Source organism: Pseudophryne corroboree, unplaced genomic scaffold, assembly GCF_028390025.1.
Source record: "Pseudophryne corroboree isolate aPseCor3 unplaced genomic scaffold, aPseCor3.hap2 scaffold_581, whole genome shotgun sequence".
NCBI classification, from domain to species: Eukaryota; Metazoa; Chordata; class Amphibia; order Anura; family Myobatrachidae; genus Pseudophryne; species Pseudophryne corroboree.
The window spans coordinates 72731-144819 of NW_026970180.1; the positions used below are offsets into that span (position 1 = coordinate 72731).

Here is a 72089-nt window from a genome sequence, read left to right on the forward strand (position 1 = left end):
GACAATGTATGTGCACCCAAATGAAGCCACTGTACATGCCCTGCAGGCTGCTATGTACTGCACAGGTGCAACAAATTTAAATGCCCTATCTTTAAAATGGGGCATATTTTACTAAATTAAAAAAACCTGTAACTTTCTGTAAAACCTTAACCCCAAAAGGCACTACACTAACATCGGGGTGTAGAGTTGGATGTTGATCCAAGGCACCAACAGGCTAAAGCTTTGACTGTTCCCAGGATTCCTTGCACCGCCTCCTCTATAACCCTGCCCAGTGGCGTAACTAGACCTTTGTGGGCCCCATAGCAAAATTCTGAATGGGCCCACCAGCACTCAACAAGAATGAGTGGCGTTTGGGGTCAGAAAAGTAGAGGGGAAGGGGTCTGACAGAGTAGGGGGCAGGACATGAATGAATAGAAACTGAGGTGTCCATTATATAAAGAAATACAGTATGTGTGTCTGTGTGTATATCACACACACACATATAAGGGAAATTCAAATGCCCTCAATTATTGCGCCCATTACACTCTGGTTTAGGTGCACAAAGCACCTAAACCTGAATAAAGTAATGGGCGCGATCGTGAAAAGACACCGTTTGGTTGCCCAAATGGGTCTCTTTGCACACATTTCAGCTTGTTTCCCCTGGGGGTAGCGAGCTGAAATAAACATGTCGCACCCGTTGGCAGCAACATTAGAATAGCTGCTGACGGGCACGATTGAGGGAGGAAAGGGACATTTGAATCCAGCCCATAGATGCAATGTGAATATGTAATTTGTACCTTCCTTTCTTAAAATGTATATAGTAGTGTATACACTAGAGGTCTTTCCGAACCCCCTAATCCTAACATTGTAATTTGCTTTAGGGCGCACCTCCAATTAGTCTAGTGTTTCGTATTTTCACATTAAATACTTTCTTGCATTGGTTGGTTAAAGATTAGATCGTATATTTTTCTAGATATAGCTGTGCATAGTCTACAAGGCTATATGCTTCTCCCCTAACTAGAGATGTGCAGCGGGCATTTTTCGTGTTTCATGTTTTGGTTTTGGTTTCGGATCCGCAGTTGTGTTTTGGATACGGACGCGTTTTGGCAAAACCACCCTTTCGGGTTTTGGATTCGGGTGATTTTTTTTTAAAACCTCAAACAGCTAAAATCATAGAATTTGGGGGTAATTTTGATCCTATAGTATTAAGCTCAATAACCATAATTTCTACTCCTTTCCAGTCTATTCTGAACACCTCACACCTCCCAATATTATTTTTAGTCCTAAAATTTGCACCAAGGTCCCTGGATGACTAAGCTAAGCGACCCAAGTGGGCAGCACAAACACCTGGCCCATCTAGGAGTGGCACTGCAGTGTCAGACAGGATGGCACTTAAAAAAATAGCCCCAAACAGCACATGATGCAAAGATAAATAAAAAAAGAGGCGCAAGATGAAATTGTAGTGTGTCTCTCCTGCTCAGTGTCAGTTCTCAGTAGTATCCTCATCAGTGCTCAGTATCACTGCTCATTGTCTTGTGCTGCATTGTGGTGCTCAGTATACTAGAGTACATTACTAATAGTCCAGTGCTGCATCTTGCTGCTCAGTGTCAGTTCTAGTATCCTCATCAGTGCTCAGTATCACTGCTCATTGTTTTGTGCTGCATTGTGGTGCTCAGTATACTACAGAACATTACTAATAGTCCAGTGCTGCATCTGGCTGCTCAGTGTCAGTTCTAGTAATCTCATCAGTGCTCCGTATCACTGCTCATTGTCTTGTGGTGCTCAGTATACTACAGTACATTACTAATACTCCAGTGTCTTGTGCCGCATATGGCTGCTGTAGGGTGCTGTGGTAGTGTCCTGTCACTGTGCATATGTCATCATTCCAGTCACAGTGACATACCCTCCAACTGTACCTTTTTAATAGGTACAGTACCTTTTTTTCATGGTCTGTACCTATTTTTGGCTCTCCAAACTTCCATTGAAAGTATAGGAAAAGGGGCGTGACCACGCCCCCCTTTACCCGTGACCACGCCCCTTTTTCTAATTTGTACCAATTTTTGTGTGTAAAATGTTGGAGGGTATGCAGTGATATCTGGTATCTATCTAGTGGTATCTAATTCCAGACATTACCACCGTCTAATTCCAGATATATTACTGGCATATAATTCCACACATTAAAAAATGCAGAGCCGGCGCTGCCATTAGGCAGCTTTAGGCAGCTGCCTATGGGCAGCAGCCACTAGAGGGCGGTACACCACTCCTGCTGAATAAATTATGCTTAAAAAATTATTTTGTGTAAGCCAGCCTACCCTAGTGGCGATCGCGGCGCAGGTGTGGCCAGCCGCAGCCACCATTATCAGTCACCTTCACCCCAGCCCCCCCTCCCCCCCCTGTCCCCGTGCTGACCGTTCACGGAGACCCAGCAGCACAACAGCGGCTCCCGTTCACCTCTGCAGCTACACTGGCTATAGCTCAGCCAGGCAGGCTGCAGTGAAGGAGTGTATTCTCACCACAGGACAGCTGATGGGCCTCCGGAATGCTACCACAATACGAGGGAGGGATCCTGCACACAGAGATAGAGAGGAGACTGCTGACGAGAACATTAATCACATTGGAAGGTATGAGGCGCTGCACCATAGATTTACAGCCATACATACCAGCTACTTTAACCCTTAAAAGCAGCCCTGCACTGTGGGGGGAGTCTCTTTTGGGACACTATATTCCAGGAAGCAACTTGACCTAAAATAGCACTTTCTTGCCGTCTATCCAATAAACTGGCAGACATATTATATATATATATATATATATATATATAACCATTTTGCAATAAGGCAGCACTCTGGAGACTTGAAAATGTGTGAAAGGATGTTGTATTTAAGTCATACACCATTTTATATATATATATATATATACACACACACACACACACACACACACACACACACACACAGAGTGGTCGAAGTGGGGCGGTATGGTATACCGCCACTTCTTCCACTGACCCGGAAATGCGGAACTGAAAGTGCAGCAGGAGGCAAGGGAAATGGCCATCCTGCTGCACATTGTGCTCCCCATCCCTGCGCGGCGGCCGTGTAGAGTGCTGTATTAGCTCACAGCCGCCCACCGCACGCCGATCACCACCAGCCGATCACCGCTCGCCACCAGCCGCCCGCCCCCGCCAGCAGCCCACCGCTCACCACTGCCAGCCACCAGCAACAAATTAGGTAATGTTCCCCTGTCGTCACTCTCTCTCTCCCTGTCGTCACTCTCTCTCTCTCTCTCCCTGTCGTCACTCTCTCTCTCTCTCCCTGTCGTCACTCTCTCTCTCTCTCCCTGTCGTCCCTCTCTCTCTCCCTGTCGTCACTCTGGCTGTCCCTGCTGTCACAATTTAAGCTCATTAAGTGTGCTATAATGTGAATTTCGGCTCATTAAGTGTGCTACAATGTGAATTTTGGCTCATTCAGTGTGCTATAATGTGAGTTTCCGCTCATTCAGTGTGCTACAATGTGAATTTCAGCTCATTCAGTGTGCTACAATGTGAGTTTCGGCTCATTCAGTGTGCTATAATGTGAATTTCGGCTCATTCAGTGTGCTATAATGTGATTTTCCGCTCATTCAGTGTGCTACAATGTGAATTTCGGCTCATTCAGTGTGCTACAATGTGAATTTCAGCTCATTCAGTGTGCTACAATGTGAGTTTCGGCTCATTCAGTGTGCTATAATGTGAATTTCGGCTCATTCAGTGTGCTATAATGTGATTTTCCGCTCATTCAGTGTGCTACAATGTGAATTTCGGCTCATTCAGTGTGCTACAATGTGAATTTCGGCTCATTCAGTGTGCTATAATGTGAGTTTCCGCTCATTCAGTGTGCTACAATGTGACTGTCGGCTCATTCAGTGTGCTACAAGGTGAATTTCGGCTCATTCAGTGTGCTATAATGTGAGTTTCCGCTCATTCAGTGTGCTATAATGTGAGTTTCCGCTCATTCAGTGTGCTACAATGTGACTGTCGGCTCATTCAGTGTGCTACAAGGTGAATTTCGGCTCATTCAGTGTGCTACAATGTGAATTTCGGCTCATTCAGTGTGCTATAATGTGAGTTTCCGCTCATTCAGTGTGCTACAATGTGACTGTCGGCTCATTCAGTGTGCTACAAGGTGAATTTCGGCTCATTCAGTGTGCTATAATGTGAGTTTCCGCTCATTCAGTGTGCTACAATGTGACTGTCGGCTCGTTCAGTGTGCTATAAGGTGAAAGGGGCACCAGTACTAGATAGTATAAGGGGTTCTACTACACTGGACACGCCCATTTTGGACAACCGCGCCCCTTTTGGGGTGACCACGCACCCTTTCTGGAGGCATAACTACGTCCTTTTACTATTGCATACCCCCACTTTAAAATTTCCACTTCGACCACTGTAATAGATAATATAAATATAGTACCAGTTTGCACACACCTAGGGTGGATGAATCCTTGGGTGCTCAGTCAAATACATCCGGTAAGCATCTCTACAGAAGTCCGCAATGGACAAATAGCAGCAGAACAGCACACCACCTCTTATGGGCCCTACACACTGGGCGATATTACTGAAAGATATGAACGATCTCGTTCATTAATGAACAAGATACTGTTCATATCTTTAAGTGTGGAGTCACCAGTGATGAACGATGCGCGACCCCGCGCTCGTTCATCGCTGGTGCCCCGTCGCTTGTGCATGCAGGCCAATATGGACGATCTCATCCATATTTGCCTGCAAATCTATGGATGCGGGTGACAGGGGGAGTGAAGAAAATTCACTCCTCCTGTCATTTCCCCTCCCCACCGACGGGCAGCTCGGCGTCGGATTGCGCAGTGTGTAGGGCCCATTAGAAAAGTAGACAAATAGCATTCTTTAATTTGAAAATAGCTTCAGGCCTTCAACAAAACATAGCAGCATTTATACTCATCCGAATATCATGGATGCAGTCAGCATATTGGCAGATGGCTATCCTTACAGCCCGTTTCGGTTATTGCACCTTTGAAAATTAAAGAATGCTTTTTTTTCTATTTTTCTTCATTTTGAATCTGGAGCCATCTGCTGGCCAATCGGCGCTCACGGACTGGCAGCCAATTTTGATGTGGCATAATGTGTAAGGGCATTACTATTGTGTGGCATAATGTTATAACGGCATTACTGTATGACATACTGTATGTTATAAGGGGCAGTCCTACTGTGTGTCAAGACATGAATGGGCTCTACCAGAATGTGAATGGGCTCTTTGTGGCAGAACTTGAATGGGCTCTACTGTGTGGTTTAGCGTAAATGGTCTCTACTATGGTATAATGTGAATAAGGGGCACTACTGTGTGACATAACCTGAATAAGAAGGGGAGGGGGGGAGTAGGTTTAAGATTTGCCTAGGGTGCCAAGAAACCTTGCACCGGCCCTGAAAAAATGGAGAACAAAAAGGTGGAGGGTAAAATAGGGAAAGATCAAGATCCACTTCCACCTAGTGCTGAAGCTGCTGCCACTAGTCAAGGCAGAGACAATTCAATGCCATCAACATTATGTAATGATTATACGATACATTATATATCATATCATTGTATGGTTGTAAAATACAACTTAAAAACTTTAATGAATAAATACATAAAGTAGCTTTTATGTAACCTTTTTAAACCTATTAGCATAGACCGAATCTCATCGTGTGTATAGGCCTTTAGTTCAACAACAGCATGGGACCAGTTAGTGTGTTTTGACCACTGCACAGCACCTGGTGTTATATAGTAAGCACCACTATGGCATAGTATACAGCATTATGGGCCTGATATGAGTGTGACCAGTGGTGATGTGGAATGCAGTAGGAGGTGCTGTTTAGTAAGCACCACTTCTATATTCACCATGCAGTATATTGTGTGAATATAGAAGTGTTGGCTGTGTTATATATTAGAGTAATTATTGCAGCTCCCAGCTAAAATTGCAACAATGTAATTTAGTGACAAGCTGCAGAGATTAACCCTTTCTGTGGCTGCTGCACAACCTCTATTCATATCGCTGAATTCAATTAGGGAGATGTTCTCACCCCGCGAGCAAGCGCAGGTATATGCCACACTTATGGTAACATTGGATTTACAGATATTTTCTTGCAGGGGTGTTTCTAAACAATTTGGCTTCAAATGCGTGCCCCCCGCCACCATTGGCATTAAAAATTGTGCCCCTCCCCCATATATATATATATATATATATATATAAAAAAAACTATATTTGCGTGAGCGCTCCGGACGGGATGGGGGGGGGGCGTGACCTCGCAAAAATGGGTATGGTCTCCATAAAATGGGCGTAGCCTTGCAGGCAAAGACTACCTTACACCCCAGTTCTTGACCCTGCACCAACAGACCTCGGCCACCACAGGGAAAAAAGTACAGTAATTTCCACCATGTTAAGCCCCACACATTAATGCCCTTTGGAACATATTATGTCACTCACCACAATATCTGTGATACACTATGCCCTACAGTAAAGCTTCTAATTACTTTTACAAAAACTGCTCAATGCCAAGAGTTTCACGTGCTGGGTGTCATGCTCATTGCCAGGGGTTTCACTCTCTGGGTGTCATGCTCATTGCCAGGGGGAACGCAGTAGGAGGTGTTATATAGTAAGCACCACTATGGCATAGTATATAGCATTATATATATTGTGAGCACTGGTGATGAGTGCAGTAGAGCTGCTGCTGGGTAATTACAATTGACTACAACCACCAATATATTCTGCTGCACTATATATATGCAAAGCTAATTCTGCTGGGTAATTACAACTGACTACAACCACCAATATATTCTGCTGCACTATATCTATATTTGCAAAGCTAATTCTGCTGGGTAATTACAATTGACTACAACCACCAATATATTCTGCTGCACTATATCTATATATGCAAAGCTAATTCTGCTGGGTAATGCAAATTGAAACATTATTGCATAGTATGTTATTTTGAAGTACTTTTTTAAAGTTTTGAATGATATAGACCCAGTTTAATCTTTGTGGAATGCCTGGTTGTTGTTTTTAAGGTAATTTATTGCCTGGCATTTGAGGGGGTGGGGTGTGGTTACAGATTTCAATTATTGGTTTCACTTGTAATAGTCTTCTACTTAAGTCCAATGGTGTAGGCTGTGCAAAGCCATTTGGCTGTGCATTTATTGATCTAAGCGTGCATTTTTATCAAAGCGTGATAAAATTGACACATAACAGCAGTGTTCAATCAGCGTTCAATCGAAGTGAAAAAGAAGGAAAACAGAAGCACACCAATCTAACAAAACAAAGAAAACTGAAGAACTAATAACAAATGTGAGTCACTTACTCCTCAGATCACTCACCTCCTGATTGTTGCATCTGATTACATAGCACAGAACTACCTTACTTGGACATTTCATAAACCATCCATTTCACCTACAAATGCCTGTATCTGTATTATTGTAATTTTGTTTTTTAAGCACAGCTGCATCAATGCAATTTTACCTGCAAACACTTAAAACATCTAACATAATTACCATTGCTTCTTAAACCTCTCACAATCCTTTCATTTCTTACACTCTAAATACTTTTCTGCACCCACTTTATCTACGCTTTTGACTCATTTCATACTAAATCTACACCCCTTGAGCCTACACTGCTTTTCTCACCTGCATTTCTGCAATTCTTCTGCTCGGATTGCCTTAGTCTCCTCTCCTACTTCCACTTTCCCTCAACCTATTTACCTACTTAACACTATGTCAAGGTTTTCTTATACTCCCCACATCACTCAGTGTCTACCTAATAATGTATCTTTAGCCTTCCCCCCTAGTCTCCTCCACCTCCTCCTCTCTCCCCTCCTCTGTCTCCCCTCCATCCCTCTGTTTCCTTCCCCCACCTTTCCTGTTACCCCACTTTCATTCACCTCTGCCCCATGGTCCTGCTACCCCACAACTCAGCCCTGCTCCCTCTCTCCCTTCCCTGTCACCTCCCCACACCCCCATCCACATCACACTGACCTCCCTCCCTGCCCACCTCCTGCAGTTTCCCCTCCTATCTCAGGCACCCGTACCATCACTACTCTCTCATCATCCCTGCCCTCAAACTTAATCCCACCTCATCGCTACAGCAACCCTGAAAATCTAATTCACATCTCTCCCACAAACTCATACCCCCTATCCTGTGCCCTCTGGAATGCCAGATCTGTTTATAACAAACTGGTCCCCACTCATGACCTTTTCATTTCCAACTCCCTACACCTACTAGCCATTACTGAAACTTGGATTACGCCCTCTGACACTACTTCTGCTGCTGCTCTCTCTGCTGGGGGCCTTACATTCACACACACACCCCGACCTGGGGGTCGCCATGGGGGTGGTGTTGGGGTCCTTTTACCTTCTAGTTACTCCTACCAACTCATACCACCAGAACCATCCCTTATATTCTCTACATTTGAGGTCCACGCCATATGCCTCTTCCAACCAGTCCATCTTAGAGTAGCTGTCATTTACCGCCCCCCTGGCACTGCTTCCAAATTAATCGACAACTTTGCTTCCTGGCTTCCTCACTTCCTCTCTTCTGACATTCCCACCATTATCCTAGGCGATTTCAACATCCCTATTGACATCCCCACACAATCCCCTGCCTCTAAACTCCTTAACCTCACCTCTTCACTTGGTCTCTCCCAGCGGACCTCCTCACCCTCCCATGTGAATGGGAGCTCACTGGATCTGGTCTTCACTCACCGCTGTGATATTTCTGATTTTTCCAACTCCCCATTTCCCCTCTCTGACCACCACCTGCTCTCCTTCAACCTATCTCTCTCGACTTCCCCATCTCTACCTCCTAAGGCTACCATCACTAAGCGTAACATTGAAGCTATTGACACCACATTCCTTTCCTCCCTGTTTGACTCACCTCTCTCTCCTATTCTCTCTCTCTCTCATGCCCTGAACAAGCCACTTCCACATACAATGCTTCCCTTACTTCTGCTCTTGACTCTGTTGCTCCACCAACCACTATTCACCCTCACAAATTAACACCTCAACCCTGGCACACCAAATGCACCAGATATCTGCAAAAATGCTCACGTACGGCTGAGCGACACTGGAGGAAATCACGCTCTAAGGCAGACTTTCTCCATTTCAAACTTATGCTCTCATCCTTCAGTGCTGCCCTTTCTCTTGCTAAACAGTCATACTTCAAGAACCTCATCTCCTCCAAGTCTTCCAACCCCCGGCGCCTCTTTGCCACTCTCAACTCACTCCTCTGCCCACCTCCACCTCGTCTCCCTTCCTCACTCTCTGCTCTTGACTTTGCCACTTACTTCACATCCAAAATTGACTCCATACGTCAGGACATCACATCACACCAGACTATCAGTAACCAGCCTTCTCCCAACCCTTACGAACCCTCCCCATCCCTCGCACCAACTCTGTCATCTTTCTCCCATGCATCTGGAGAGGAAGTCATGGCCCTCATTCGTTCCTGTCCCCTCACCACCTCCCCACTTGACCCAATCCCCTCCCGCCTCCTTTGCCACCTCTCTTCTTCTGCTTTTTCCCATCTTTCCCACCTTCTTAATCTCTCCCTCTCATCAGGCACTGTCCCCTCTGCCTTCAAGCACGCTCTCATCTCTCCTATTCTTAAAAAACCTACCCTTGATCCAAACACTCTCTCCAACTACCGACCCATCTCTCTCCTCCCTTTTGCCTCCAAACTCCTTGAGCGTATTGTCTACAACCGCCTTACTTCCTTTCTTTCCTCACAATCACTGCTTGACCCATTCCAGTCTGGCTTCCGTCCTCTCCACTCCACTGAAACTGCCCTTACAAAAGTATGCAATGACCTCCATGCTGCTAAATCTAAGGGACACTACTCTCTACTTATTCTACTTGATCTCTCTGCTGCTTTTGACACTGTGAACCATCCTCTCCTACTGCAAATCCTTCACTCCATTGGTCTGCGTAACACAGCCCTCTCTTGGTTGTCGTCCTACCTTTCTGACCGTTCATTCTCTGTCTCCTCTCATGACTCCACCTCCCCCTCACTTCCACTAACTGTAGGGGTACCCCAAGGTTCTGTCCTTGGTCCTCTTCTCTTCTCTCTCTATACGTCCTCACTAAGTAAGCTCATTAGTTCTTTTGGTTTCCAATATCATCTCTATGCTGATGACACTCAAATCTATCTTTCCTCTCCAGACCTCTCCCCTACTCTCCTCACTCGTATCTCCAACTGTCTCTCTGCTATCTCTTTCTGGATGTCCCAGCTCTTTCTTAAACTTAACATGTCTAAGACCGAGCTGATCATCTTCCCTCCCTCCCGCATAACCTCACCTCCTACAATCTCATTATCTATTGATGGCACTACTATCTCCTCTACCCCCCAAGTGCGCTGTCTTTGAGTAATCCTTGACTCCTCCCTCTCCTTCAAACCACACATTCAGCACCTCTCACAAACCTGCCGTTTTCATCTAAAAAATATTTCCAGGATCAGACCCTTTCTGACCCAGGATGCTACTAAGACTCTTATCCACTCACTGGTCATCTCCAGACTGGACTGCTGTAATCTCTTCCTGACTGGCATTCCTGACAAATACCTCTCTCCACTCCAATCTATCCTCAATGCTGCTTCTCGGCTCATTTTCCTCACCAAACGCACTACGTCCACCTCTCCTCTCTTACTAGTCCTTCACTGGCTCCCCTTCCCTTTCAGAATCCATTTCAAGCTTCTCACACTTGCTTACAAAGCCCTCACCCACTCCTCTCCCATCTACATCTCTGATCTTATCTCGCTTTACACTCCCATCCATCCTCTTCGCTCTGCTAATGCACACCGACTCCTGCCTACGGATTACTTCCTCCCACTCCTACCTCCAAGATTTTTCACGTGCTGCACCACTTCTCTGGAATTCCCTACCTCTCCCCCTCAGACTCTCCACCTCTCTACAAAACTTCAAACGGGCTCTCAAGACCCACTTCTTCACCAAACCCAGCCAAATCTCATCCTAAACCTCTGTTCCACGCTCTCTATGTACCCCATCTGTCTCACCCCTGTCTGTCTACCCCTCCCTTTTAGAATGTAAGCTCTCACGAGCAGGGCCCTCTTCCCTCATGTGCTTACTCTTTTCTTACTGTAATAATCTTCAGCTGCACCAAATCCAGCAGTCTTCTGCCACCTGATACTTATTCCAGTGTCATCTGCTGATGTAGCTATGTTTATTTACCCTGTACTTGTCCTATATTGTCATCAACTGTAAGTTGCTGTTTTCCTGTTTGATTATTTGTTTATGTACTCTGTAATTGGGCACTGCGGAACCCTTGTGGCGCCATATAAATAAAGGATAATAATAATAATAAATAATATAATATATAGCAGTACGGTACAGTAGGCCACTGCTCTACCTACCTCTGTGTCGTCAAGTATACTATCCATCCATACCTGTGGTGCATTTTAGAAAAAAACGTCTCGGCAGAGCAATCTATAAATCCATAATTTTTCAGACAGCAACAGTGGGTATTGTAATAGTCACCCAATCCATCACTTTTATAGGGTTACATGCACCAACATGCTACAGCCTGTCTCAATAATTTTACTGTCACGCTGTGTGTGTTTGTGTTTTTATTTGGGTATTTTTTGTTGTTGTAGAACTACAGGTACCAGCGAGCCCGTTATTTCCCCGCCTGCTGGTACTTGAGGTTCTCCAAGTACCAGCAAGCGGGGGAGGCTTGCTGGGCCTTGTAGTTCCACAACAAAAAAAACAATATTCTTTTTTTACACACATGGCTATCAGCCCGGCACCCACCACCCAGGGGTGCTGGGGACAGCCTCGGGCTTCACCTCTGGCCCTTGGGTGCCTCAAGGGGAGGAACCTCTTGATTTAAGGGGTCCCCACTCCTCCAGGGAACCCCGGCCAGGGTTGACTAGTTGGAGGAGTAATGCCAGGGATGCAGGGACCTACATAAAAGTGTCCCCCGGCTGTGGCATTATCTCTCTGGCTAGTGGAGCCCGGTGCTGGTTTTCAAAATATGGGGGACCCCTACATCTTTTGTCCCACGTATTTTTGGAACCTGGACCGTTCTAAGAGCCCGGTGCTGGTTGTCTAAATACGGGGAACCCCTGTCCAATTTTTCCCCCAGTATTTAAATAACCAGGACCGGCTCAAAGAGCCCGAGGCTGGTTATACTAAGGAGGGGGGACCTCACGCATTTTTTTTAACCCATTCAGACCCTTCTCCTTTAAGTTAATGGAAGCCCTGGACAACAAAATTGCATTCATGTCCTCCTCCCTCACCCTTCCCAGTCCCAAACACTCATTTTTTTTTCTTTAAAAATGTATAATATATAACAAGAACAATGAGCAGGCAGGCAGCGGGCATTGGCGGCATCGGACTGAGATAGAAATTAGTGGTGGAGGGCTGGGTCAGTTGATTGTGGGAGAGTTTGTAAGCCATTGGCGGTGGCAGCGGGTATCGGCTCAGAGGCAGTAGCGGGCATTGGCTAAGGGTCATCGGCAGGATTCGGCGGAAATTATGGCTGTAGTGCCTCACTAGCCACTGACCTCACCGCACGCCACTGTGGGACAGATGTAACATGCAGAGAGAGGTAGATTTGGGAGGGGGAATGTCCTAGCATAACTGTTAATTGCAGTGTAATACTGTAATTCAGCTGTGCAGCATTTGTGGCTAAATGTCAAAGAAGACAGTATTTACCCTGCATGCAAAACAATAAATGTATTTGAACATACCTCCCAACTATACCAATTTTTGCAGGACAGTCACTTTTTTTGGGAATGTCCAGCTAACCCAAACAACCCCTCCCCCCCCCCCCCTGTGGGGGCCGCAGTGTCCCATAGTCATGGGGAAGGGGGGGGGGGGGTGGAAGGCTCCCTGTAGCTTGTTGCTCTGCAAATATGCACATTGTGGGTAATTCAGACCTGATCGCTAGGGTGTGTTTTTTGCATCCCTGTAATCAGGTAGTTGCCGCCTACAGCGGAAGGGAAAATTTGCTGTGCAGGTGTGTGATCACATGTGCACAAGAGCTGCACAGCTCAGCACTTACTCAGCCATTGAGGTGACGTCACAAATCCTCCCACAAAACGCCGGGTCCCTCCAGTGTATTTCCGGACACTCCCTAGAAACATTCAGTTGCCACCCACACAAACACCCTCTTCTTGTCAATCTTCTTGTGATCTCCGGACCGTCGCACTTACGCATTGTGGCGCATACGCATGTGCAGTGCAGACCTGATTGCCCGCTGGGTGAAAATAAATTGAAGCGATCTGGTCTGAATAAGCCTCAATGTCTATTCACGGGAGACAGAGGGGCTGGGGCATGGCCAGCAGCTCACAGAGCACCTATAATGACAAAAATGGGAGACATGGCTCATGATCGCGATATACCTGCGAAGGTACGCCCTCTACTGATTGACAGGCAGAGGCATTCGCATTTTCTGCGGGGCACCCGGAGAAAATGTAGGCACACGCACAGGATGGACCCTGCGTATATGCCCCCATCCTCTTCATAGTTTTTGCGGTTGTAACGCGTATTACGATCCAAACTATGTCTTATATACACGAGCAGTGTGAAAATGGGGGTAATTCGATGGGGGTAATTCCAAGTTGATCGCAGCAGGAATTTTGTTTGTAGTTGGGCAAAACCATGTGTACTGCAGGGGAGGCAGATATAACATGTGCAGAAAGAGTTAGATTTGGGTGAGTTATTTTGTTTCTGTGCAGGGTATGACTGCTTTATTTTTACACTGCAAATTAGATTGCAGATTGAACACACCACACCCAAATCTAACTCTCTCTGCACATGTTAAATCTGCCTTCCCTGCAGTGCACATAGGTGGTCATTCCGAGTTGTTCGCTCGGTAATTTTCTTCGCATCGCAGCGATTTTCCGCTTAATGCGCATGTGCAATGTTCGCACTGCGACTGCGCCAAGTAAATTTGCTATGCAGTTAGGAATATTACTCACGGTTTTTTCATCGTTCTGGTGATCGTAATGTGATTGACAGGAAGTGGGTGTTTCTGGGCGGAAACAGACCGTTTTAGGGGCGTGTGGGAAAAAATGCTACCGTTTCTGGGAAAAACGCGGTAATGGCTGGAGAAACGGAGGAGTGTCTGGGCGAACGCTGGGTGTGTTTGTGACGTCAAACCAGGAACGACAAGCACTGAACTGATCGCACTGGCAGAGTAAGTCTCGAGCTACTCAGAAACTGCACAGAGATGTCTTATCGCAATATTGCAAATCTTTCGTTCGCAATTTTAAGATGCTAAGATTCACTCCCAGTAGGCAGCGGCTTAGCGTGTGCAATGCTGCTAAAAGCAGCTTGCGAGCGAACAACTCGGAATGAGGGCCATGGGGGGTAATTCTGAGTTGATCGCAGCAGGATTTTTGTTAGCAGTTGGGCAAAACCATGTGCACTGCATTTACGAACAGATGTTTTTTTTATATAAATTTTAAAATGTTAGTAAATGTGTGTGTTTTTTTTCAACCTGGAAGCCCAACATCGATTAAGATCGATCTTAAATAGACCCCTGGGTTTTAAGGATAACCATGGTTGAGTCCAATGGTTAATTCACATTGACCGAAGTTCTAATTAAGTCACCTGTGCTCAAGCATGATATCCTTAAAATCTGGATTGCAATGACAGCATTTGGGAACTATGCCTAAGGGTTTAATTTTTACATTTATCCACTGACAATAAATCTACCTACAATATCCCTGTAACTGTTATGATTACAGTATTTCACTAAATAATTTAATTTGCTGAACCTTCTGTAAAAAGAAATATTAAGATGCTGTAATTCCCAGATGCAGCAAATTTGTTAGCTAGTGGGCAAAACCATGTGCACTGCAGGGATGGGGGGGGGCAGATATAACATTTGCAGAGAGATTTAGGTGGGTTATATTGTTTGTGTGCAGGGTAAATACTGGCTGTTTTGTTTTTACACTGCAATTTAGATTTCAGTTTGAACACACCGCACCAAAATCTAACTCTCTCTGCACATATTATACACCCCCCCCCCCCCCCTGCAGTGTACATGGTTTTAGCTAATAAATTTGCTGCTGTGATCAGATCTGAGTTAAGCCCTATGTATTTGGCACTGGCAAAGGGTTAGAGGCCTTGCTGTAGAGCTCACACCTTTCTTATCATGCATTGTAATATTTCCTATGTCCTGATGTTGTGCTCTCTGCTCCATCCAAGTAAACAGCAATGTAGCGTGGCTATCAAAGAGCGTGAAGATTGCAGATTTCCTGGGATTAATGCTAAAGAATGCTATTATAGAGGCTGCTGCTTTAATTCAAGTGTCACTGGGGTTAAATGGTGTTTTTACCTTAAAAACACAGGTAGAGTATACAGTACAGTGGTAGAGTTGGAGCATGTAGTGCTATTGATTACAGATTTGATGGAGCTTAAACATGGATAAGGTCTATAGCTATAAGAGTTTATCTTGTGTATCCTTTATTCTTAGTCATGGTCAGATAAGATTAGAAAATACCATTTAAGTGGAAATTTCCTGTTAGCTGTTTTAGCTAAATTGCACCAGTTAAAAAAACAAAAAACAAAAACTAAGCTGCTGTAATTCCTGGATGTTTCCTTACTGCATCAACAGGAAGTGACAAGAAACAATGTAATGTGGAACCGTACAGCAGAAGGGATTGCGGCTACCCCACAATAAGTGCAGCGGAATGTAAGAAGAGGAATTGTTGCTTTGACTGCAGCTTTCCCGGGGTTAACTGGTGTTTCTTCAAGTCACAAGGTATGGAGCTGCTGTATAGTTACTCGCAAGTCAGTAGTTGTATGATGCTCACACCTGTTAAGCTGGATACACACAGAATGCCCTACACAGGGGGTGAAATGAGCGCCCCCCCACTCCCCGTACGCTCAGTACACATCACGCTGTGCTGAGCGGGGGGAGAGATGTGTGCTGAGCAGTTCGCTCAGCACACATCTCCCCAAAATCGGGCCGTGAATACGGACCTTTAAACTGGATCCACACTTAGATTATCTGTCCAATTTTTTTTTTCTAGTTGAAGCAAAATTATGCTAATATGTGGCAGCAAATGACAATTGACCATTTGCTCACAAACACTGGAAAACATCCAAAAATGGTCATTTAGATAAATTGGTTAAATCCATTTCATTTAGCTAATTTATCCAAACTACCTTTATTGTATCTTTGTGGGTGAATGATGTGTGGGTCAGTGTTGAGGGTGGTGGAGGAGATGGGTAATAGGCACAGCAGGGTGTGGACAGTCAAATAGTGTGCTTAGAGGTTCTAAGTCATTGTATGAGACTCTGGCAACAGTGACTTGATGAGTCTGGTGTCCATAGGGTGGGACGCACTAACCTTTTTATGCTATTGAAATAGTTCTCCTCCTGACCGACGCAGTTCCTTGCTCCGAGGTTGGTGTATTGTCCTGTTGCAGCGCCTCTCCACTGTGGTCACAGTGAGCTGTGTGGTGTTGCTGGCGCATGCAAATCTCCCCCCAACCTCCCTCTGGCATTTCAGACCTACGTACGCATGATGGGATCTTGTATGATATGCGCGTGTGCTGTAGAGATGAAAGTGGCGGTGAGGAGGCAGATCGTGAGATGGGGAAACTTTGTGGACTGTTAGCGAAGGGGAGCACTGGGCAATCTGAGTTGCAAAGAGGGCAGCAGAAGAGGTTATTGCATGTGCACTGGTGACAGGTCCATCCTTGGTGGCTAGCCTCAGTGGTAAAGGGGTACATGAGCTAGTGTCCCTTGGTCAGCCATGTACCATGGCCACCTCCCTACCTCCTATATATTCTCCCTAATCTGTCACTTTGTTACGGTCTGCTGCTGGCACTGGTGTATCGTCCTGCAGATGCCGTCTCCGCCCATTGATGTGACTTCCCCCAGAGTTAGCCACACAGAGTGACAGATCTGGGAAAATATATAGGAGATCATTACTTTCACTTGCAGCCTACCTTATTTTTTGCAGCCTAGCATGCTCCTGACCCCTTCTCTCACTAATACTTATACAACATTCATGAACTCATCTTAAGGTTTCTTTATTATTCAGTCACACTGTCTTGGATCCAAACCATTTCCTGTGGCATTGCAGTCAAACAATTGAGCTATTTACCCTTGCATAGAAAGGTATAATCTAAGCTAGAGAATTCTATTTGGAGCTCACCTTGTACTTTTGTGAAGAAATAATCAGCATTGTGGCTGAGCAGATATATGGAGTGTGTGGCTGCACACTGCATTGATCTGCTGAGTTGCAATGCTAATAATATTTTTTTGCAAAGTACCAATAGCTTCATATAATGTTCACAATTTTTATGCAGGATCAAGTAGCTCAATGGGTAGGGTGTTTGATTAGAATTCAACAGGTTATAGATTTGAATCCTGGGTATGGTAGTCTGAGGTGTTATTTAATAAAGTGTGTTTATATATTAGTCACACATGGCTTACTTGTACAAATGGCATGTCACCAGTTAGTGCTGACTGCTGATATGCCATTTGCACAAGCAAGCCATGTGTGACTGTATATGCATTTAAGGAGGGCCCCCCGGCAATAACACAAACCATTGAGTGTCAAGTATACTAGATATATCTTCATATCTCATGTGCTTTCTCTGAGACCAATCTTGTTATGCCCCTTCCCCACGAGGCATGCGCCTTTTGTCCATATTGCAAAAATAGTGGGGGGGGGGGCATATAATTCTCTGTCACAGGGCACTAAAAAGTCTAGTTATGGCTCTGGCATGCATTATGTAATCTGGCAGACCATCTCTCCAACACTGGCTGATTGGAATAGAAATCCGGTTATCTATGTGAGCAAATTACCATCATCGATTTACTCTCAAACACTAGAAAATGGACAAAAATGGTCCCCTAAACAAATTGGTTACATTTTGGGTTTAACCAATTTGTGTAATGACCATTTTTGACCACTTTTCTAGTGTTTGGGAGCAAATGGTTAATCGACATTTGCTCCTATACATTACCAGATTTTTATTCCATCCATCCAGACTGGATAGATAGCCTAACAGATAATTGTGTAGTGTACGCCCAGGATAACTGTCAGTTATGCTTTCTTTTATGATGGCACACAAATGGGTGGGCAGATCCAGGGCAAGCACTGCCCACTCATGCATAGTTGTCAACTGATGTGAAGTTCCAGGGGGCAATCTCAGTTATAAATAAAAGTATCTGGAAATTGTCCCTAGTTTAATAAAAAAAAAAAAAAATTGATCAACTCCATTTATTTAGTATGATATCCCAGGTGATAGGATGCCGGCAGTCAGAATAACATGCTTTATTAAATAACACATCTCAAACTACAATACCCAGGATTCAAACCTATAACCTGTTGAATTCTAATCAAACACCCTACCCATTGAGCTATTTGATCCTGCATAAAAATTGAGAACATTATATGAAGCTATTGGTACTTTGAAAAAAAAAAGTATCAGCATTGCAACGCAGCAGATCCATGCAGTTTGCAGCCACACACTACATGTATCTGCTCAGCCACAATGCTGATTATTTCTTCACAAAGTACAAGGTGAGCGCCAAATAGAATTCTCTATCTTAGAATTATACCTTTCTATGCCAAACCTAGAAGTCGGGCTCCCCACCCTGGGATCCCCCAGAGGGAGGCCCGCCCCGTCATGCGGCAGGCTTGTCCGTTTTGGAAGCAGGCTGACGGGCAGCCCAGGCTTGCTTCAGTCTGGGCTTGGCAGGTCTGGAAGCATGAGCTTGCTTTGGGTATGCCTGACCATGGGTACGCTTTACCTGGAGGATGAAAGGGCCAAGGAAAAGTACTTTTAGCCTTCTGCGTGGTAGGAGTCATACTAGGTAGGCAAGTTGTTTTAGCAGTAGCCAGATCAGCTACAATCTTATTGAGGTCTTCTCCAAAGAGAGTGTCTCCCTTGAAAGGAAGCACCTCCAGGGTTTTCTTGGAATCCATATCCACCGACCAGGATCTCAACCAGCTGTATAAAGTATTACCTTGGAACTGGCTCTCCACTCCCCATTATCTGGTTATCATGACTTCCTCCGCCAGTTTCCAGACTCGCTTGCTGAAGCTCGGCCACTTCTTCCTAGCAGCAGGCTCCTGGATCACTGGGCAGCAGAGGTGCTTGGGAGCCGGATGGGGGAGGAGCAATAAGGCAGGCAGCCTTTGGCACCCACACACACCCCCACACACACCCACACACACCAAAAAAGAACATATCCCAGTTTAACATAACGCTATGTGGTGCAAGGTATGGAGCTGGTCACTTGTATCAGACCTCTGACATTTGCCTTTTCACCTATATTGCATACTTTTTCTTGCAGGTTGTGTCTTAATTCAAGAAGTGTTCTAAGTACTTCAGCTTAGTATCTTTACTGACCCCTCTTTACCCCACACTACATAACTGACCCCTCTATACCCTACACTACATCACTGACCTTTCTATAACCATCACTGCATTACTGACCCCTCTTTACAGTACACTGACCTCTATATACCTGCTAGTACATCCCTGATGCCTATATTCCCTACGCTACATCCCTGACATCTCTATTCCCTACGCCACATCCCTGATGCCTCTATTCCCTACGCCACATCCCTGACGCCTCTATTCCCTACGCCACATCCCTGACGCCTCTATTCCCTACGCCACATCCCTGACGCCTCTATTTCCTACGCCACATCCCTGACGCCTCTATTTCCTACGCCACATCCCTGACGCCTCTATTTCCTACGCCACATCCCTGACGCCTCTATTTCCTACGCCACATCCCTGACGCCTCTATTCCCTACGCTACATCCCTGACGCCTCTATACAGTACAATGCATTACTGATCCCTCTAGACCATACATCCTCATTACATCAGAGAGTTAGTGAAACACTGGAAAAAATAAGGGTATAAGTGGACTACAGAAACTGATGCTCTAAACAAAGGAGAGAGAGAGAGTAAAGCACAAGGGAAAGTGGGCAATTGGAACACCATAGAGAGAGGAGAGATAGAAATGCCTGAAAAAGTAAAGGGGGTAGGGTATGGCATCCGGCGCTCGGGATTCCAGAGGTCACATGATCCCCAATCCTAATACTAACCCTCTGGGGGGTGGCGGATAGGGCTAACCCTCAGGGGGTGGCAGCTAGGGCTACCCCCCCCCCTCCTAGTGCCTTCCCTTACACCACCTCCCCTGGTCCGACTCCTAACCCTCCCTCCAATACTCACCTTCGGGATGTTGGCTGTCTGTGTGCCGGCACCAGTCTCCCAAGTGGTGTCAGGATTCCAACATCGGTCAAATGACCGCCGGTATACCGTCTGCCAGGATGGTAAATGTATCCTGAGGACAGGTAGTGAGTGTGGAGGGATAGGTGGTTCAGTAAAATGTAACGGCTCAAACTGCGATCATTCACTGATAAATTGATTTATAGCTCTCCCTTTTTAACCATTGCAATTATAAAAGCAATGTTTTTTAAACTTTTAAATAAAGCTTGTTAGCATCCTCAGCACACTGTATATGCTGGGAGATGTAGTTCTCAATATGAAAACATTTAATTACTGTATGAACTCTAATCCCCCAACTGAAACCTGGATGGTGCTCCTGGCAAGTGACATCCTGGCCAATTTTATTTATTATTTATTTATTACCAGTTATTTATATAGCGCACACATATTCCGCAGCGCTGTACAGAGAATATTTGCCCATTCACATCAGTCCCTGCCTCAGTGGAGTTTACAATCTATATTCCCTATCACATGTACACACAGACACATTAACACTAGGGTTAATTTTTGTTGGGAGCCAATTAACCTACCAGTATATTTTTGGATTGTGGGAGGAAACCGGAGTACCCGGAGGAAACCCACGCAAGTACGGGGAGAATATACAAACTCTACACAGTTAGGGCCATGGTGGGAATCGAACCCATGACCTCAGTGCTGTGAGGCAGTAATGCTAACCATTACACCATCCGTACTGCCCAAAGGGGTAGATACGCCCCTGAGGGTCAGGGCCAGCAACAGAAATCTTGGGCCCCAGTACACTGATATCTCTGGGGCCCCCTTAAGCCCCCCTTAACTTGGCAGAGGAATCTTTAAAAAAAAAATGGAGCCTTTGACTCGGACCGTCAGTGAGGCCGGCAGGTGGTTTTCATACTGGGCTTATCCAGCTCTTCGGTGGCGGTGGCAGGGACATTCAGAAAAGGGCCAGCACAGCAACATGCATAATAATGGCAATACAGTATGGACCACAGGGACTGGACAAAGTGATGGGGTAAAAGGAGGGGGGAGGGTTTAGTTGGCCTGTTGACACTGCAGCATACTTACGACTGCAAGGGATATAGGACTCTTGAGTTCACGGGCCAATTTCATGGCAGTCTCGGATAGGAGGGCATTGTGGATTCACTAAGGGAATGCTGATGCTGACTCCAAGAAGAAAGGGAGTCTCTTCCCTATGAAGGTGAAGCCTTGTTTGGTGACGGCCTAGTTAATTTGATCTCGGCAGCTCCCGCAGGTAAGTCAACCTTCTTGCCCTATGTTCCCTCTCAACGGATGAAGACGCATCATTATCTACCGCAGTCATTTTGGCCCAATAGATATGCAAGAAGTTAAGATTCCCCTTTCTTTGCAGGTAGAGGAAGGAGAAGGAAGAGGTCTGTAGCCTCTTCAAGATCGCAGGAGCAGAGATTGTCCTCTGCTTCTGCCAAATCCACTGCATGACGCTTGGGCTTTCTTGCAGGAGCCCACACCAGTGGGGGCACGTCTAAAACTCTTCAGTCAGTTCTGGATTCATTCGGACCTGGACTCGTGGGTTTTACAAATAGTGTCCCAAGGGTACAAACTGGGGTTTCAAGACGTTCACCCTCACCGATTGTTCAAATTGGCCTTAGTCAGCAGGGAGAAGGTTTTTATTCAAGCCTCTTCGTGGTCCCGAAGCCGGACGGCTCAGTCAGACCAATCTAAAATCTGAAATCCCTCAATTTCTTCCTAAAGAAATTCAATTTCAAGATGGAATCTCTCAGGGTAGTGATCTCCAGTCCGGAGGAAAGAGATTTCATGGTTTTGGTAGACATAAAGGATGCCTACTTACATGTTCCCATTTAGCCACTGCATCAAGCTACCTAAGGTTTGCAATTCAGGATTGTCATTACCAATTTCAGACATTGCCGTTTGGTCTGTCCACGGCTCCGAGGATTTTCACCAGGGTGATGGCGGAAATGATGGTTCTCCTTCGCAAGCAAGGAGTCACAATTATCCCGTACTTGGATGATCTCCTGATAAAGGCGAGATCCAGGGACCAGTTGGTGCAAAACATTGCACTCTCCCTGACAGTTCTTCAACAACATGGTTGGCTCCTACACTTGCCAAAATCGCAGTTGGTCCCAATGACGCGGTAGTTGTTTTTGGGAGTCATACTGGACACAGAAGAGGTTTTCTTCCAGGGGAAAGGCTATGGAGAGCCAGAGTCTGGTCAAACAAATTCTGAAACCAGCAAGAGTGTTAATCCATCAATGCATTCGGTTGCTGGGGAAGATGGTTGTGGCCTACGAGGCCATTCAGTTTGGCAGGTTCCATGCCAGAGTGTTCCAGTGGGACCTGTTGGACAAGTGGTCCGGATCCCACCTACACATGCACCGGAGGATAATCCTGTCTTCCAAGACCAGAATCTCACTCCATTGGTGGCTGCACAGTTCTCACCTCCTAGAGGGGCGATGGTTCGGGATCCAGCACTGGATCCTAGGGACCACAGATGCAACCCTCCGAGGCTGGGGAGCAGTCACACAGGTGGAAAACGTCCAAGGAAGATGGTCAAGTCAGGAAAGTTGTCTCCACATAAATGTTCTGGAGTTAAGGGCCATTTAATAACTGCAGACACAGTACACACTGGGACGGGTGCCCAGCATCCTCTACAGACTAAGAGAAAAGGATTTACCGGTAGGTATTAAAATCCTAGTTTCTCTAACGTCCTAGAGGATGCTGGGGACTCCGTAAGGACAATGGGGATAGACGGGCTCCGCAGAGTTCATGATCTTCACTGAGGTAACGCACAGCACTGCAGCTGTGCGCCATTGCTCCCATACACCTCACATACTCCGGTCACTGTAAGGGTGCAGGGCGCAGGGGGGGCACCCTGGGCAGCAATATAAACCTCTTTTTGGCAAAAGTATAACCTATATACAGCTGGGCACTGTATATATGTATGAGCCCCCGCCAATTTTACAGTTTAAGCGGGACAGAAGCCCGCCGCCGAGGGGGCAGGGCTTCTCCCTCAGCACTCACCAGCGCCATTTTTTCTCCACAGCACCGCTGAGAGGAAGCTCCCCGGACTCTCCCCTGCTTATACCACGGTAGAGAAGATGGTTGAAAAGAGGGGGGGGGGCACAAAATTCGGCGCAAATTACATACAGCAGCGCTACTGGACAAACATTAAGATACTGTGTTATTCCTGGGTTATATAGCGCTGGGGTGTGTGCTGGCATACTCTCTCTCTGTCTCTCCAAAGGGCCTTGTGGGGAAACTGTCTCCAGAAAAAGCATTCCCTGTGTGTGTGGTGTGTCTGTACACGTGTGTCGACATGTCTGAGGAAGAAGGCTATATTAGAGAGGATTGGGAGCAAATGAATGTGGTGTCCTCGCTGACACCTGATTGGATGGATATGTGGAATGCTTTAAATGCTAGTGTAAACTCATTGTACAAAAGATTAGACAAGGCTGAAGCTTTGGGACAGTCAGGGTCTCAACCCATGCCTGATCCTATGTTGCAGGGACTGTCAGGGTCTCATAAGCGCCCACTATCCCAGATTGTTGACACAGATACCGACATGGATTCTGACTCCAGTGTCGATTACGATGATGCAAAGTTACAGCCAAGATTGGCAAAATCCATTCGATATATGATTATGGCAATAAAAGATGTTTTGCACATCACAGAGGAACCCCCTGTCCCTGACAAGAGGGTACATATGTACAAGGGAAAGAAGCCTGAGGTAACCTTTGAGGGGGTCACACGAGCTGAACGAGTTATGTGAAAAAGCTTGGGAATCTCCAGATAAAAGACTGCAGATTTCCAAAAGGATTCTTATGGCGTATCCTTTTCCATCAACGGATAGGTTACGATGGAAATCCTCCCCTAGATGGACAAAGCATTAACACGCACAGCTACAGTTGGAAAATCAAATTTTTACCTTATGTTCCCTCACAGCATAAGAAAGCTATGCATTTTCAAATGCAGTCCTTTCGGTCACAAAGAAACAAGAAAGTGCGAGGTGCGTCCTTTCTTGCCAGAGGTAGGGGCAGAGGAATAAAGCTGCACAACACAGCTAGTTCCCAGGAACAGAAGTCCTCCCCGGCCTCTACAAAATCTACCTCATGACGCTGGGGCTCCACTGGCAGAGTCCGGCCCATGTGATGTCATGCAGCTGCTCTGACCACACCTCCTGTTTCTCCGTTGCCGACCCCATTTTGAAACCGTGCCCCCGCACCGCTCCATCTCCGACTTGGAAATGGAGTGTTGTTGACCCCCCTCCCCCCCCCTTCACCGATTCACAGGCAGAGGCGATCGCATTATCTGCGGGGTGCCGCAGAAAATGCAGGTGGATGCGTATGCTCTTAGCAGTTTTTGCAGTTGGATTGCGATCCAACCTGAATCAGGCCCCATTACCGATCACAATGCACTGCGGGTAGTACAAAATGGGGTTAATATAGGAGAAAAACCCCCAGAGCTGTGCTCCTTAACTCCCCCTGGTGGCTAGTGGAGCGGCTGCCCAGTAATCAGTGTCCACGCCAGTGCGCACACGGCCCGCCCCCATCAGCGGCCTCCTGATCCCGGAGGGTGGTGTGTGTGTGACTGACCTTAGGAAGAAACCGGAGCCTCCGCTGCAGTGACCCAGCAACCGGGGCACGGGAGTATACTGCGCCACTGGGAGTGATGGAGCTGCAGTAAAGAAGTCTATTAGACCTAGCCTGCTGCAGCCCTTGTAGATTCTTATGAAAAAAGTTCTTCTTTTCTTGCCAAAATTAATAGCTAAGAATAGGCTGCCTGAGGCAGCCCCCTGTTAAGTGGCCTGCTACTGAAGGCACCAACTACAAACTGAGCTCCCTGTTCATGGAAGCGAGGTTATAGAGGAGGGGGCGCTGAGCTTCTTGGGAACAGTCAAAAGCTTTGAGCCTGTTGGTGCCTCAGATCAAGATCCTACTCTACACCCCAATGTGAATCCTTGTGGAGTCAAGTGTACCCCACAGAAGAAATGAATGTGTCACACCCATTGGCAGCAACATTAGAATAGCTGCTGATGGGCACAATTGAGAAAGGAAGGGGGGAAAACATTTGAATCCAGCACATATATGTAATTTGAATATGTAATTTGTACCTTCCTACTTTAAAATGTAATGGATGAACCTCACCCTGTGAGAACTATCTTCATGATCAAGAGATCTCATATGCAAGATAAGTATGTGTTGGGATAGGGCTGTGGAGGGCGGCTGCTCGGGCACACCCCTGTCAAGTTAAGGAGATTCAACTGAGGCAGCACAAGGGAACTCTCATCTGGGGACAACAACTGCAGGGAGAACACATTTTCAGACGAATGTGGGAGGGCAGAAGGCTGCCTAATACTGAAGCACCCCCAAACAACAAACCAAATGCAACAACTAGTGCAAGCATTCCTGGGGGAAGGCCTGCAGCAGATGGATTTGCATATGGTGATGTCATCCAAGCAGTGGGCATAGTTGGCTGCAACCCTCGTCTGCATATGAAAAGGGTCACGCAGGGCATGGCGGCCTTTGTGGGGTTGCGCTTGGAAGACACCTAAATCGCTTTATACACCCCCACCCCCCATCAGTGTGGGCTCATGTTGGCCATGCCCCAGCCCCTGAAGCATTCAAGCTGATTTCTTGCAGCAGCTGGACCCAGTAACAGCTCCAGAGTTGCTCTACAAGACAAGTAAAAGGGTGTGAGCCCTGCAGCACCACCTGTAGTTTGCATACACACATATATAGGACAGCATCTCTTATATGCCCCAGGGTCAATAAAATAGTATCCTTATCTATGGTATCCATCCCCTCAGATAAGGTAACCGTCCATGCCGCTACAGCACTACACACCCAGGCCGACGCAATTGCCGGTCTGAGTAAGGTACCTGAATGTGTATAAATGGACTTCAGGGTAATCTCCTGTTTGCGGTCAGCAGACTCTTTGAGGGTAGCCGTATACTGGGACGGGAGGGCTACCTTCTTGGATAAGCGTGTTAATGCTTTGTCCACCCTAGGGGAGGATTCCCATCGTAACCTATCCATTGATGGGAAAGGATATGCCATAAGAATCCTTTTGGAAATCTGCAGTCTTTTATCTGGAGATTCCCAAGCTTTTTCACATAACTCGTTCAGCTCGTGTGACCCCCTCAAAGGTTACCTCAGGCTTTTTTCCCTTGTACATATGTACCCTCTTGTCAGGGACAGGGGGTTCCTCTCTGATGTGCAAAACATCTTTTATTGCCATAATCATATATCGAATGGATTTTGCCAATTTTGGCTGTAACTTTGCATCATCGTAATCGACACTGGAGTCAGAATCCGTGTCGGTATCTGTGTCAACAATCTGGGATAGTGGGCGCTTATGAGACCCTGACAGTCCCTGCAACATAGGATCAGGCATGGGTTGAGACCCTGACTGTCCCAAAGCTTCAGCCTTGTCTAATCTTTTGTGCAATGAGTTTACACTAGCATTTAAAACATTCCACATATCCATCCAATCAGCTGTCGGTGGAGACACCACATTCATTTGCTCCTGCTCCTCTCTAATATAGCCTTCTTCCTCAGACATGTCGACACACGTGTACCGACACACCACAAACACAGGGAATGCTTTTCTGAAGACCGTTTCCCCACAAGGCCCTTTGGAGAGACAGAGAGAGTGTATGCCAGCACACACCCCAGCGCTATATAACCCAGGAATACACAGTAACTTAATGTTTGCCCAGTAGTACTGCTGTATGTAATTTGCGCCGAATTATGTGCCCCCCAACCAGTCCTGGATCCCGAACCATCGCCCCTCTAGGAGGTGAGAACTGTGCAGCCACCAATGGAGTGAGATCCTGGTCTTGGAAGACAGGATTATCCTCCGGTGCATGTGTAGGTGGGATCCGGACCACTTGTCCAACAGGTCCCACTGGAACACTCTGGCATGGAACCTGCCAAACTGAATGGCCTCGTAGGCCGCAACCATCTTCCCCAGCAACAGAATGCATTGATGGATTAACACTCTTGCTGGTTTTAGAATTTGTTTGACCAGACTCTGGATCTCCATAGCCTTTCCACTGGAAGAAAGCCTCTTCTGTGTCCAGTATGACTCCCAAAAACAACAACCGCGTCATTGGGACCAAATGCGATTTTGGCAAGTTTAGGAGCCAACCATGTTGTTGAAGAACTGTCAGGGAGAGTAGATGTTTTGCACCAACTGGTCCCTGGATCTCGCCTTTATCAGGAGATCATCCAAGTACGGGATAATTGTGACTCCTTGCTTGCGAAGGAGAACCATCATTTCCGCCATCACCCTGGTGAAAATCCTCGGAGCCGTGGACAGACCAAACGGCAACGTCTGAAATTGGTAATGACAATCCTGAATTGCAAACCTCAGGTAGCTTTATGCAGTGGCTAAACGGGAACATGTAATTAGGCATCCTTATGTCTACCAAAACCATGAAATCTCCTTCCTCCGGACTGGAGATCCCTACCCTGAGAGATTCCATCTTGAAATTGAATTTCTTTAGGTAGAAATTGAGGGATTTCAGATTTAAGATTGGTCTGTCTGAGCCGTCCGGCATCGGGACCACGAAGAGGCTTGAATAAAAACCTTCTCCCTGCTGACTAAGGCCAATTTGAACAATCGGTGAGGGGGAACGTCTTGAAACCCCAGTTTGTACCCTTGTGACACTATTTGTAAAACCCACGAGTCCAGGTCTAAATTAATCCAGAACTGACTGAAGTGTTTTAGACGTGACCCCACTGGTGCGGGCTCCTGCAAGAAAGCCCTAGCGTCATGCAGTGGATTTGGCAGAAGCAGAGGACGATCTCTGCTCCTGCGATCTTGAAGAGGCTACAGACCTCTTCCCTCTTTTCCTTCCTCTACCTGCAAAGAAAGGGGTATCTTAACTTCTTGCATATCTATTGGGCCAAAATGACTGCGTTAGACAATGATGCGTCTTCATCCGTTGAGAGGGAACATAGGGCAAGAAGGTTGACTTACCTGCGGGAGCTGCCGAGATCAAATTAACTAGGCCGTCACCAAACAAGGCTTCACCTTCATAGGGAAGAGACTCCCTTTCTTCTTGGAGTCAGCATCAGCATTCCCTTGGTGAATCCACAATGCCCTCCTATCCGAGACTGCCATGAAATTGGCCCGTGAACTCAAGAGTCCTATATCCCTTGCAGTCGTAAGTATGCTGCAGTGTCCTTGATATGATCCAACGTAAGGAGTATCCCATCTCTCCAAGATATCTATATCGGATGACGAGGTATTCGACCAATTCTTGAATACTACTACTCACCCATGCGCATGTAATGGCAGGTCTAAGTAAGGGTGGTCTTCTGTTTGCCGGCGGTCGGGCTCCCGGCGCTCAGTATACCGGCGCCGGGAGCCCGACCGCCGGCTTACCGACACTTATTTTCCCTCGTGGGGGTCCACGACCCCCATAGAGGGAGAATAAAATAGTGTGGCGCGCGTAGCGCGCCACCGTGCCCGTAGCGTGGCGAGCGCAGCGAGCCCGCAAGGGGCTCATTTGCGCTCGCCAAGCTGTCGGTAAGCCGGCGGTCGGGCTCCCGGCGCCGGGATGCTGGTCGCCGGGAGCCCGACCGCCGGCCACCCGTAGTGAACCCCTAAGTAATGTACCCGTGGTTACATAACTAGAAATAATGTAGCTTCCTGCATACGATCCGCTGGATTTGTGACAGGGCCCCGTGCAGAAGAGGGGGTGACTCCCACTTTATTCTGTCCGCAGCAGGAAATTCATAAATAACCGGAAACCTTTTGGGGATTTGAAACCATCTTGTCGAGCTGGCCCAGACTTTCTCAAACAGAGATGGAGGAACGTTACATCAGCTTTCATTATATATCTATATATACATACATATATACCCCTTTGTCAGGAACAGCAGGGTCAGTGATGTTAATATGTCCTTAATATCCACAATCATGTACTGAATGCTCCTTGACAATATTGGATCTAATCAGGAAATATTATGGCCGACATAGGAATCAGTATCCGAGTCAGTATCGATGTGTAGTAACATTTTTGCGGGCCTGAGTGAAAAGAAGCATAGCCATGAACATCACATCTTTTCTCTACGTCTGTGTCTGGGACACAGATTTATCCAACCTCACTCTGATATTACTGAAACTTTCACCCAGTCAGTTATTGGTGGTGCCAACAGGGCCACGATCATATGTCTGCATTCCTAATATAGTTTCCTCTTGGGAAAAACATTCAGCCACCGACATGTTGACACACATGTACCAAGTACCCACAGACACATCGGCTTATGGGGGATAGACCTACAGTAAATCTGTCAGAGGGACAGAGAGGATTTTTCAGCTCACAATCCAGCGCCAAAAGTACACAGTCTGGGAAATAATAAACTCTATAGTGATAGACTTGTTACGCTCTATAGATGTGCTGGTGAGGTGAGGAAGAAGCCCCGCCGCTGTAATGGCACGCTTCTGTCCCGCTCAGAAACAAATAATTAATTACGCTGGCGGGGTAAGTACAGTGCCCAGGCACTAATGTCCACTTTTGCCAGCCTTTTGTGAGGAATTTATGCTGCCCAGGGTGCCCCCCTTCCCCACCCACACGCCCTGCACCCTGCAGTGCCTGTGTTTGTGTGGGAGCATGGCGCACAGCATTCCGCTCGCTGCGTGGTACCTCAGAATGCCGTCACTGGAGAAGAAGTCTTCTGTTCTTCTGCTACTCGCCTGTCTTCTGACTTCTGGCTCTGTAAGGGGGTGATGGCAGGCTACGGGAGTGGGCATCTAGGCGTACCTAGCGATCAGCACCCTCAGGAGCTAATGGTGTCCTGTCAGCCAGAAGCAGAGCCATTGAACTCACTAGAAGTTGGTCATACTTCTCTCCCCTAAGTTCCACGAAGCAGGGAGACTGTTGCCAGCAGCCTCCCTGAAAATAAGAAAAACTAACATAAGTCTTTTCAGAGAAACTCAGTAGAGCTCCCCTGTAGTGCATCCAGTCTCACTGGGCACAATTCTAAAACTGGAGTCTGGAGGAGGGCAGAGCCGAAACTAGGGAGGGGCTAGGGGGGGCATGTGACCCGGGCGCGGGATTTGATAGGGCGCTGGGATCAGCTGGGTCTGACACAGCAGAGAATCTATTGAAGAAAAATGGGATTTGTAGTCATGTGTGCTACTGCTTAGACTTTATGCAGTAGCATAGAGACTACAAATCCCATGAGGCATTGCAGAAAGCTGGCCACGGCTGCTGGATCTAGGGAGTCAGGGTAACGTCTAGTTTCCCTTCCTAAGCAGCGGCGTCAAGCCCAAAAAAGTATACTGCCCGCCCGCACGAGCTACGAATGTGGTCAGCTACTGACCTTTTTCTGGCCCCACACAGCATTGCATTCAGCCCGACAGCACAGTGATGGATGGAAGCAGGACAGCGAGAGACGGAGGTAAAACACACACACATATTCACTGTGACTGGTGTTAACCCCTGCAGCTCATTCAAACTACTGCTCATTTTCACCACTGTGACAGCTACAGATATACAGATATATACAGATATATATATATATATATATATATATATATAATAAAATAGAAAAATAAAAATAAAAAAAATAAGAAACAAACAAATTCAACACAGATATCCCTCAGACCAGCAGACACCAGTAATACACACATGAGATATATATATATATATATACACACACACACACACACACACGCGCGTGTATATATGTACACAGCCACATACATATATTATATATTTATTTATTTATTTATTTATTTATTTATTTATTTTGGGGGGGGCGCAAAATTTCTGTCTTGCCCCGGGTGCCGTTAGTCCTAGTTTCGGCCCTGAGGAGGGGCATAGAGGGAGGAGACAGTTCACACCCTTTGAAAGTCTTAAAGTGCCCATGTCTCCTGCGGATCCCGTCTATACCCCATGGTTCTTAATGTGATCCCAGCATCCTCTAGGATGTATGAGAAAACAAATAACGCACACACGAGGAGGAGAGAACAAAGGAAGCTATAAGGAGGGGAGGGGAGGGGGGGGGGAAGGTAAGGTAGTAAAGGGATATTGGATAAACTACAACCTTATACATATTCATTAATGTACCAGTAGTTAGAAGTAGAAGAGCTCTAACAGAAACCACAAAGCTTATCTAAAGCCACACCACACTGGATATGCCCAATCTCATTTGATCTTTGAAGCAAAGCAGTATTGGACTTTGTTACTACCAAGCAGTCTCCCATCCATGTATTATCAGATTATTTAGGTGTTTTTAAACTACCAACACCCTTTTCTTGGTACTGTACATTTAATTTTTACACATATTCTTTTATGTACCAGAAGTTAGAAGTAGAAGAGCTCTAACAGAAACCACGAGCTCATCTACAGCCACAGCACACTGGATTTGCCCAATCTCTCCTGATCATGGAAGCTGAGCAATGTTGGTCCTGGTTTTAGTACTTGGATGGGAGACCACCAGGAAATACCAGGAGCTGTGTGTATTTTTACAATACCAACACCGTTCTCTTGATGCATTCCATTTTGAAACATTTGGGGCAGATCTATTAAGCCTGGTGAACTGATTAAGTAAAGCAATACAAAAGAATATAACCAGGCGCTAATACATCATCACCATATTCTGGTGATCAAATTACTGGTATTAAAAATTATGTACAAATAATACTGCAATTAATGTATACTTAAGCTGCAGGAGAGAGCTTGACTTGGGGTAAATCAAGTAAAAAAGAACCGGCACTTTAAAGTCTCCGGTAACACTGGAACACTGAACTAATCTCCTCTTGCGCTATAAATAGTATGATATGGCTCAAAGTTCAATAAAAACAAATAATAATTTCATATATTCTATATTTTTTATTACATATTAAAATATATATACCGGTCTAATAAACACCTATCTAAGAGCGCCTAGGGTTGTATATCTCCTATTTTGTATTGCATATTGTAAAGTATATATATGTATATATATATATATATATATAATATATATATATACACTTTACAATAAACTATTAGACCGGTATATATATATTTATATGTAATAAAAAATATATAAATACCGGTCTAATAGTTTATTGTAAAGTATGTGTGTGTGTATATATATATATATATATATATATATATATATATATATATATATATATATATATATATATATATATATATAGAAGACAAGGATTAATATTGCGCCACTTGTGATGTACACAGATATGTTGAAATACTGGATTTTTGGCAATTTTTAGACACTCCCCTCTATATTTAATGGGGCGTCAAGCTGGTTCCTTCAAATAAATGCAGGGATGGTGATTCCCTGACTGAGATTTGTAGAGAGCGGGGGGGATGAAGGATATATAGCGACCCTAGGTGTCAATACAATAAGTGTATAGTTGCCATATGTAAACAAAACAAATATTTTATTAACGTAATTTAAGATCTTACAGAGAATATTAAAATAATCAATAAAATAATTAAAGGAACATTCTAAAAAATGGGACAATAATAAAACACAAAATGAACTAAAAGCACTTAAATGAATTATATAATCTATATTAAAAGTAAGTAAGAGCAAGTATAAGAATTTTTTCTTATCTTAATTGAGGTAGGTATAGCTTCCCAACGCGTTTCGTCTGATGAGACTTCTTCAAAGGGTAAGGGTAAAATGAACCTGTGAGACTATTTATAGCTTGTTTTAGTATGGTGGGAGGGTCATGTCTTAACAGGGAGTCATGTGATCTAATTATATGTATAGTACAAATAGTGTATTTAAAAATGCAATCTAAATGTTGACAGTCAGTTTAGAGTCCATAATAAGGAAAAACGATTCATGCTGAGTGATTTTTAAGTATTAAAATGATGTGAAATGTCCGTTTTCAGTACAATCACGGTACTTCCGCCACACTTCCGGTGGACGGAGGCCGCGTTACGTCACTTTCCGCCCCACTTCCGCTGCCGTCTGCGCATGCGTCCGCGGCGCTGCGAGGTTGTTCTTTTGGTCTACATAGCAACTTCGTCTGTGAGGGATTAGGAGTCTTTGCAGTATGTCCTCTCACGGCGGCCATATTTGATAGGATTCCAGCTATTCTTTGGATGCATTTGTGGCCATTTTTTAGTGGTTTATTTAGCCCAGCTCTCGTCCGGTAACCATGGTGATCGTTATATATGGAAAAAGACGGATAAATAGTATCAGGAGATTGTCCAAAGTCATTTGATTAATCTTTCACAGTGCAATATCATATATTATAGGACTAGTGCAAGTAATTACATTGCAGTAATAAAGTGATTTATTAAAGTGCTTGTGCATGAGGTGTGCTGTTTTTAAACGGATGGCTATAATGGGATTCAAGTGACAGTGCTAATACAATGTATGATGTGAAAATATTGCAATTAATTTTTCTATGTTAACCCTTTATGAGGAAAGTTTATAAAAAATAACTTAGTTGTGATAATGAATTAATAAATATATATACATACAATAATAATATTGAGAATAAATATAGAAAATAAATATATGTATAGAGTGTTTTACCTTTCTCAGGCCTCTATGAATTACTATTGATTAAATGATGAGATATCTACACAAGTGGGGTGGGAGTGAACTCCATAGTCCACGCCCAGTCACACTTAATCCCCTTCACAATCCCAATACTTTCCCCCCCACTCCCCTAATCCCCCTCCCCCCTCAGATTATATCTCTTTCCCCCCCCTCTCCCCCCCCCACCCCCCCCCCCCCTCACTCACCACCCCACTTGTGTAGATATCTCATCATTTAATCATTTAATAATAATTAAGTATAGAGTGTGAATCCGTAAGGCACAACGAAGTTACAGTCATACCACGCTGGAAATGCCCAAACACGTCTGATCTTGGAAAGCCAAGCAGCGCTGGGCCCGATCAGTACCAGTAGGGGAGACCAACTGGGAAGATCAGGTACTGTACGAAATAGTAATTCATAGAGGCCTTGAGAAAGGTAAAACACTCTATACATATATTTATTTTCTATATTTATTCTCTATTATTATTGTATGTATATATATTTATTAATTCATTATCACAACTAAGTTATTTTTTATAAACATCCTCATAAAGGGTTAACATAGAAAAATTAATTGCAATATTTTCACATCATACATTGTATTAGCACTGTCACTTGAATCCCATTATAGCCATCCGTTTAAAAACAGCACACCTCATGCACAAGCACTTTAATAAATCACTTTATTACTGCAATGTAATTACTTGCACTAGTCCTATAATATATGATATTGCACTGTGAAAGATTAATCAAATGACTTTGGACAATCTCCTGATACTATTTATCCGTCTTTTTCCATATATAACGATCACCATGGTTACCGGGACGAGAGCTGGGGCTAAATAAACCACTAAAAAATGGCCACAAATGCATCCAAAGAATAGCTGGAATCCTATCAAATATGGCCGCCGTGAGAGGACATACTGCAAAGACTCCCTAATCCCTCACAGACGAAGTTGCTATGTAGACCAAAAGAACAACCTCGCAGCGCCGCGGACGCATGCGCAGACGGCAGCGGAAGTGGGGCGGAAGTGACGTATCGCGGCCCTCCGTCCACCGGAAGTGTGGCGGAAGTACCGTGATTGTACTGAAAACGGACATTTCACATCATTTTAATACTTAAAAATCACTCAGCATGAATCGTTTTTTCCTTATTATGGACTCTAAACTGACTGTCAACATTTAGATTGCATTTTTAAATACACTATTTGTACTATACATATAATTAGATCACATGACTCCCTGTTAAGACATGACCTCCCACCATACTAAAACAAGCTATAAATAGTCTCACAGGTTCATTTTACCCTTACCCTTTGAAGAAGTCTCATCAGACGAAACGCATTGGGAAGCTATACCTACCTCAATTAAGATAAGAAAAAATTCTTATACTTGCTCTTACTTACTTTTAATATAGATTATATAATTCATTTAAGTGCTTTTAGTTCATTTTGTGTTTTATTATTGTCCCATTTTTTTAGAATGTTCCTTTAATTATTTTATTGATTATTTTAATATTCTCTGTAAGATCTTAAATTACGTTAATAAAATATTTGTTTTGTTTACATATGGCAACTATACACTTATTGTATTGACACCTAGGGTCGCTATATATCCTTCATCCCCCCCGCTCTCTACAAATCTCAGTCAGGGAATCACCATCCCTGCATTTATTTGAAGGAACCAGCTTGACGCCCCATTAAATATAGAGGGGAGTGTCTAAAAATTGCCAAAAATCCAGTATTTCAACATATTTGTGTACATCACAAGTGGCGCAATATTAATCCTTGTCTTCCAAACTATTTTCGGTGATATTTTTTTATTGCGGCCTGGTGGAGGGTTACACCCTATAGAATGTTGAGGAACACAGATCGTACCAGCAAAAGAAATGTTTGGTGCCAAAAAATATTTAACGAAAGTACTGTAGTTAATGAACCAACCCAATCTGCTAATTTAGATGACTTATTTTGGGGTATTGAAAGACTTCTTACAAAAGAGGTCAAAACATGGTGGGACATCAAAGGCCTTGAGCACTACATATCAATGAATAGAATACCAAGAGGCCTCAGAATACTTAAACAACCCACATTTGGCAACCAAGAGGGAACATTTATGGAAAAATGGGACAAAATACTACACACATGTTCTATAGACTTAATGAAACTCCTAATTGATGAAAAGAAACAATCCCTCTCATCCTTAGAGACTGACATTAAATTGAAGGAGAGAGATCTTGAACAGTTTAAAGATAAAGAGGACTATAAAATTAACGAATCTGTATTGCACAAGAAAATGGAGCACATAGAAGAGGAGGTGATTAAGGGAAAAGAAAAAAAGTTCCAAAGGGACAAAAATGACTATGAACAAGGGAGAGTCAAAAATTGGAGTAGATTCAACATCAATAAACAGTCGGACCAAAGGACGGACAGAGGAAATTGGAAAACTGTCACTTCAAGAACTAACACCACATTGAACAACAATAGAAACACTCCTAACAGCAGTATAAAAACATCCAACAGATTTTCTGCACTACAAAGACATGGCTCAAGCAGTGACCAGGATTTTTTATCCAAAAGAACAGGAGCAAGACCAAAGTACAATATAAAGAATACAATGAGAGAAGACATACATCATGCATCGCCCCTCAAAAGAAGGTTTACAGAAGAAGAGGATCCCGAGGAGGCAGGAGGGAGGGAAAACAAAAAAAGAACAATATAACAACAAATCCAAGCGAAAAGGGGATATTCAACCTTTCCCAACATGTACTAACAAAACCAGAAGTGTCATTATTAATAAAAGGACTTTCATTCGCACCAACAGAAGGCCTGAACAAATTTAACACATTCATAGACCTAAACAAATATGTCAGGAAGCTAACACTGAAAAGACATTTTCTACGAAAAGAGGATGCGGTTATAGCAAATTATGAGAGCCGCTCAAAATCAGGCCTGAAACCTACCTCTAAGTTTTACCCCTTAGAATCTAAGGGAAGTAATATTAGCATGTTTTACGAATTAGTGAAAAAGGACCTATGCGATATTGACCAGGGAGCAATCAAAGAGAAGAATCTTAACAACAGAGAAAGTGAAGCCCTAAAGAATTTACAGAAAAATAAAGGGATAATCATAAAACAAGCTGATAAAGGGGGGGGGGGCTGGTCATCATGGATCGGATAAAATATATTGCAGAAGCAGAAAGACTCCTATCAGATGAAGAATCATACAGAAAACTTCCTAAAGATCCAAAGGATGACTACATTGAAGAACTGAGGACACTTTTATTGCATGGTTTTAGAACAGGAATTATTACCAAAGATGAATACCAGTTTTTAATGAGGTCAGACCCCACTACCCCCATATTTTACTTTTTACCAAAAATTCATAAGAGCTTGGAAAACCCGCCAGGAAGACCAATAGTGGCGGGCATTGATTCACTTACCTCTAATCTGTCTGAATACGCTGATGTCTTTTTAAAACCTTATGTAAAAGACCTCCCATCTTACCTTAAGGATACCACATCGGTACTGGGCCTCCTAAAGGATATCGAGTGGAAGGCTTCATACACGTGGATAACAATAGATGTACAATCTCTATACACGTGTATTGAACACAGCAAGGGAGTGGCAGCCTGTAAAGATTTCTTGGACAAAGATGACACATTAACAATTGAACACAGGAACTTTATTTGTGACATCATGCGTTTTATTCTTCAACACAATTATTTTAAATTCCTGGATCAATTTTATCTACAGCAGTGCGGCACCGCAATGGGAACTATTTTTGCACCAAGTTTTGCCAATCTTTTTATGGGATGTTGGGAAAAAGTTTTTATATATGATCAACAGGCTTTTAAAAATCATTTAATCTTTTATCGAAGATATATTGATGACATTTTAATAATCTGGGATGGTGACATGGATCTTTTTAACCAATTTTTTAAACATATCTGTACCAATGACATGAATCTTGCTTTCACATCCAATATGAACAAAGAACATATTGAGTTTCTAGATTTGATTCTTACAGGGGAAAATGGAAAAATTACCACTAAAAATTACATTAAACATGTGGACACTAATAGCTATCTCCACTTTAAAAGTAACCATTTAAAGAGCTGGAAGAATAATATTCCATTTTCCCAATTTAGTAGGATCAAAAGAAATTGCAGCAAGCCAGAGGACTGTCAGACACAATTGGAACTGTATACCAACAGATTTAAACAGAAAGAATACCCAGATACAATTCTAAAGAAAGCCATCACCAGAACCAACCTGATTGAGAGACCACAACTGCTGGAATATAAAACAAGAGAAACAAAGAAAGACTCTACGGCTTTTATAACTACTTATAATCGGCACGAAAAATCTATTAGAGAGTCTTTCAGGAACCATTGGCGGATACTGCTCATGGATCCCATCCTTAAGGAAATCCTCCCTCCTCACCCAGAGATAGTGTTTAAAAAATCAAGAAACCTGAAGGACATCTTAGCCCCTAGCATGCTGAGGAATGACCAAGAAAAAGAACACACCTGGCCCAAATGCAAGGGCTCGTACAAATGTGGGCGATGCAATGTATGCCGATATCTACACCCCAATAGGAGAACTTTCACGGACATGGAGAAGAAAAAGGAATATAGGATTAAGGAATATATGAATTGCAACACTCCGTCGGTCATATATCTTCTGGAATGTAACTGTGGCAAACAGTACATAGGAAAAACCAAGAGGCCTTTAAAACTAAGAATACAGGAACACGTGAGGAACATTAAAAATAAAGTGGAAACTCACGCTGTCTCCCAACATTTTACCACAACACATAATTCCAACCCAGAAGCTCTTACGTTCAAAGCCATCGAAATGGTGAAAATGGGGGAAAGAGGAGGAGATCTCGCGAATAAACTATCACGTAGAGAAATGTTCTGGATATTCCAACTACAAACGTTACAACCAAAAGGATTCAACGACAACTATGAAATCGCCCCATTCTTATAAAATACGGTATTATCCTCCATCCATTTATTAATATGACTTGAACTCCATAGTCCACGCCCAGTCACACTTAATCCCCTTCACAATCCCAATACTTTCCCCCCCACTCCCCTAATCCCCCTCCCCCCTCAGATTATATCTCTTTCCCCCCCTCCCCCCCCCCACCCCCCCCCCCTCACTCCCACCCCACTTGTGTAGATATCTCATCATTTAATCATTTAATAATAATTAAGTATAGAGTGTGAATCCGTAAGGCACAACGAAGTTACAGTCATACCACGCTGGAAATGCCCAAACACGTCTGATCTTGGAAGCCAAGCAGCGCTGGGCCCGATCAGTACCAGTAGGGGAGACCAACTGGGAAGATCAGGTACTGTACGAAATAGTAATTCATAGAGGCCTGAGAAAGGTAAAACACTCTATACATATATTTATTTTCTATATTTATTCTCAATATTATTATTGTATGTATATATATTTATTAATTCATTATCACAACTAAGTTATTTTTTATAAACATCCTCATAAAGGGTTAACATAGAAAAATTAATTGCAATATTTTCACATCATACATTGTATTAGCACTGTCACTTGAATCCCATTATAGCCATCCGTTTAAAAACAGCACACCTCATGCACAAGCACTTTAATAAATCACTTTATTACTGCAATGTAATTACTTGCACTAGTCCTATAATATATGATATTGCACTGTGAAAGATTAATCAAATGACTTTGGACAATCTCCTGATACTATTTATCCGTCTTTTTCCATATATAACGATCACCATGGTTACCGGACGAGAGCTGGGCTAAATAAACCACTAAAAAATGGCCACAAATGCATCCAAAGAATAGCTGGAATCCTATCAAATATGGCCGCCGTGAGAGGACATACTGCAAAGACTCCCTAATCCCTCACAGACGAAGTTGCTATGTAGACCAAAAGAACAACCTCGCAGCGCCGCGGACGCATGCGCAGACGGCAGCGGAAGTGGGGCGGAAGTGACGTATCGCGGCCTCCGTCCACCGGAAGTGTGGCGGAAGTACCGTGATTGTACTGAAAACGGACATTTCACATCATTTTAATACTTAAAAATCACTCAGCATGAATCGTTTTTCCTTATTATGGACTCTAAACTGACTGTCAACATTTAGATTGCATTTTTAAATACACTATTTGTACTATACATATAATTAGATCACATGACTCCCTGTTAAGACATGACCCTCCCACCATACTAAAACAAGCTATAAATAGTCTCACAGGTTCATTTTACCCTTACCCTTTGAAGAAGTCTCATCAGACGAAACGCGTTGGAAAGCTATACCTACCTCAATTAAGATAAGAAAAAATTCTTATACTTGCTCTTACTTACTTTTAATATAGATTATATAATTCATTTAAGTGCTTTTAGTTCATTTTGTGTTTTATTATTGTCCCATTTTTTAGAATGTTCCTTTAATTATTTTATTGATTATTTTAATATTCTCTGTAAGATCTTAAATTACGTTAATAAAATATTTGTTTTGTTTACATATGGCAACTATACACTTATTGTATTGACACCTAGGGTCGCTATATATCCTTCATCCCCCCCGCTCTCTCTCTCTCTCTCTATATATATATATATATATATATATATATATATATATATATATATATATATACTTTACAATAAACTATTAGACCGGTCAAATAAAATCACTAACAATATATTTGCATAGCTATAGGAGGTGGATCTTAGATAAACTCTGTGCACAGAGAAATTTTCAAAAATAAAAATCAGTCCATATATTGGATTAAAAAATCAATTTACCAGCTGTAATTCTCACCCATGTAGTAGATAACATATTTATAAGTTGTTATATATTGGAATTCCTCAATATGCTGCCACTTGGCAAAGGAGATAATATTGTGCAAAATAACCGCTCCACACTGGAGCCTTACGTGTAGCTTGCACCAGTTGTTATAACACGGGAGAGTCCAATGACAGAAGAGACGGTCTCGGGCTGCAGGAACGGCGCTTCACTGGCGCCTGCTGTGCTGAATAATTACCCGACCACAGTCACGGTTGTGTTCTCCCGATCTCCGTTTAGTCCACGGATATTACCGCTAGATGATGGTATATTTTGGGGGTGCAAATAAGGCTGGTATAAGGGTCCAATGACTCTCCCGTGTTATAACAACTGGTGCAAGCTACACGTAAGGCTCCAGTGTGGAGCAGTTATTTTGCACAATATCATCTCCTTTGCCAAGTGGCAGCATATTGAGGAATTCCAATATATAACAACTTATAAATATGTTATCTACTACATGGGTGCGAATTACAGCTGGTAAATTGATTTCTCTGACGTCCTAAGTGGATGCTGGGGACTCCGTCAGGACCATGGGGAATAGCGGCTCCGCAGGAGACAGGGCACAAAAGTAAAAGCTTTAGGATCAGGTGGTGTGCACTGGCTCCTCCCCCTATGACCCTCCTCTAAGCCTCAGTTAGATTTTTGTGCCCGGCCGAGAAGGGTGCAATCTAGGTGGCTCTCCTAAAGAGCTGCTTAGAGTAAAAGTTTGTTAGGTTTTTTATTTTCAGTGAGTCCTGCTGGCAACAGGCTCACTGCTACGAGGGACTTAGGGGAGAGAAGTGAACTCACCTGCGTGCAGGATGGATTGGCTTCTTAGGCTACTGGACACCATTAGCTCCAGAGTGAGTCGGAACACAGGTCTCACCCTGGGGTTCGTCCCGGAGCCGCGCCGCCGACCCCCCCTTGCAGATGCCGAAAAGTGAAGGTCCAGAAACGGCGGCAGAAGACTCTTCAGTCTTCATAAGGTAGCGCACAGCACTTCAGCTGTGCGCCATTGTTGTCAGCACACTTCATAGCAGCGGTCACTGAGGGTGCAGGGCGCTGGGGGGGGGCGCCCTGGGCAGCAATGATAGTACCTTATTCTGGCTAAAAATACATCACATATAGCCCCTGGGGGCTATATGGATGTATTTAACCCCTGCCAGGTCTCAGAAAAACGGGAGAAGAAGCCCGCCGAAAAGGGGGCGGGGCCTATTCTCCTCAGCACACAGCGCCATTTTCCCTCACAGAAATGCTGGTGGGAAGGCTCCCAGGCTCTCCCCTGCACTGCACTACAGAAACAGGGTTAAAACAGAGAGGGGGGGCACTTATTTGGCGATATGTATATATATATATTAAAATGCTATAAGGGAAAAACACTTATATAAAGGTTGTCCCTGTATAATTATAGCGTTTTTGGTGTGTGCTGGCAAACTCTCCCTCTGTCTCCCCAAAGGGCTAGTGGGGTCCTGTCCTCTATCAGAGCATTCCCTGTGTGTGTGCTGTGTGTCGGTACGTGTGTGTCGACATGTATGAGGACGATGTTGGTGAGGAGGCGGAGCAATTGCCTGAAATGGTGATGTCACTCTCTAGGGAGTCGACAACGGAATGGATGGCTTATTTAAGGAATTACGTGATAATGTCAACACGCTGCAAGGTCGGTTGACGACATGAGACGGCCGGCAAACAAATTAGTACCTGTCCAGACGTCTCAAACACCGTCAGGGGCTGTAAAACGCTCATTTACCTCAGTCGGTCGACACAGACACAGACACGGACACTGACTCCAGTGTCGACGGTGAAGAAACAAACGTATTTTCCTTTAGGGCCACACGTTACATGTTAAGGGCAATGAAGGAGGTGTTACATAATTCTGATACTACAAGTACCACAAGAAGGGTATTATGTGGGGTGTGAAAAAACTACTTGTAGTTTTTCCTGAATCAGATAAATTAAATGAAGTGTGTGATGATGCGTGGGTTTCCCCCGATAGAAAATTATTGGCGGTATACCCTTTCCCGCCAGAAGTTAGGGCGCGTTGGAAAACACCCTTTAGGGTGGATAAGGCGCTCACACGCTTATCAAAACAAGTGGCGGTACCGTCTCCAGATAGGGCCGCCCTCAAGGAGCCAGCTGAGAGGCTGGAAAATATCCTAAAAAGGTATATACACACATACTGGTGTTATACTGCGACCAGCGATCGCCTCAGCCTGGATGTGCAGCGCTGGGGTAGCTTGGTCGGATTCCCTGACTGAAAATATTGATACCCTTGACAGGGACAGTATTTTATTGACTATAGAGCATTTAAAGGATGCATTTCTATATATGCGAGATGCACAGAGGGATATTTGCACTCTGGCATCAAGAGTAAGTGCGATGTCCATATCTGCCAGAAGATGTTTATGGACACGACAGTGGTCAGGTGATGCAGATTCCAAACGGCACATGGAAGTATTGCCGTATAAAGGGGAGGAGTTATTTGGGGTCGGTCCATCGGACCTGGTGGCCTCGGCAACAGCTGGAAAATCCACCTTTTTTACCCCAAATCACATCTCAGCAGAAAAAGACACCGTCTTTTCAGCCTCAGTCCTTTCGTCCCCATAAGGGCAAGCGGGCAAAAGGCCAGTCATATCTGCCCAGGAATAGAGGAAAGGGAAGAAGACTGCAGCAGGCAGCCCATTCCCAGGAACAGAAGCCCTCCACAGCTTCTGCCAAGTCCTCAGCATGACGCTAGGGCCGTACAAGCGGACTCAAGTGCGGTGGGGGGTCGTCTCAAGAGTTTCAGCGCGTAGTGGGCTCACTCGCAAGTGGACCCCTGGATCCTACAAGTAGTATCCCAGGGGTACAGACTGGAAATTCGAGACGTCTCCCCCTCGCAGGCTCCTGATGTCTGCTTTACCAACGTCTTCCTCCGACAGGGAGGCAGTATTGGAAACAAGTCACAAGCTGTATTCCCAGCAGGTGATAATCAAAGTACCCCTCCTACAACAAGGAAAGGGGTATTATTCCACACTATATTGTGGTACTGAAGCCAGACGGCTCGGTGAGACCTATTCTAAATGGGAAATCTTTGAACACTTACATACAAAGGTTCAAATCAAGATGGAGTCACTCAGAGCAGTGATAGCGAACCAGGAAGAAGGGGACTATATGGTGTCCCTGGACATCAAGGATGCTTACCTCCATGTCCCAAATTGCCCTTCTCACCAAGGGTACCTCAGGTTCGTGGTACGGAACTGTCACTATCAGTTTCAGACGCTGCCGTTTGGATTGTCCACGGCACCTCGGGTCTTTACCAAAGTAATGGCCGAAATGATGATTCTTCTTCAAAGAAAAGGCGTCTTAATTATCCCTTACTTGGACGATCTCCTGATAAGGGCAAGGTCCAGAGAACAGTTGGAAGTCGGAGTAGCACTATCTCAAGTAGTTCTACGACAGCACGGGTGGATTCTAAATATCCAAAATCGCAGCCGTTTCCGACGACACGTCTGCTGTTCCTAGGGATGGTTCTGGACACAGTCCAGAAAAAGGTGTTTCTCCCGAAGGAGAAAGCCAGGGAGTTATCCGAGCTAGTCAGGAACCTCCTAAAACCAGGAAAAGTGTCAGTGCATCATTGCACAAGAGTCCTGGGAAAAATGGTGGCTTATTACGAAGCGATTCCATTCGGCAGATTCCACGCAAGAACTTTTCAGTGGGATCTGCTGGACAAATGGTCCGGATCGCATTTTCAGATGCATCAGTGGATAACCCTATCTCCAAGGACAAGGGTGTCTCTCCTGTGGTGGTTACAGAGTGCTCATCTTCTAGAGGGCCGCAGATTCGGCATTCAGGATTGGATGCTGGTGACCACGGAGGCCAGCCTGAGAGGCTGGGGAGCAGTCACACAGGGAAAAAATTTCCAGGGAGTGTGATCAAGTCTGGAGATTTTTCTCCACATAAATATACTGGAGCTAAGGGCAATTTACAATGCTCTAAGCTTAGCAAGACCTCTGCTTCAAGGTCAGCCGGTATTGATCCAGTGGGACAACATCACGGCAGTCGCCCACGTAAACAGACAGGGCGGCACAAGAAGCAGGAGGGCAATGGCAGAACCTGCAAGGATTTTTCGCTGGGCGGAAAATCATGTGATAGCACTGTCAGCAGTGTTCATTCCGGGAGTGGACAACTGGGAAGCAGACTTCCTCAGCAGGCACAACCTCCACCCGGGAGAGTGGGGACTTCATCGGGAAGTCTTCCACATGATTGTGAACCGTTGGAAAAGACCAAAGGTGGACATGATGGCGTCCCGCCTGAACAAACAACTGGACAAGTATTGCGCCAGGTCAAAAGACCCTCAGGCAATAGCTGTGGACGTTCTGGTAACACCGTAGGTGTACCAGTCGATGTATGTCTTCCCTCCTCTGCTTCTCATACCCAAGGTATTGAGAATTATAAGACGTAGAGGAGTAAGAACTATACTCGTGGCTCCGGATTGGCCAAGAAGGACTTGGTACCCGGAACTTAAAGAGATGCTCACAGAGGACTCATGGCCTCTGCCGCTAAGAAGGGACTTGCTTCAGCAAGTACCATGTCTGTTCCAAGACTTACCGCGGCTGCGTTTGACGGCATGGCGGTTGAACGCTGGATCCTAAGGGAAAAAAGGCATTCCGGAAGAGGTCATTCCTACCCTGGTCAAAGCCAGGAAGGAGGTGACCGCACAACATTATCACCACATGTGGCGAAAATATGTTGCGTGGTGTGAGGCCAGGAAGGCCCCATGAAGAAATTTCAACTCGGTCGTTTCCTGCATTTCCTGCAAACAGGAGTGTCTATGGGCCTCAAATTGGGGTCCATTAAGGTTAAAATTTCGGCCCTGTCGATTTTCTTCCAGAAAGAATTGGCTTCAGTTCCTGAAGTCCAGAAGTTTGTCAAGGGAGTACTGCATATACAACCCCCTTTTGTGCCTCCAGTGGCACTGTGGGATCTCAACGTAGTTCTGGGATTCCTAAAATCACATTGGTTTAAACCGCTCAAATCTGTGGATTTGAAATATCTCACAGGGAAAGTGACCATGCTGTTGGCCCTGGCCTCGGCCAGGCGAGTGTCAGAATTGGCGGCGTTTGTCTCAAAAAGCCCATATCTGATTGTCCATTCGGACAGGGCAGAGCTGCGGGCTCATCCCCAGTTTCTCCCTAAGGTGGTGTCAGTGTTTCACCCGAACCAGCTTATTGTGGTACCTGCGGCTACTAGGGACTTGGAGGACTCCAAGTTGCTAGATGTTGTAAGGGCCCTGAAAATATAGTTTCCAGGACGGCTGGAGTCAGGAAGACTGACTTGCTGTTATCCTGTATGCACCCAACAAACTGGGTGCTCTTGCTTCTAAGCAGTCGATTGCTCGTTGGATGTGTAGTACAATTCAGCTTGCACATTCTGTGGCAGGCCTGCCACAGCCAAAATATGTAAATGCCCATTCCACAAGAAAGGTGGGCTCATCTTGGGCGGCTGCCCGAGGGGTCTCGGCTTTACAACTTTGCCGAGCTCATACTTGGTCAGGGGCACACCCTGACTGAGGAGGACCTGGAGTTCTCTCATTCGGTGCTGCAGAGTCATCCGCACTCTCCCGCCCGTTTGGGAGCTTTGGTATAATCCCCATGGTCCTGACGGAGTCCCCAGCATCCACTTAGGACGTCAGAGAAAATAAGAATTTACTTACCGATAATTCTATTTCTCGTAGTCCGTAGTGGATGCTGGGCGCCCATCCCAAGTGCGGATTGTCTGCAATACTTGTACATAGTTATTGTTACAAAAATCGGGTTATTATTGTTGTGAGCCATCTTGTCAGAGGCTCCGCTGTTATCATGCTGTTACCTGGGTTCAGATCACAGGTTGTACAGTGTGATTGGTGTGGCTGGTATGAGTCTTACCCGGGATTCAAGATCCTTCCTTATTGTGTACGCTCGTCCGGGCACAGTATCCTAACTGAGTCTTGGAGGAGGGTCATAGGGGGAGGAGCCAGTGCACACCACCTGATCCTAAAGCTTTTACTTTTGTGCCCTGTCTCCTGCGGAGCCGCTATTCCCCATGGTCCTGACGGAGTCCCCAGCATCCACTACGGACTACGAGAAATAGAATTATCGGTAAGTAAATTCTTATTTTTTTAATCCAATATATGGACTGATTTTTATTTTTGAAAATTTCTCTGTGCACAGAGTTTATCTAAGATCCACCTCCTATAGCTATGCAAATATATTGTTAGTGATTTTATTTGACCGGTCTAATAGTTTATTGTAAAGTATATGTGTATATATGTATATATATATATATATATATAATATAGATAGATAGATAGATACAAAAAAATGGAGCACTCACCAGTCTTTTCTTAATGAGATATTTAGCAAAAGTTTATTGCCCAGACAACATACATGACTGTGTAACACAGTCCATTATAGTTATCCAGGGGTAAGCTCAAACGTTTTCGGTCATAGCAGACCGTCATCAGGAGACATAAACATCATTTAACAGCCGTCCTGCCATCATACAGAGATACCATCAGCTGATGGTATCTCTGTATGATGGCAGGACGGCTGTTAAATGATGTTTATGTCTCCTGATGACGGTCTGCTATGACCGAAAACGTTTGAGCTTACCTCTGGATAACTATAATGGACTGTGTTACACAGTCATGTATGCTGTCTGGGCAATAAACTTTTGCTAAATATCTCATTAAGAAAAGACTGGTGAGTGCTCCATTTTTTTGTATCTACAAGTGGATCCCCTGGAGGGTTTTCGTGGAAGACACCCCAGCTGTTGTTCCAGTATTACACGTGAGTGAGACTCTCTCTGTGTATATATATATATATATATATATATATATATATATATATATATATATATATATATATATATATATATATATATATATATATATATATATATATATATATATATATATATATATATAATTTATATGTAATAAAAAATATAGAATATATGAAATTATTTATTTGTTTTTATTGAACTTTGAGCCATATCATACTATTTATAGCGCAAGAGGAGATTAGTTCAGTGAACTGATAAAGTGCAAGGTGATAAAGTACTAGCCAGTCTGCTCCTAACTGTCATTTTTCAAACCCAGCCTGTGACATGGCAATTAGGAGCTGATTGGCTGGTACTTTATCACCATGCAAATTATCATTTCACCAGGTTTAATAAATCGTCCGCTTATTCATTTATGTACGAGTAGTTAGAAGTAGAAGAACTCTAACAGAAACCACTAAGCTCATCTACAGCCACACCACACTGTATATGCCCAATATCACCTGATTTTAGGCCTGGTTTGTTCTTGGATGTGAGACCACCTGGGAATACCAGGTGCTGTAGGTAGTTTTATACTACCAACACCGTTCTCTTGATGCATTCTATTTTGAAACTTATTAATTGATGTTGAAGTTAGAAACAGCAAAAATCATCTACAGCCGCATCACACTGGATATGTCCAATCTCATCTGATGATGGAAGCTAAGCAGTGTTGTGCCTGGTTTGTTTTTGGATTTCAAGTCCTGCCTTCTGGTTTGGCCACGGCACCTCGGATATTCACCAAGGTCATGGCCGTGATGACGACTAGAGATGAGCGGGTTCGGTTTCTTTGAATCCGAACCCGCACGAACTTCACTTTTTTTTTCACGGGTCCGAGCGACTCGGATCTTCCCGCCTTGCTCGGTTAACCCGAGCGCGCCCGAACGTCATCATGACGCTGTCGGATTCTCGCGAGACTCGGATTCTATATAAGGAGCCGCGCGTCGCCGCCATTTTCACACGTGCATTGAGATTGATAGGGAGAGGACGTGGCTGGCGTCCTCTCCATTAGAATAGATTAGAAGAGAGAGAGAGAGAGAGAGATTGTGCAGACAGAGTTTACCACAGTGACCAGTGCAGTTGTTGTTAAGTTAACTTTTATTTAATATATCCGTTCTCTGCTATATCCGTTCTCTGCCTGAAAAAAACGATACACAGCAGTCACACAGTGTGACTCAGTCTGTGTGCACTCAGCTCAGCCCAGTGTGCTGCACATCAATGTATAAAAGCTTATAATAATTGTGGGGGAGACTGGGGAGCACTGCAGGTTGTTATAGCAGGAGCCAGGAGTACATAATATTATATTAATTTAAAATTAAACAGTGCACACTTTTGCTGCAGGAGTGCCACTGCCAGTGTGACTAGTGGTGACCAGTGCCTGACCACCAGTATAGTAGTATATTGTTGTATACTATCTCTTTATCAACCAGTCTATATTAGCAGCAGACACAGTACAGTGCGGTAGTTCACGGCTGTGGCTACCTCTGTGTCGGCAGTCGGCACTCGGCAGGCAGTCCGTCCATCCATAATTGTATAATTATATACCACCTAACCGTGGTATTTTTTTTTCTTTCTTTATACCGTCGTCATAGTCATACTAGTTGTTACGAGTATACTACTATCTCTTTATCAACCAGTGTACAGTGCGGTAGTTCACGGCTGTGGCTACCTCTGTGTCGGCAGTCGGCAGGCAGTCCGTCCATCCATAATTGTATTATTATAATATATACCACCTAACCGTGGTTTTTTTTTCATTCTTTATACCGTCATAGTGTCATACTAGTTGTTACGAGTATACTACTATCTCTTTATCAACCAGTGTACAGTGCGGTAGTTCACGGCTGTGGCTACCTCTGTGTCGGCAGGCAGTCCGTCCATCCATAATTGTATTATAATATATACCACCTAACCGTGGTTTTTTTTTCATTCTTTATACCGTCATAGTCAGTCATACTAGTTGTTACGAGTATACTACTATCTCTTTATCAACCAGTGTACAGTGCGGTAGTTCACGGCTGTGGCTACCTCTGTGTCGGCACTCGGCAGGCAGTCCGTCCATCCATAATTGTATTATAATATATACCACCTAACCGTGGTTTTTTTTTCATTCTTTATACCGTCATAGTGTCATACTAGTTGTTACGAGTATACTACTATCTCTTTATTAACCAGTGTACAGTGCGGTAGTTCACGGCTGTGGCTACCTCTGTGTCGGCAGTCGGCAGGCAGTCCGTCCATCCATAATTGTATTATAATATATACCACCTAACCGTGGTTTTTTTTTCATTCTTTATACCGTCATAGTCAGTCATACTAGTTGTTACGAGTATACTACTATCTCTTTATCAACCAGTGTACAGTGCGGTAGTTCACGGCTGTGGCTACCTCTGTGTCGGAACTCGGCAGGCAGTCCGTCCATCCATAATTGTATTACAATATATACCACCTAACCGTGGTTTTTTTTTCATTCTTTATACCGTCATAGTCAGTCATACTAGTTGTTACGAGTATACTACTATCTCTTTATCAACCAGTGTACAGTGCGGTAGTTCACGGCTGTGGCTACCTCTGTGTCGGAACTCGGCAGGCAGTCCGTCCATCCATAATTGTATTACAATATATACCACCTAACCGTGGTTTTTTTTTCATTCTTTATACCGTCATAGTCAGTCATACTAGTTGTTACGAGTATACTACTATCTCTTTATCAACCAGTGTACAGTGCGGTAGTTCACGGCTGTGGCTACCTCTGTGTCGGAACTCGGCAGGCAGTCCGTCCATCCATAATTGTATTATTATAATATATACCACCTAACCGTGGTTTTTTTTTCATTCTTTATACCGTCATAGTGTCATACTAGTTGTTACGAGTATACTACTATCTCTTTATCAACCAGTGTACAGTGCGGTAGTTCACGGCTGTGGCTACCTCTGTGTCGGCACTCGGCAGGCAGTCCGTCCATCCATAATTGTATTACAATATATACCACCTAACCGTGGTTTTTTTATACCACCTAACCGTGGCAGTCCGTCCATAATTGTATACTAGTATCCAATCCATCCATCTCCATTGTTTACCTGAGGTGCCTTTTAGTTCTGCCTATAAAATATGGAGAACAAAAAAGTTGAGGTTCCAAAATTAGGGAAAGATCAAGATCCACTTCCACCTCGTGCTGAAGCTGCTGCCACTAGTCATGGCCGAGACGATGAAATGCCAGCAACGTCGTCTGCCAAGGCCGATGCCCAATGTCATAGTACAGAGCATGTCAAATCCAAAACACCAAATATCAGAAAAAAAAGGACTCCAAAACCTAAAATAAAATTGTCGGAGGAGAAGCGTAAACTTGCCAATATGCCATTTACCACACGGAGTGGCAAGGAACGGCTGAGGCCCTGGCCTATGTTCATGGCTAGTGGTTCAGCTTCACATGAGGATGGAAGCACTCAGCCTCTCGCTAGAAAACGGAAAAGACTCAAGCTGGCAAAAGCACCGCAAAGAACTGTGCGTTCTTTGAAATCCCAAATCCACAAGGAGAGTCCAATTGTGTCGTTTGCGATGCCTGACCTTCCCAACACTGGTGTGTCGTTTGCGATGCCTGACCTTCCCAACACTGGACGTGAAGAGCATGCGCCTTCCACTATTTGCATGCCCCCTGCAAGTGCTGGAAGGAGCACCCGCAGTCCAGTTCCTGATAGTCAGATTGAAGATGTCAGTGTTGAAGTACACCAGGATGAGGAGGATATGGGTGTTGCTGGCGCTGGGGAGGAAATTGACCAGAAGGATTCTGATGGTGAGGTGGTTTGTTTAAGTCAGGCACCCGGGGAGACACCTGTTGTCCGTGGGAGGAATATGGCCGTTGACATGCCAGGTGAAAATACCAAAAAAATCAGCTCTTCGGTGTGGAGGTATTTCACCAGAAATGCGGACAACAGGTGTCAAGCCGTGTGTTCCCTTTGTCAAGCTGTAATAAGTAGGGGTAAGGACGTTAACCACCTCGGAACATCCTCCCTTATACGTCACCTGCAGCGCATTCATAATAAGTCAGTGACAAGTTCAAAAACTTTGGGTGACAGCGGAAGCAGTCCACTGACCAGTAAATCCCTTCCTCTTGTAACCAAGCTCACGCAAACCACCCCACCAACTCCCTCAGTGTCAATTTCCTCCTTCCCCAGGAATGCCAATAGTCCTGCAGGCCATGTCACTGGCAAGTCTGACGAGTCCTCTCCTGCCTGGGATTCCTCCGATGCATCCTTGCGTGTAACGCCTACTGCTGCTGGCGCTGCTGTTGTTGCCGCTGGGAGTCGATGGTCATCCCAGAGGGGAAGTCGTAAGCCCACTTGTACTACTTCCAGTAAGCAATTGACTGTTCAACAGTCCTTTGCGAGGAAGATGAAATATCACAGCAGTCATCCTACTGCAAAGCGGATAACTGAGTCCTTGACAACTATGTTGGTGTTAGACGTGCGTCCGGTATCCGCCGTTAGTTCACAGGGAACTAGACAATTTATTGAGGCAGTGTGCCCCCGTTACCAAATACCATCTAGGTTCCACTTCTCTAGGCAGGCGATACCGAGAATGTACACGGACGTCAGAAAAAGACTCACCAGTGTCCTAAAAAATGCAGTTGTACCCAATGTCCACTTAACCACGGACATGTGGACAAGTGGAGCAGGGCAGGGTCAGGACTATATGACTGTGACAGCCCACTGGGTAGATGTATGGACTCCCGCCGCAAGAACAGCAGCGGCGGCACCAGTAGCAGTATCTCGCAAACGCCAACTCTTTCCTAGGCAGGCTACGCTTTGTATCACCGCTTTCCAGAATACGCACACAGCTGAAAACCTCTTACGGCAACTGAGGAAGATCATCGCGGAATGGCTTACCCCAATTGGACTCCCCTGTGGATTTGTGGCATCGGACAACGCCAGCAATATTGTGTGTGCATTAAATATGGGCAAATTCCAGCACGTCCCATGTTTTGCACATACCTTGAATTTGGTGGTGCAGAATTTTTTAAAAAACGACAGGGGTGTGCAAGAGATGCTGTCGGTGGCCAGAAGAATTGCGGGACACTTTCGGCGTACAGGCACCACGTACAGTAGACTGGAGCACCACCAAAAACTACTGAACCTGCCCTGCCATCATCTGAAGCAAGAAGTGGTAACGAGGTGGAATTCAACCCTCTATATGCTTCAGAGGTTGGAGGAGCAGCAAAAGGCCATTCAAGCCTATACAATTGAGCACGATATAGGAGATGGAATGCACCTGTCTCAAGTGCAGTGGAGAATGATTTCAACGTTGTGCAAGGTTCTGATGCCCTTTGAACTTGCCACACGTGAAGTCAGTTCAGACACTGCCAGCCTGAGTCAGGTCATTCCCCTCATCAGGCTTTTGCAGAAGAAGCTGGAGGCATTGAAGAAGGAGCTAACACGGAGCGATTCCGCTAGGCATGTGGGACTTGTGGATGCAGCCCTTAATTCGCTTAACAAGGATTCACGGGTGGTCAATCTGTTGAAATCAGAGCACTACATTTTGGCCACCGTGCTCGATCCTAGATTTAAAGCCTACCTTGGATCTCTCTTTCCGGCAGACACAGGTCTGCTGGGGTTGAAAGACCTGCTGGTGACAAAATTGTCAAGTCAAGCGGAACGCGACCTGTCAACATCTCCTCCTTCACATTCTCCCGCAACTGGGGGTGCGAGGAAAAGGCTCAGAATTCCGAGCCCACCCGCTGGCGGTGATGCAGGGCAGTCTGGAGCGACTGCTGATGCTGACATCTGGTCCGGACTGAAGGACCTGACAACGATTACGGACATGTCGTCTACTGTCACTGCATATGATTCTCTCAACATTGATAGAATGGTGGAGGATTATATGAGTGACCGCATCCAAGTAGGCACGTCACACAGTCCGTACTTATACTGGCAGGAAAAAGAGGCAATTTGGAGGCCCTTGCACAAACTGGCTTTATTCTACCTAAGTTGCCCTCCCACAAGTGTGTACTCCGAAAGAGTGTTTAGTGCCGCCGCTCACCTTGTCAGCAATCGGCGTACGAGGTTACATCCAGAAAATGTGGAGAAGATGATGTTCATTAAAATGAATTATAATCAATTCCTCCGCGGAGACATTGACCAGCAGCAATTGCCTCCACAAAGTACACAGGGAGCTGAGATGGTGGATTCCAGTGGGGACGAATTGATAATCTGTGAGGAGGGGGATGTACACGGTGATATATCGGTGGGTGAAGATGAGGTGGACATCTTGCCTCTGTAGAGCCAGTTTGTGCAAGGAGAGATTAATTGCTTCTTTTTTGGGGGGGGTCCAAACCAACCCGTCATATCAGTCACAGTCGTGTGGCAGACCCTGTCACTGAAATGATGGGTTGGTTAAAGTGTGCATGTCCTGTTTTGTTTATACAACATAAGGGTGGGTGGGAGGGCCCAAGGATAATTCCATCTTGCACCTCTTTTTTCTTTTCTTTTTCTTTGCATCATGTGCTGATTGGGGAGGGTTTTTTGGAAGGGACATCCTGCGTGACACTGCAGTGCCACTCCTAGATGGGCCCGGTGTTTGTGTCGGCCACTAGGGTCGCTAATCTTACTCACACAGCTACCTCATTGCGCCTCTTTTTTTCTTTGCGTCATGTGCTGTTTGGGGAGGGTTTTTTGGAAGGGACATCCTGCGTGACACTGCAGTGCCACTCCTAGATGGGCCCGGTGTTTGTGTCGGCCACTAGGGTCGCTAATCTTACTCACACAGTCAGCTACCTCATTGCGCCTCTTTTTTTCTTTGCATCATGTGCTGTTTGGGGAGGGTTTTTTGGAAGGGCCATCCTGCGTGACACTGCAGTGCCACTCCTAGATGGGCCCGGTGTTTGTGTCGGCCACTAGGGTCGCTAATCTTACTCACACAGCTACCTCATTGCGCCTCTTTTTTTCTTTGCGTCATGTGCTGTTTGGGGAGGGTTTTTTGGAAGGGACATCCTGCGTGACACTGCAGTGCCACTCCTAGATGGGCCCGGTGTTTGTGTCGGCCACTAGGGTCGCTTATCTTACTCACACAGCGACCTCGGTGCAAATTTTAGGACTAAAAATAATATTGTGAGGTGTGAGGTATTCAGAATAGACTGAAAATGAGTGTAAATTATGGTTTTTGAGGTTAATAATACTTTGGGATCAAAATGACCCCCAAATTCTATGATTTAAGCTGTTTTTTAGTGTTTTTGGAAAAAAACACCCGAATCCAAAACACACCCGAATCCGACAAAAATAATTCGGTGAGGTTTTGCCAAAACGCGTTCGAACCCAAAACACGGCCGCGGAACCGAACACAAAACCAAAACACAAAACCCGAAAAATTTCAGGCGCTCATCTCTAATGACGACCCTTCACCATCAGAGAATCAGGATCCTGCCAAATCTGGACGACTTGCTGATCCTGGTGAACTCCCAAGAGGTTCTCCACAGTTATCTGGAACTGGCGGTCCAATTCCTACAAGTCCACGGGTGGCTCATCAACTGAAAAAAGTCCTCGCTGGTCCCTGCTCGGAACATGGTGCACCTCCTAGGGGCACTGCTGGACACACACAGCCAACAATTGTTTCTGTCTCCAGAGAAAGTCCTGAAAATTCAGGACAGTATCTTTCTCTCTCGCCCAAGAGTGTTGATACACACGGTGATGCAAGTACTAGACCTCATGGTGTCGGCTTTCGATATGGTAGAGTACGCTCAATTTCATTACCGCCCTCTGCAGAGGTTAATCCTCTCCAAGTGGGACGGCCTGCCTCATCGGATAATGTCTCAAATGATCTCCTTGACTCCGGAGGTTCATCTGACACTGAGCTGGTGGCTACAGGACCAACAGTTGAGCAGGGGCCATCCCTTCTGGATCTCCAACTGTGTCCTCCTGACAATGGATGCCAGTCTTTTGGGCTGGGCCACGGTGTTGGAGCAACACTTTCTCCAGGGTCGGTGAACCTGGGAGGAATCTCTCCTCCTGATATACATTCTGGAATTGCAGGCAGTGTTCAATTAATTGACACTGGCCCTGCCTCTAGTACAGAACAGGCCTGTTCAAGTACAATCTGACAACGCCACCACGGTAGTGTACACAAATCATCAAGGCGGCACTCGAAACTAGGCGGCACTCGAAACTGCATGGCAAAGCTGGAAGTATCAAAAATCCTCCGTTGGGTAGAATGTCATCTGACAGCAATATCGGCAGTGTTCATTCCCGGAGTCCTCAACTGGGAAGCGGATTTCCTCAGTCGTCAGGACGTTCACGCTGGAGAGTGGAGAGGCCGCAGCAGAAATGTCTGCACTGGTGTCAGTAGGTGACTGAGGCAGGGATGACTGGGAGATAGTGGGTGACTGAAGCATGTATGAGTGGGAGATAGTGGGTGACTGAGGCCGGGGTGACTGGGAGATAGTGGGTGACAGGGAGATAGTGGGTTACTGAGGGAGGGGTGATAGGAAGGGGTTGGGTAAGTATGGGAAGAAAGTGGGTGACAGGGATAATAAATGACTAAGGCAGGGGTGATAGGGAGATAGTGGATGATTGTGGCAGGGGTGACAGGGACAGTAAGAGACTGAGGCAGGGGTGACAGGGATAGTGGCTGACTGAGGCAGGGGTGACTGGGAGATAGTGGGTGACTGAGGCAGGGTTGACAGGGATAGTGGGTGACTGAAGCAGGGGTGATAGGGTGACAGTGGGTGACTAAAGCAGGGGTGACTGGTATAGTGGGTGACTGAGGCAGGGATCGCAGGTATAGTGGTTGACTGAGGCAGCGGTGACTGGGAGATAGTGGGTAACTGAGGCAGGGGTGACAGGGAAAGTGTGTGACTCAGGCAGGGGTGACAGGGAGATAGTGGGCAGCATATCTCTGCCTCACTGCAGCAGCACATTCCTGCTTCATAGACAGCAGCACATCCCTGCCTTGCTGACAGCAGCACATCCCTGCCTCGCTGACAGCAGCACATCCCTGCCTCGCTGACAGCAGCACATCCCTGCCTCGCTGACAGCAGCACATCCCTGCCTCGCTGACAGCAGCACATCCCTGCCTCGCTGACAGCAGCACAGCACTGCTTCGCTGACAGCAGCACAGCACTGCTTCACTACCAGCAGCACATCCCTGCCTCACTGGCAGCAGCACATCCCTGCCTTACTGACAGCTGTATATAGGGCCTAATTCAGACCTGATCCCTGCTGTGCATATTCACACAACAGGAGATCAGGTCTGAAGTGCGTGTGTGCTGGTGCCGCAGTGCACCGGCACATGCCAGAGATGCGATCAGCATCTCTGCCCAGTGAGCGCCTCTGCCTGATTGACAGGCATAGGCGGTCACTGGGCAGGAGGAGTCGGGCCAGCGGCGTTGTGCCGCCATTTTGGGGGCACAGTCCAGACAACGCAGACATGACCGGACCGTATGGGGGCGGGCCGTGACGGCTGCGTGACCCGGACAGCAACGGGCCTTATTTACTAAAATCTCAGATAAATTTTATGGCATTTATGTGCAGTCTAGTTTGCACAGTTGATAGAGTGTTGATCTTGCACTATCAATGTAAGCCTCACATAGGTTTGATACACATGTAAGTTTGTTTTTATTTTACTACATTGTGGTTTGTGGCTCTATACCATGTAATGCATGTCTTTTAACAGTAGTCAAGTCTTCCAATGTGCTTGTTAGTGAAACCCAATAGATAGCTTTATTTTATTTTGTTTCTTCAAATATTGAATGCATATGTCTTATAACTTTTTTTTTTTTTTAATATATATATACATTTTTATTATAAGATTTTCAATGACACAAAACCATCCAAGTTGCAGATTATGGATTGTGAAGGACAAATCAACCATATAAACAATTTAAGCAATTTAAATTGCATGCAGGTAGTAGAATATCAAACTCCTTGGATGAGAGTGGGTCGTAATAAACTAGGATAGAAAAGAATACAGTAGAAAATAAGATTTTAAACCTACCGGTAAATCTTTTTCTCGTAGTCCGTAGAGGATGCTGGGGACTCCGTAAGGACCATGGGGATAGACGGGCTCCACAGGAGACATGGGCACTTTAAGAAAGACTTTAGTTCTGGGTGTGCACTGGCTCCTCCCTCTATGCCACAGTTAGAGAAACTGTGCCCAGAGGAGACGGACAGTATGAGGAAAGGATTTTGTTAATCCAGGGCAAGATTCATACCAGCCACACCAATCACACCGTATAACTTGTGATAAACTACCCAGTTATCAGTATGAAAAAACAACATAGCATCAGTGCAGGACCGATGCAACTATAACATAACCCTTATTGAAGCAATAACTATATACAAGTATTGCAGAAGTAGTCCGCACTTGGGACGGGCGCCCAGCATCCTCTACGGACTACGAGAAAAAGATTTACCGGTAGGTTTAAAATCTTATTTTCTCTAACGTCCTAGAGGATGCTGGGGACTCCGTAAGGACCATGGGGATTATACCAATGCTCCAAAACGGGCGGGAGAGTGCGGATGACTCTGCAGCACCGATTGAGCAAACATGAGTTCCTCCTCAGCCAGGGTATCAAACTTATAGTATTTTGCATAGGTGTTTGAACCCGACCAAGTAGCAGCTTGACACAGCTGTAGTGCCGAGACCCCTCGGGCAGCCGCCCAAGAAGAGCCCACTTTCCTCGTGGAATGGGCCTTGACCGATTTCAGTAACTGCAATCCAGCCATAGAATGCGCTTGCTGAATCGTGTTACAAATCCGGCGAGCAATAGCCTGCTTTGAAGTAGGGGCACCAATCTTGTTGGTTGCATACAGGACAAACAGCGCTTCAGTTTTCCTGACTCTAGCCGTCCTGGCCACGTAAATTTTCAAAGCCCTGACCACATCAAGTAACTCGGAATCCTCCAAGTCACGCGTAGCCACAGGCACCACAATAGGTTGGTTCATATGAAAAGATGAGACCACTTTTGGTAGGAATTGAGGACGGGTCCGCAATTCCGCTCTATCCACATGGAATACCAAATATGGGCTTTCATGTGACAAAGCCGCTAATTCCGACACTCGCCTAGCCGAAGCCAAGGTTAATAACATGACCACCTTCCACGTGAGATAATTTAACTCCACTGTTTTAAGTGGTTCAAACCAGTGTGATTTTAGAAAACTTAACACCACGTTAAGGTCCCAAGGTGCCACCGGAGGCACAAAAGGAGGCTGAATATGCAGCACTCCTTTTACAAAAGTCTGAACTTCTGGAGGAGAAGCCAATTCTTTTTGAAAGAAAATGGATAAGGCCGAAATCTGGACCTTAATAGAGCCTAATTGTAGGCCCAAATTCACTCCAGTTTGTAGGAAGTGAAGGAAACGGCCCAGATGGAATTCTTCCGTAGGAGCATTCCTGGCCTCACACCAAGAAACATAATTTCGCCATATACGGTGTAATGTTTTAACGTTACATCCTTCCTAGCCTTTATCAGCGTAGGGATGACCTCAACCGGAATGCTAGGATCCGGCATTCAACCGCCATGCCGTCAAACGCAGCCGCGGTAAGTCTTGGAACAGACAGGGCCCCTGATGCAACAGGTCCTGTCTTAGAGGGAGAGGCCACAGATCTTCTGTGAGCATTTCCTGCAGATCCGGATACCAGGTCCTCCGTGGCCAATCTGGAACAATGAGGATTGTTCTCACTTTTCTTTGTCTTATTATCCTCAACACCTTGGGTATGAGAGGAAGAGGAGGAAATACATAGACCGACCGGAACACCCACGGTGTCACTAGGGCGTCTACAGCTACTGCCTGAGGGTCTCTTGACCTTGCGCAATACCTCTGTAGCTTTTTGTTGAGCCGGGACGGCATCATGTCTATCTGTGGCAGTTCCCACCGACTTGTAATCTGTGCAAAGACTTCCTGATGAAGTCCCCACTCTCCCGGATGTAGGTCGTGTCTGCTGAGGAAGTCTGCTTCCTAGTTGTCCACTCCCGGAATGAACACTGCTGACAGTGCGCTTGCGTGATTCTCCACCCAGCGAAGAATTCTGGTGGCTTGTGCCATCGCCACTCTGCTCCTTGTGCCGCCTTGGCGGTTTACATGAGCCACTGCGGTGACGTCTGACTGGATCAGAACCGGTTGGTCGCAAAGTAAGGTCTCCGCTTGACGTAGGGCATTGTATATGTTGATGTGAAGACAAGTCTCTTGACTTGACCAAAGACCTTGGAAATTTCTTCCCTGTGTGACTGCTCCCCAACCTTGGAGGCTTGCATCTGTGGTCACCAGGATCCAGCCCTGAATGCTGAATCTGCGTCCCTCGAGAAGGTGAGCACTCTGCTGCCACCACAGGAGTGATACCCTGACCCTGGGGGACAGGGTGATCAACCAATGCATCTGTAAATGTGACCCGGACCACTTGTCCAGTAGGTCCCATTGGAAAGTCCTCGCATGGAACCTGCCGAATGGAATGGCCTCGTATGATGCCACCATCTTTCCCAGGACTCGAGTGCAGTGATGCACTGACACAAGTTTTGGTTTCAATAGGTTCCTAACAAGAGTCATGAGTTCCTGGGCCTTTCCTATCGGGAGATAAACCCTCTTCTGGTCCGTGTCCAGAATCATGCCCAAGAAAGACAGACGAGTAGTAGGAATCAACTGCGACTTCGGGATATTGAGAATCCAGCCGTGTTGCTGTAACACTTTCAGTGAAAGTGATACGCTGTTCAGCAACTGCTCTCTTGATCTCGCTTTTATGAGATCGCCCAAGTACGGGATAATTGTGACACCTTGCTTGCACAGGAGCACCATCATTTCCGCCATTACCTTGGTGAAAATTCTCAGGGCCATGGAGAGACCAAACAGCAACGTCTGAAATTGGCAATGACAGTCCTGTACCGCAAATTTGAGGTACGCCTGATGAGGTGGATAAATGGGGACATGAAGGTATGCATCCTGTACACAAATGCGGACAACAGGTGTCAAGCCGTGTGTTGCCTTTGTCAAGCTGTAATAAGTAGGGATAAGGACGTTAACCACCTCGGAACATCCTCCCTTATACGACACCTGCAGCGCATTCATCATAAGTCAGTGACAAGTTCAAAAACTTTGGATGACAGCGGAAGCAGTCCACTGACCACTAAATCCCTTCCTCTTGTAACCAAGCTCCTGCAAACCACACCACCAACTCCCTCAGTGTCAATTTCCTCCTTAGACAGGAGAGCCAATAGTCCTGCAGGCCATGTCACTGGCAAGTCTGACGAGTCCTCTCCTGCCTGGGATTCCTCCGATGCATCCTTGAGTGTAACGCCTACTGCTGCTGGCGCTGCTGTTGTTGCTGCTGGGAGTCGATCGTCATCCCAGAGGGGAAGTCGGAAGACCACTTGTACTACTTCCAGTAAGCAATTGACTGTCCAACAGTCCTTTGCGAGGAAGATGAAATATCACAGCAGTCATCCTGCTGCAAAGCGGATAACTCGGGTCTTGTCAGCCTGGGTGGTGAGAAACGTGGTTCCGGTATCCATCGTTAATTTACAGGCAACTAGAGACTTGATTGAGGTACTGTGTCCCCGGTACCAAATACCCTCTAGGTTCCATTTCTCTAGGCAGGCGATACCGAAAATGTACACAGACCTCAGAAAAAGAGTCACCAGTGTCCTAAAAAATGCAGTTGTACCCAATGTCCACTTGTCTGTGGTTAAGTGGAGCAGGGCAGACTCAGGACTATATGACTGTGACAGCCCACTGGGTAGATGTATTGCCCCCCGCAGCAAGAACAGCAGCGGCGGCACCAGTAGCAGCATCTCGCAATTGCCAACTCGTTCCTGGACAGGCTACGCTTTGTATCACCGCTTTCCATAAGAGGCACACAGCTGACAACCTCTTACGGAAACTGAGGAACATCATCGCAGAATGGCTTACCCCAATTGGACTCTCCTGGGGATTTGTGACATCGGACAACGCCACCAATATTGTGCGTGCATTACATCTGGGTAAATTCCAGCACGTCCCATGTTTTGCACATACATTTAATTTGGTGGTGCAGAATTATTTAAAAAACGACAGGGGCGTGCAAGAGATGCTGTCGGTGGCCCGAAGAATTGCGGGCCACTTTCTGCCTTCAGCCACCGCATGTCGAAGACTGGAGCACCACCAAACATTCCTGAACCTGTCCTGCCATCATCTGAAGCAAGAGGTGGTAACGAGGTGGAATTCAACCCTCTATATGCTTCAGAGGATGGAGGAGCAGCAAAAGGCCATTCAAGCCTATACATCTGCCCACTAAATAGGCAAAGGAGGGGGAATGCACCTGACTCAAGCTCAGTGGAGAATGATTTCAACGTTGTGCAAGGTTCTGCAACCCTTTGAACTTGCCACACGTGAAGTCAGTTCAGACACTGCCAGCCTGAGTCAGGTCATTCCCCTCATCAGGCTTTTGCAGAAGAAGCTGGAGACATTGAAGGAGGAGCTAAAACAGAGCGATTCCACTAGGCATGTGGGACTTGTGGATGGAGCCCTTAATTCACTTAACCAGGATTCAATCTGTTGAAATCAGAGCACTACATTTTGGCCACCGTGCTCGATCCTAGATTTAAAACCTACATTGTATCTCTCTTTCCGGCAGACACAAGTCTGCAGAGGTTCAAAGACCTGCTGGTGAGAAAATTGTCAAGTCAAGCGGAACGTGACCCGTCAACAGCTCCTCCTTCACATTCTCCCGCAAGTGGGGGTTCGAGGAAAAGGCTAAGAATTCCGAGCCCACCCGCTGGCGGTGATGCAGGGCAGTCTGGAGTGAGTGCTGACATCTGGTCCGGACTGAAGGACCTGGCAACGATTACTGACATGTCATCTACTGTCACTGCATATGATTCTGTCACCTTTGAAAGAATGGTGGAGAATTATATGAGTGACTGCATCCAGGTAGGCACGTCAGTATGTATACTGGCAGGAAAAAGAGGCAATTTGGAGGCCCTTGCACAAACTGGCTTTATTCTACCTAAGTTGCCCTCCCTCCAGTGTGTACTCCAAAAGAGTGTTTAGTGCAGCCGCTCACCTTGTCAGCAATCGGCGTACGAGGTTACTTCCAGAAAATGTGGAGAAGATAATGATCATCAAAATGAATTATAATCAATTCCTCCGTGGAGACATTCACCAGCAATTGCCTCCAGAAAGTACACAGGGATCTGAGATGGTGGATTCCAGTGGGGACGAATTAATAATCTGTGAGGAGGGGGATGTACACAGTGAAAGGGGTGAGGAATCGGAGGATGATGAGGTGGACATCTTGCCTCTTTAGAGCCAGTTTGTGCAAGGAGAGATTGATTGATTGATTCTTTTTTGGTGGGGGCACAAACCAACCAGTCATTTCAGTCAGTCGTGTGGCAGACCCTGTCGCTGAAATGATGGGTTCATCAATGTTTTTCTTTTCAATCTAAGCCCCTGCAGTTTTCTGTAAGCATCTGCTTCGCTATGATGATCAACAAGTCACATGGGCAAACACTCAGGGCTGGAGGCGTAGATCTTAGGACCAGCTGCTACAAGCATGGCAGAGGTGTCACTATCACTGGTGACACCCAGAGAGGTGGCGAAGGAGATTGTAATGCAGTGCGCGCAGATAAGCAGCGCAATGGTAAAAAGGAGGCATGGTCTCATAGGTAGGGGCGTGGCCTGAATCACCATTTTGTTGCTCCGGGTATCCCGGGGGTTGGGGGCTGCACCCGGGGACTAGTGTGTGAGTGGTGCTGGCTCCTGCACAGTGACAGAAACTGGGTGTTGCACGTAATGTCACAGTGAAACACCCATATTCTGTCACTGAAGAAGAGCCGGCACTTTGGTGTCACCGCCCTTGGCGGGTGACACTCGGGTGTGTGCCGCAACCCTGTTGTGATGCCACTGACCCATGGGAAGCTTTACGTGGCTTACCCATGTGTTAGTAGCCCCAAGCATCTTTTGTGTTAGTCCCTGAAGAAAAACTTCAAATATTGTTTACAATTTTGTAATCAATGGGCCTAATTCAGTAAGGATTGCAAATTCTGCTAAGTAACAGAATTTGCAATCCTTTGGTTCGCATGCTGGGGCCACCCATCACAGGGCATGGCCACCCAGCATGCCGCCTCCCTTCTTGACCACGCTGAAATTGCAGTCTCAGTGCAGTTCAGCGTGATCATAAAAAATGGGTTAGCCTCCTGTTGGTGCAGACTGTACGTGTGCGCAGGAAGCCGCCACCATTTTTGTGATCGCAGCTGCTGCATGTGATGTCATGCAGCCGCTCTGACCACGCCTCCTGTTTCTCCGTTGCCGAACCCATTTTGTAGCCCTGCCCCTGCACCGCTCCATCTCCGACTTTGAAATGGATTGTTGCTGACCCCCCCCCCCCCCGCACCGATTGACAGTCAGAGGTGATCGCATTATCTGCGGGGTGCCACAGAAAATGCAGGCGCATGCGTATGCTCTTAGCAATTTTTGCAGTTGGATTGCTTATTGCGATTACAATCCAACCTGAATCAGGCTCTATTACCTATCACAATGCACTGCAGGTAGTACAAAATGGGGTTAATATAGGAGAAAAACCCCCAGAGCTGTGCTCCTTAACTGTCCCTGGTGGCTAGTGGAGCAGCTGCAAAGTAATCAGTGTCCACGCCAGTGCGCACACGGCCCGCCCCCTACAGCCACGCTGGATCTCGGTATAGTGTGGGCACAGAAGCCCCTTACCTCCCTTTCATCAGCGGCCTCGTGATCCCGGAGGGCGGTGTGTGTGTGACTGACCTTAGGAAGAAACCGGAGCCTCCGCTGCAGTGACCCAGCAACCAGGGCACGGGAGTATACTGCGCCGCTGGGAGTGATGGAGCTGCAGTAAAGATGTCTATTAGACCTAGCCTGCTGCAGCCCTTGTAGATTCTTATAAAAAAAGTTCTTCTTTTCTTGTCAAAATTAATAGCTAAGAATAGGCTGCCTGAGGCAGCCCCCTGTTAAGTGGCCTGCTACTGAAGGCACCAACTACAAACTGAGCTCCCTGTTCATGGAAGCGAGGTTATAGAGCAGGGGGCGCTGAGCATCTTGGGAACAGTCAAAAGCTTTGAGCCTGTTGGTGCCTCAGATCAAGATCCTACTCTACACCCCAATGTGAATCCTTGTGGAGTCCAGTGTACCCCACAGAAGAAATGAATGTGTCACACCCATTGGCAGCAACATTAGAATAGCTGCTGATGGGCACAATTGAGAAAGGAAGGGGGGAAAACATTTGAATCCAGCACATATATGTAATTTGAATATGTAATTTGTACCTTCCTACTTTAAAATGTAATGGATGAACCTCACCCTGTGAGAACTATCTTTATGATCAAGAGATCTCATATGCAAGATAAGTATGTGTTGGCAGAGGCGCTCACTGGGCAGAGATGCTGATCGCATCTCTGGCATGTGCCGGTGCACTGCGGCACCAGCACACACACACACTTCAGACCTGATCTCCTGTTGTGTGAATATGCACAGCAGAGATCAGGTCTGAATTAGGCCCTATATACAGCTGCCAGTGAGGCAGGGATCTGCTGCTGCCAGTGAGGCAGGGATCTGCTGCTGCCAGTGAGGCAGGGATCTGCTGCTGCCAGTGAGGCAGGGATCTGCTGCTGCCAGTGAGGCAGGGATCTGCTGCTGCCAGTGAGGCAGGGATCTGCTGCTGCCAGTGAAGCAGTGATCTGCTGCTGTCAGTGAGGCAGTGATCTGCTGCTGTCAGTAAGGCAGGTATGTGCTGCTGTCAATGAGGCAGGTATGTGCTGCTGTCAATGAGGCAGGGATGTGCTGCTGTCAGTGAAGCAGGGATGTGCTGCTGTCAGCAAGGCAGTGATCTGCTGCCCACTATCTCCCTATCACCCCTGCCTGAGTCACACACTTTCCCTGTCACCCCTGCCCCAGTTACCCACTATCTCCCAGTCACCGCTGCCTCAGTTAACCACTATACCTGCGACCCCTGCCTCAGTCACCCACTATACCAGTCACCCCTGCTTTAGTCACCCACTATCTCTGTCACCCCTGCCTCAGTCAACCACTATCTCCATATCACCCCTGCCTCAGTCACCCACTATCCCTGTCACCCCTGCCTCAGTCTCCTACTGTCCCTGTCACCCCTGCCACAGTCATCCACTATATCCCTATCACCCCTGCCTTAGTCACTGACTATCTCCCAGTCACCCCGGCCTCAGTCACCCACTATCTCCCACTCATACATGCTTCAGTCACCCACTATCTCCCAGTCATCCCTGCCTCAGTCACCTACTGACACCAGTGCAGACATTTCTGCTGCGGCCTCTCCACTCTCCAGCGTGAACGTCCTGACGACTGAGGAAATCCGCTTCCCAGTTGAGGACTCCGGGAATGAACACTGCCGATATTGCTGGCAGATGACGTTCTACCCAACTGAGGATTTTTGATACTTCCAGCTTTGCTATGCAATTTCGAGTGCCGCCTTGATGATTTGTGTACACTACCGTGGTGGCGTTGTCCGATTGTACTTGAACAGGCCTGTTCTGTACTAGAGGCAGGGCCAGTGTCAATGAATTGAACACTGCCTGCAATTCCAGAATGTTTATTGGGAGGAGAGATTCCTCCCTGGTCCACCGATGGTGAAGGGTCGTCATCATGGCCATGACCTTGGTGAATTTCCGAGGTGCCGTGGCCAAACCAGAAGGCAGGACCTGAAATCCAAAAACTAACCAGGCACAACACTGCTTAGCTTCCAACATCAGATGAGATTGGACATATCCAGTGTGATGCGGCTGTAGATGATTTTTGCTGTTTCTAACTTCTACTTCTAACTACTGGTACATCAATGAATAAGTTTCAAAATAGAATGCATCAAGAGAACGGTGTTGGTAGTATAAAACTACCTACAGCACCTGGTATTCCCAGGTGGTCTCACATCCAAGAACAAACCAGGCCTAAAATCAGGTGATATTGGGCATATACAGTGTGGTGTGGCTGTAGATGAGCTTAGTGGTTTCTGTTAGAGTTCTTCTACTTCTAACTACTCGTACATAAATGAGTAAGCGGACGATTTAATAAACCTGGTGAAATGATAATTTGCATGGTGATAAAGTACCAGCCAATCAGCTCCTAATTGCCATGTCACAGGCTGGGTTTGAAAAATGACAGTTAGGAGCTGACTGGCTGGTACTTTATCACCTTGCACTTTATCAGTTCACCAGGCTTAATAGATCTGCCCCAATGTTTCAAAATGGAATGCATCAAGAGAACGGTGTTAGTATTGTAAAAATACACACAGCTCCTGGTATTTCCTGGTGGTCTCCCATCCAAGTACTAAAACCAGGACCAACACTGCTCAGCTTCCATGATCAGGAGAGATTGGGCAAATCCAGTGTGCTGTGGCTGTAGATGAGCTGGTGGTTTTTATTACAGCTCTTCTACTTCTAACTTCTGGTACATAAAAGAATACATGTAAAAATTAAATGTACCAAGAAAATGGTGTTGGTAGTTTAAAAACACCTAAAGAATCTGATACTACCAAGCAGTCTCCCATCCATGTATTAACAGAGTCCAATACTGCTTTGCTTCAAAAATCAAATGAGATTGGGCATATCCAGTGTGGTGTGGCTTTAGATAAGCTTTGTGGTTTCTGTTAGAGCTCTTCTACTTCTAACTACTGGTACATTAATGAATATGTATAAGGTTGTAGTTTATCCAATATGCCTTTACTACCTTACCTTTCAACCCCCCCTCCCTCCCCTCTTCTCCTTATAGCTTCCTTAGTTCTCTCCTCCTCATGTGTGCGTTATTTGTTTTCTCATACGTCCTAGATGATGCTGGGGTCACATTAAGAACCATGGGGTATAGACGGGATCTGCAGGAGACATGGGCACTTTAAAACTTTCAAAGGGTGTGAACTGTCTCCTCCCTCTATGCCCCTCCTCCAGACTCCAGTTTTAGTATTGTGCGCAGTGATACTGGATGCACTACAGGGGAGCTCTACTGAGTTTCTCTGAAAAGACTTGTTAGTTTTTTTTATTTTCAGGGAGGCTGCTGGCAACAGTCTCCCTGCTTCGTGGGACTTAGGGGAGAGAAGTATGACCAACTTCTAGTGAGTTCAATGGCTCTGCTTCAGGCTGACAGGACACCATTAGCTCCTGAGGGTGCTGATCGCTGGGTACGCCTAGATGCACACTCCCGCAGCCTGCCGTCACCCCCTTACAGAGCCAGAAGACAGGTGAGTAACAGAAGACTTCTTCTCCAGTGATGGCATTCTGAGGTACCGAGCAGCGAGCGGAACGCTGCGTGCCATGCTCCCACACAAACACAGGCACTGCAGGGTGCAGGGCACGGGGGGGGGGGCACCCTGGGCAGCATAAAGTCCTCACAAAAGGCTGGAAAAAGTGGACATTAGTGCCTGGGCACTGTCCTTACCCCGCTAGCGTAATTAATTATTTCTGAGCGGGACAGATACGCGCTATTACAGTAGCGGGGCTTCTTCCTCACCTCACCAGAACATCTTTAGAGCATTACAAGTCTATCACTATAGAGTTTATTATTTCCCAGACTGTGTACTTTTGGCGCTGGAGTGTGAGCTGAAAAATCCTCTGTGTCCCTCTGACAGATTTACTGACGGTCTGTCCCCCATAAGCCGATGTGTCTGTGGGTACTTGGTACATGTGTGTCAACATGTCGGTGGCTGAATGTTTTTCCCAAGAGGAAACTATATTAGGAATGCAGACATATGATGGTGGCCCTGTTAGCACCACCAATAACTGACTGGGTAAAAGTTTCAGTAATATCAGAGTAAGGTTGGATAAATCTGTGTCCCAGACACAGACGTAGAGAATAGATGTGATGTTCATGGCTATGTTTCTTTTCCCTCAGGCCCCGCGGGGTCGCAAAAATGTTATTTTGCCCAGTTACTACACACTGATACTGACACGGATACTGATTCCTATGTCGACCATAATGTTTCCTGATTAGATCCAATATTGGCAAGGAGCATTCAGTACATGATTGTGGATATTAAGGACATATTAAAATCACTGAAGACCCTGCTGTTCCTGACAAAGGGGTCTATATGTATGTATATATAGATATATAATGAAAGCTGATGTAACGTTCCTCCATCTCTGTTTGAGAAAGTCTGGGCCAGCTCGACAAGATGGTTTCAAATCCCCAAAAGGATTCTGGTTGTTTATTCATTTCCCGCCGCGGACAGAATAAAGTGGGAGTCACCCCCTGTTCTGCACGGGGCCCTGTCACAAATCCAGCGGATCGTATGCAGGAAGCTACATTATTTCTAGTTATGTAACCAAGGGTACATTACTTAGACCTGCCATTACATGTGCATGGGTGAGTAGTAGTATTCAAGAATTGGTCGAATACCTTGTCATCCGATAAAGATACCTTGGAGAGATGGGATACTCCTTACGTTGTATCATATCAAGGACACTGCAGCATACTTACGTGAGACTGCAAGGGATATAGGACTCTTGAGTTCACGGGCCAATTTCATGGCAGTCTCGGATAGGAGGGCATTGTGGATTCACCAAGAGAATGCTGATGCTGACTCCAAGAGGAAAGGGAGTCTCTTCCCTATGAAGGTGAAGCGTTGTTTGGTGACTGCCTAGTTAATTTGATCTCGGCAGCTCCCGCAGTTAAGTCAACCTTCTTGCCCTATGTTCCCTCCCAACGGATGAAGACGCATCATTATCTGATGCAGTCATTTCGGCCCAATAGATATGCAAGAAGTTAAGATTCCCCTTTCTTTGCAGGTAGAGGAAGGAGAAGAGGGAAGAGGTCTGTAGCCTCTTCAAGATCGCAGGAGCAGAGATCATCCTCTGCTTCTGCCAAATCCACCGCATGACGCTGGGGCTCTCTTGCAGGAGCCCGCACCAGTGGGGGCACGTCTAAAACTCTTCAGTCAGTTCTGGATTCATTCGGACATGGACTCGTGTGTTTTACAAATAGTGTCCCAAGGGTACAAACTGGGGTTTCAAGACGTTCCCCCTCACCGATTGTTCAAATCGGCTTTAGTCAGCAGGGAGAAGGTTTTTATTCAAGCCTCTTCGTGGTCCCTAAGCCGGACCGCTCAGTCAGACCAATCTGAAATCTGAAATCCCTCAATTTCTACCTAAGGAAATTAAATTTCAAGATGGAATCTCTCAGTGCAGTGATCTCCAGTCCAGAGGAAGGAGATTTCATGGTTTTGGTAGACATAAAGGATGCCTACTTACATGTTCCCATTTAGCCTCTGCATCAAGCTACCTGAGGTTTGCAATTCAGTATTGTCATTACCAATTTCAGACATTGCCGTTTGGTCTGTCCACGGCTCCGAGGATTTTCACCAGGGTGATCGCAAGCAAGGAGTAACCATTATCCCGTACTTGGATGATCTTTTGATAAAGGCGAAATCCAGGGACCAGTTAGTGCAAAACATTGCACTCTCCCTGACAGTTCTTCAGCAACATAGTTGGCTCCTAAACTTGCCAAAATCGCAGTTGGTCCCAATGACGCGGTTGTTGTTTTTGGGAGTGATACTGGACACAGAAGAGGTTTTCTTCCAGTGGAAAGGCTCTGGAGATCCAGAGCCTGGTCAAACAAATTCTGAAACCAGCAAGAGTGTTAATCCATCAATGCATTTGGTTGCTGGGTAAGATGGTTGCGGCCTACGAGCCCATTCAGTTTGACTGGTTCCATGCCAGAGTGTTCCAGTTGGACCTGTTGGACAAGTGGTCCGGATCCCACCTACACACACACCGGAGGATAATCCTGTCTTCCAAGACCAGAATCTCACTCCATTGGTGGCTGCACAGTTCTCACCTCCTAGAGGGGCGAAGGTTCGGGATCCAGGACTGGATCCTAGGGACCATGGATGCAACCCTCCGAGGCTGGGGAGCAGTCACACAGGGGGAAAACGTCCAAGGAAGATGGTCAAGTCGGGAAAGTTGTCTCCACATAAATGTTCTGGAGTTAAGGGCCATTTAATAACTGCAGACACAGTACGCACTGGGACGGGTGCCCAGCATCCTCTACGGACTAAGAGAAAAGGATTTACCGGTAGGTATTAAAATCCTATTTTCTCTAACGTCCTAGAGGATGCTGGGGACTCCGTAAGGACCATGGGGATAGACGGCTCCGCAGGAGACATGGGCACTTAAAGAAAGACTTTAGTTCTGGGTGTGCACTGGCTCCTCCCTCTATGCCCCTCCTCCATACCTCAGTTTGATACTGTGCCCAGTGGAGACTGGGTGCTTTTCAGGAGCTCTCCTGAGCTTTCTGACAGAAAGTATTTTGTTAGGTTTTTAATTTTCAGGGAGCACTGCTGGCAACAGACTCCCTGCATCGAAGGACTGAGGGGAGAGAAGCAGCCCTACTCTCCGAGTTGCAAGGTCCTGCTTCTTAAGCTACTGGACACCATTAGCTCCAAAGGGATTAGCTCCAGAGGGATTGGTACGCAGGATCTCACCCTCGCCGTCTGTCCCAGAGCCGCGCCGCCGTCCCCCTCGCAGAGCCGGAAGATAGAAGCCGGGTGAGTATGAGAAGAAAAGAAGACTTCAGAGGCGGCAGAGGACTTCATGATCTTCATTGAGGTAACGCACAGCACTGCAGCTGTGCGCCATTGCTCCCATACACCTCACATACTCCGGTCACTGTAAGGGTGCAGGGCGCAGGGGGGGCGCCCTGGGCTGCAATATAAACCTCTTTTTGGCAGAAATATAACATATATACAGCTGGGCACTGTATATATGTATGAGCCCCCGCCAATTGTACAGTTTAAGCGGGACAGAAGCCCGCCGCCGAGGGGGCGGGGCTTCTCCCTCAGCACTCACCAGCGCCATTTTTTCTCCACAGCACCGCTGAGAGGAAGCTCCCCGGACTCTCCCCTGCTTATACCACGGTAGACAAGAGGGTTGAAAAGAGAGGGGGGGGGGGCACATAATTTGGCACAAATTACATACAGCAGCGCTACTGTGCAAACATTAAGTTACTGTGCTATTACTGGGTTATATAGCGCTGGTGTATGTGCTGGCATACTCTCTCTCTGTCTCTCCAAAGGGCAGAGCCGGCCATAGGCATAGTCAAACTAGGCAATTGCCTAGGGCATTTGATATGCCTAGGGGCATCAGCAACTTCTGCTGATTAAAATGATATGCGGCATGCCTATATTCTGTGTGTAGCATTTCATATGCAGATACAGCCACAGTCTCACACAGTATATAGGCGTGCTGCATATCATTTTAATCAGCAGAAGCTGCGTGTGCATCCTAACAACATAGCAATGCAAATAAGATGCCTTTTAATAAAAAAAAGGTGCCCCAACGTTAGCATTGAGGCAAGATTTATGAGGACACATTTGTATCCAAGCAGAGGCAGAGGTCACAGTGTTAGTGGCAGTGTGAGTGCTGTGTGCATGTGAGTGGGTTGATTGTGCAGTAGTGTTCGGAATATGAGTAAGGAGCATTATGTGTGTCATGTAAAAATGCATTAATAATGTGCAACATATGTGTAAGGGGCACTATGTGTGTCATTATGTGTATAAGGGCATTAATAATGTGCGGCATATGTGTAAGGGACATTGGTGGTCATTCCGAGTTGTTCGCTCGGTAATTTTCTTTGCATCGCAGCGATTTTCCGCTAATTGTGCATGCGCAAGGGTGGTCATTCCGAGTTGTTCGCTCGGTAATTTTCTTCGCATCGCAGCGATTTTCCGCTAATTGCGCATGCGCAATGTTCGCTC

General features: G+C 45.9%; 2 pseudogenes; both read left to right on the forward strand.

The window, feature by feature from the left end:
- The first annotated feature begins 34025 nt into the window (after nt 1-34025).
- On the forward strand, nt 34026-34145 carry LOC135034378 (5S ribosomal RNA; annotated as a pseudogene).
- Nucleotides 34146-38988: 4843 nt separating this feature from the next.
- Nucleotides 38989-39107, forward strand: LOC135034336 (5S ribosomal RNA; annotated as a pseudogene).
- Nucleotides 39108-72089: the final 32982 nt, after the last annotated feature.